Source organism: Dermacentor silvarum, chromosome 2 (genome assembly GCF_013339745.2).
Source record: "Dermacentor silvarum isolate Dsil-2018 chromosome 2, BIME_Dsil_1.4, whole genome shotgun sequence".
Lineage (NCBI taxonomy): Eukaryota > Metazoa > Arthropoda > Arachnida > Ixodida > Ixodidae > Dermacentor > Dermacentor silvarum.
The window spans coordinates 51279872-51351960 of NC_051155.1; positions in this window are offsets into that span (position 1 = coordinate 51279872).

The window sequence follows — 72089 nt, forward strand, 5'->3', positions numbered from 1 at the left end:
TTCACTGACAATGGCAAAGGTCTGACTTTCACACATGAGCTATCTAGGGACGGTAAACTTCAGTTTTTAGATTTGCAGCTATCCTTACAAGCAGATCACGCGTGTTGGATGTACTCGCCACGTGCACGTAAGGAACTCTTACCTTATGCGTCTGCGCACTCAAAGATTGTCAAACGCGCCATTGCTTTGATGTGTCTAGAATCTTCGTTGAAGAAATCGTGTCATCACACTGCGAACCAGAGTTTCATCGCACAGTTAAATAGGCTGAAGGCGGCGGGCTACCCAGGTGTGATGGTGACCTCGGTCTCTGAGGTATTGCTTCAGAGACTGAAAGGGAAGCGTCACAAAAGCAACTGTGTTACTCAAAAGAAGAGGCCTGAAGTTGTGCCGTATTGCCATAGAGTGGCTCACAATCTAAAGAATGTCGCCACTAGACACAATGTCCCAGTAGTGTTTTCTGCTCCTCAGAAATTGTCATTGTTGTGCAGCCGTATTTCAAAAACAAGTAAGAAACCAGTTTGTGAAAAGAACCACGAGAAGATTGTAGATTGTAGCGTCGGTGTAGTATATAAGATTCCGTTGTCATGTGGCAAAGTGTACGTAGGGCAGTCAGGCCGCTGTGTTAACGAGCGCCTTAGAGAACACGAGCGATCTATACCGACAGGCACAGGTTCCCATTTAGCTCAACATTGCAAAATATGCAGGTGCAAAGCTATGTTCCATGACACTACGATTTTGAAAAAGAGCCGTGATACCACCGCCCGAGAATTATCGGAAGCTTTTTTCATACAGTCACTGGGTTCGCAGTGCATTAGTGTGCCTTCCTTAAGCTTGTACAGCGCTGAATATGGTTTTTTGGATTATGTGTCATGAGTGCACTCTGGCGATCAGATGTTGTGGTGGTTGCCGCGCATGGTGCTCACTGCGCAGGTTCTTCTTGTTTCTGCTCTATATAAAGGAGGGATACAATAAAATGATGTCAGTTGAGAGTAGCGCCTTGTCCTGTCGTCTTTCACGTGTCCGTTGTTTTTTGCGCTAAACAAGTAATTATGGATTCGCACCAACTAGCCCGCCAACGCATTGTACTGAAGTATTGTACGGAAACGTCACGAAAGGTAGGATGGTGTCCCCGTTGGTGTGATCGGGTCGAACATACTTTGACATCATGCCGGAAAAAAGTTCGGTGAAAACGCTCGGTAAGGCCATTTGTTTGCGGATGGTACGCTGATGTGGTCTTATGGGTGGTGTCAGAGGCCTGGAGGACTTCACGAAGAACATGCGAAAGAAACATCTTGCCACGGTCACTCAGGAGGACACGAGGTGCGTCGTGGCGCAAAACGATAGCGTGCACGAAAAACTCGGCGACTTCGGAGGCAGTACCAGAGGGAAGAGCAGCTGTCTCCGCGTACCGCGTGAGATGATCTACTGCGGTAACGATCCAGCGGTGACCAGCGGGCGTGAGTGGGAGGGGTCCGTACAAGTCTATGCCCACAATTTCAAAGGGGGTGGACGGGCATGGTAGAGGCTGCAGAGGACCGGCTGGAAGGGATGTCGAGCGTTTTCTGTGTTGGCATGACGCGCAGGAGCTAACGTATTTGGCGACGGAGATGGAAAGACCCGGCCAGAAACAACGAGTTTTGATGCGGTCGTAGGTCTTAAGAAAGCCCAAGTGGCCAGCCGTCGCGTCATCGTGAAATGCTTCTAATACTTGGAGTCGAAGTGAGCGAGGTATGACTGGTACCCACCGGTTACCGGAAGGAGGGTAGATTAATCGAAGTAACGCTCCACCCTGAAGCTTAAAACATGAAAGTTGTCGTCTTAAGCGACTGTTGGGGGGTCGTGCCAAGCCAGTAAGTCGGTCGATGAGCGTTCGGCAGTATGGGTCAGTACGCTGGAGTGAGATGAGGTCAGTGGAGAGGAGAAAGTCAACTGAGGCAACCGCCTGTCCCGGGCTACTGGACGTGTGCTGAGACGTGTGGCTAGATGGTGACGTGCAGACCGAAGGTGAAGCATGGGCGTTTGGAGACCGCGGGCAGCGTGACAAAGCGTCGGCATCTTGATGTTGTTTGCCGGACCTATACGTGACAGTAAAGTCACATTCCTGCAAGCGCAGTACCCAACGGCCGAGGCGTCCAGACAAGTTTTTCAGGGACGACAACCAACAGAGAGCATGATGGTCGGTCACAATTGTGAAATGGCGGCCGTAGAGATAGGGTCGAACATTTTGTATTGACCACACGATTGCGAGGCATTCCTGTTCAGTAATTGTGTAGTTGCGCTCAGCAGGAGAAAGAGTACGACTTGCATAAGCCACGACTTGCACTTCAGACTTCTGATTCCGCTGCTGCAGGACAGCGCCAATTCCATGCCCACTGGCATCAGTGTGTAGAATAGTAGGGGCGGTTGCGTCGAAATGACGGAGCACGGGCCCTGACGTGAGAAGTCGTTTGAGGGTCTGGAAGGCGGCTTCACAGTCGTCCGACCACACAAAGGACGCGCTGGAAGTCAGAAGTTTGTGTAGAGGAGCGGTGATGGTGGCGAAGTCACGGACAAAGCGGCGGAAGTAGGACGCATGTCCTAGAAAGCTGCGGAGTTTTTGAAGTGTGGTTGGAGGCGGAAATTGCAGCACTGCAGCGATTTTATCGGGATCCGGCTGGATGCCATGCTTACTGACGACGTGGCCCAATACTTTAATGCTTCGGCTTGCAAAGCGGCACTTTTTAGTATTGAGTTGGAGAGCAGCCTTTGCTAGACACGTCAGAACTTGGTCTAGACGCTGTAGGTGCTGGGAGAAACTCGACGAAAAATGACAATGTCGTCCAAGTAACAAAGGCATGCATTCCATTTTAAGCCACGGAGTACTGTATCTATCATACGTTCAAACGTAGCTGGCGCATTGCACAGTCCAAAAGGCATCACGTTAAACTCGAAAAGGCCATCAGGTGTAGCAAACGCAGTCTTTTCTTTATCTTGCTCATGCATTGGAATCTGCCAATATCCGGAGCGCAAGTCGAGGCTCGAGAAATACTCGGCACCTTGTAAGGTATCCAAAGCATCGTCAATACGAGGCATTGGATAAACATCCTTGCGGGTAATTTTGTTTAGGGCCCTATAATCGATGCAAAAGCGCACAGACCCATCCTTTTTCTTAACAAGCACAACAGGAGAAGACCAAGGGCTTGCTGAAGGCCTTATATTATTGCGTGTCAGCATGTCGTTCACTTGTTCTTCTATAACTTTTCGCTCCGAAGGTGACACACGGTACGGGCGACGGCGAATGATGCGAGAGCCGTCTGTTTCAATTCGATGAGTAGTTACAGTGGTCTGGCCCAGGCCTCGCGAAGAAACGTCAAAACAAGCTGCATGCTCCATTAAAATGGTGAGGAGTGCATCCGTCTGGGCCGGATTGAGATCTGCACTCAAGGTGGCCTTAATAGCACAAGTGTGGCCTTTTGCGGGCGTACAATGCGCGGAAGATGTGGCAGGCGAAACACTGACGACAAATACCGGCGCAGCGTCGGCGAGCTTGGCGACGGTAGACCCTTTCGGCAGTAGTAGTGGCTCAGGAGTCGTATTAAAGGCTGTGAGGTTGGCATAGCCACTCGAGAACCGGACCAAGCAAGAAGCGATTGCGAGTCCTCGAGAAATGCAGCGCTGAGAAGGTACAACCAATGCGTCTCCGTCGACAATGTCTGTTGACTCAAGGGTAAGAACACGTTCTTCGTCTGGTTGTATAATAAAATCCGCTGCTGCAATGAGGTTGGGACACGGGGAATCGAAAACGGGATAAGTCTCGGTGTCGCTGATGTGGATGCTTGGGTCGCCGCACGAAATTAGTGCAGAAGCAGCGGACAGGAAGTCCCATCCTAATATCATCTCATGAGCGCACGTCGAAAACACCGCAAGTTGCACATGATGACGAATACCGTCTATCAGTACGCGAGCTGTGCAATGTCTGGTAGGAAAGATGGGAACGTCATTGGCACCACATAGGACCGGACCAACATACGGCGTTTGCACTTTTCGCAGACGGAAGCACAGTTCACGATGTATAACAGAAATAGCGGCTCCAGTATCTACAAGGGCGTCGACGGAAACACCTTCCACACAAACTGAGAGCAAATTGGCGGGGCGAGCAGGAGGAATTTCGACAGTTCGATACGATGCAGTTTCTCCTCCGAAAACTGCAGCCTCTAGTTTTCCGAACGGGTGTCCACAACATGGGAACCAGCACGCAAGGGCGATGAGGAACGGCGGTAAGGTGAAGGAGAGCGACGCCGGGGCGAGCGGGACGCTCGAGCCATGTCCTGGGAAGGTGAAGGAGAGCGACCGGAAGAGGTTGTGTAAGGTCCGGGAACGTACGAATCTAGCCCTGGTATCCTTTCTCGCTCAAAGGTGTCATAGCCTCGCCTTTCACCTGGGTGACGCCCGGGAACGTAGGAGTCAAACCTATGTGCGCTGTCTCGCTCAAAGGTAGCATAGCCCCGCCTTTCATCTTGCTGACGCCGACGGCAGAAGCGAGAAATGTGGCCGCGAATTCCGCAGTAGAAACAAACAGGGCGCGACGACCGCCACGGAGAGTAGTACGGCTGTGCAGGAGTATTCGCTGCCAGCGAAGCTAGGGGGTCGCGGTAAGCTTCGGCACGTGGAGACTGAATGGTTGAGGGAGGCCGGGAGGCAATTTCGGCATAACTTGGCGGACGAAATGGTGCAGTAGACTTGTCCATTTGGACGTTTGTCATCGACGCCAGTTCGTCCTTGATGATGTCACGCAGTCCAGGAGGAGCGGGGCGAACGGTTGCAAGCGTCGTAGGTCCAGAAAGATGGCCGTGAAGCTCCTCCCTGATGAGAGTGCGTATCAGGGCTCGCAGCTCAGCATCACTGTTGAGATGAGGGTCGGTAGAGGCGCGTGGCAGGCGAATAGACTGGAGCGTGTCTAGACGCTGGCAGGCCGTGATAATATCCCCAACGCAGTTTGGGTTCTGCATGACGAGAGCATTAAAGGCGACCGTGTTAATGACTTTCAGTATGTGGCGAACGCGATCAGCTTCTGCCATGTCACTCTGTGCGCGGCGGCAGAGAGCGAGGACGTCCTCAATGTAGGACGTATATGACTCGTCTTGCTCTTGTATGCGCGTTGCCAGCTTCTGTTTCGCGACTGCGGAGCGGCCAGAGGACATGCCGAATATCTGGCGCAATTGCTGGGTGAATGATGGCCAGTCCGAAAAGTCACTTTCGTGGTTAAAAAACCATGTCTTCGCAACTTCGGTTAAGTAAAATGCGACATACCGCAATTTGTGCGTGTCGTCCCAATGATTGGCGTCGCTGGCTCTGTTGTAGTGATCGAGCCAATCGTCGACGTCGTCGCCGCGGAGGCCGGCAAAGACGGGAGGATCTCGGTGTGTGGTGTTCACCGTCCAGGCAGGTAGCAGCACTGGTGGACGGGTTGGTTTCTGCCATCACCGTGGTAGGCGAGAGCAAACGACGACCGGATCGGAGCTCCAGGGGAATCGGGAAAGTAAGAGGACGTGGGAATCGAAGCACTCTTCACCAATTGTGAGACGGCGGCCGATGCGATGCCTTTATTTCCGAGCAGCCGCCCGAGTAAGAGACGAAGCACCGCACGAGACAAAAGATGATGATGAGTCGTATGTACAAATGACGACGATGATATGCACAAATAGCGCTCACACAAGATGATGAGTCGTATGTACAGATGACGACGACGATATGCGCAAAAGGCGCTCACAATATATATATATATATATATATATATATATAGAGAGAGAGAGAGAGAGAGAGAGAGAGAGGGATATACAGAGGATATATAGAGGATATACAAGGGACGATGCAGTGGGACATACTTCTAGCGCTGTCTAGTGGGTCAGGCTCTCCAGCGCATCGCTCGGACTACGCCGCTTGCACTCGCGGTTCCTTGAACTGATCGGACGGTCAGCCTTACGCTTGCGTGCCATAAACGCCTTTACAAGTGGTGGAGGTGCTGGGATTTCCTGACATCCTGCTCTCACGATGTCATCCACGGCTGGGATTTTCTTTCGCGCCACAATGCCGTTATCGATTGCGCACGGGCTAAAATAGAACTATTGCCGCTGCTCGATTTGACGCCCACTGATGCTCCGTCGCTTTCCAGGAAACTGATCGTCGAAGCCAACACTCAGGTTGCTCCCAACGCTTCAATGATCGTGTCCATGCACTGCAGTGGCCTCTCGGATGCCACTGCATTACTTTCCCCGTCTGGCCGTTTCCTCGCAAGGAAGGGCCTGTTGCTACCTTTTGCGACCGTGGACATCGTCAAGGGCACTAGCCCAATTTTCGTTTGCAACCCGTGCCCATACCCTGTCATGCTGCTCCGAGGAGAATGTGTTGGTAGCGCGGAAGCCATCGACGACGTGCAAGTTATCGACGTGCCCGACTACCCTAATTGCACCACCTACCATACGCTCAGTGCTGTATCTACATCTGACGCATCGCCCAGAGATGTATTTGGTTCCTCCATCGCCGGAACCCTCACAGCGGCCCAGCATTCCCAGCTGCTGTCCCTCTTGGAAGAATTTCGTTCGTCTTTCGACGTGGGGCAAGCTTCCCTGGGTCGGACTTCCACTGTAACGCACCACATCGACACTGGCTCTCACCCACCATTGCGACAACGCCCGTATCGCGTTTCTGCCAGCGAACGTCGTGTGATTAACGAGCAAGTCGACGACATGCTTCAGCGCGAAGTAATTCGACCCTCGAAAAGTCCGTGGGCTTCTGCTGTCGTCCTTGTTACAAAGAAGGACGGCTCCGTAAGGTTTTGCGTCGATTATCGCCGGCTCAACAAGATTTACTCGCAAGGACGTTTATCCCCTGCCACGCATAGACGACGCAAATGACTTCCTGCAAGGAGCCGAGTTTTTTTCATCTCTGGATTTGCGGTCCAGGTATTGGCAAGTACCTATGGAAGAAGTCGATTGGCCGAAAACAGCCTTTATCACGCCCGATGGCTTGTGCGAGTTTAACGTCATGCCTTTTGGCCTCTGTAATGCGCCGCGACATTCGAGCGCATGATGGACACAGTTCTGCGAGGCTTAAAGTGTCACACATGTTTGTGCTATCTTGTCGACACCGTAGTTTTCGCGCCCGACTTCCCCATGCACCTCGAACGCCTCCGGCGCGTTTTGACGTGTTTATCGAACGCCGGCCTACAATTAAATATAAAGTAGTGCAGATTTGCTGCACGGCAACTCACGATTCTTGGCTATGTCGTTTCCAAGAACGGAATTCTCCCTGACCCCGACAAACTTCACGTCGTTGCCGAATTCCCCAAGCCAACTCCATCAAAGAATTGCGCAGTTTCATCGGTCTATGCTCGTACTTCAGACGCTGCATTCGATGTCGCGTAAATCATCTGATTTACGCGACATCGGTACCGAACAGCGTCGGGATGCAGCCCTAAAGCTCACCATTCAGCAACTCTCTTCTGCGCGTTCCCACCCTGCTCTACGCCAGTATGGCCTAAGAGATGACGTTCTATACCGTCGCAACATGAAATCCTGGCGGGCCGGAATTTTTGCTAGTTATTCCCCGACACCTGCGCAGCACCATTCTTCAACATCTGCATGATTCTCCAAATGCGGGACACCTGCGCGCTTTACGCACGTACGACCGCGTGCGAGAACGGTTCTTTTGGCCTGGCTTGTATCGTTCGGTGCGCCGATACGTTGCTGCCTGCGAGCTCTGTCAGGCTGGTCTGCTTCAACCTGTCGACATTCCACCGAAGCCCTTCTTCCGCATGGGCCTTGACTTGCTCGCACCTTTCCCTACGTCCCTATCCGGCAACAAATGGATTGCCGTCGCAACTGACTACGCGACCAGATATGCCATCACACGTGCCATGCCCTCTAGCTGCGCCACCGAAGTTGCAGACATCCTACTCAATGACATCATTCTTCGACACGGGGCTCCGCGCCAGCTTCTTACGGATTGTCGCCACTGTTTCCTTGCAAAGGTCATTGACGCAATTTTGACGGGAGGCAGGGAGGGCGGGGGGCGACTTCTACTTTGCCAACAAATGCGTTCTTGGACTTTGCGCCGGTACGGGCTGTCGGGTGTTGTCGCGCGCACCGTATCTTGCAAGCGATCTCCACATGGCTCTGACCTTTGTATGCGCTGTGCTGGGAGCGACTGTTTTAACAACGAATCCGTGCAGGGGCGGGGCCTCGTCCTCGATGACGTATCACCATTTTCTTTCTTTTTTTCGACGAAGACGACGACGCTCGTACGCAATCATATCGTTCGCATGCATGCATGCTCTGGAAGCATGGCTTCCATGCCGAGCCACCACGCTCGACAAGGTCTGTCTTTCGAGAAGAGGCTGCTCAAGTGCGGAGTGTGGTTGCAACTTTTGACTCAGTTCCTGAATTGATTTCGCATCTGGACGCTTGTATTTGTTTACCGATTTTTGAACTTTGATTGGACTGCCTAGCGTGTGTGAAATTGTCTTTAATGTGTGTATATATTGGCAAAGTGGTGGAAGTGCTTGGTATTTCTCACTCATGCCACAGACTCCTCCTGGGAGCAGAAGCACCAGCCCTGTGTTAGCCCATACTCCCGTCCATCGGACCAGCCGCAGGATCCAGCGACTGCCCCCTGAAGACACCGTAGTGCTTCAGACTACCCCAGCTAGTATGGAACGTGCAATGACGAACCGGTATACACTTCAGAACCCGCTTGTGCCGAAGTCGTTCCATGGCGACATCTTGGAAGACGTCGAAGACTGGACGACCGACTTCGAGCGCGTCACCGAATACAACGAATGGGACGATGCGACTAAACGTAGGAATGTCTACTTTTGCCTCGATGACGGCGCGCGTACATGGCTTCAAAACCGTGTGAAGCAACTGACGTCGTTGCGCGATTTCCGCCGTCATCTACTGGACACTTACGCCAGACCTGATCGCCGCGAACGAGCCGAACGAGCAATTCAGGTCCGCGTCCAACTTCCCAACGAAAGCGTTACCGCGTTCGTCGAAGATATGACGCGCCTCTTCAGACGAGCAGACCCTGGAATGACCGAGGACAAGAAGTTGCGTCACCTGATGCGAGGGGTGAAGGAGCAGCTCTTCGCTGGTCTGGTGTGCAATCCTCCGAAGACTGTCGCCGAATTTCTATCCGAGGCGGTCAGTATGGAGAAGATGCTTCAGCAGCGCTCTAACTTTTACGAGCGGCAAGTGAACGTGACTACGGACATGTCGACGGCCATCGGTAGCCACAATGACAACCTTCGAGACCTCATCTGCACCGTTGTGCGCGAAGGGATACTGAAGGTTTACGGCACCCCACAAGCCACGGTGAGCTTCATTGCGAGTGTTATAAGAGATTAAGTGCACCAAGCGCTCCGGTCCGCCGTTCGTTTTCCTAACACGCGCCTGCACCTTCTGTACACCACCGTGCCACCTACGCAGAAGTCTTGCGACAGTCTGCTTCGTCCCCGCCGCTGTTTGTTCAGGCCGCTCATCCGGTTGCACTCCCACCAGCCCAACCGGTGCCATCCACCGTTTCCCCATGCCGCCTCTCCGGTTGTGCTTCCGCAAGAGCAACCGGTGGATGACGCCTATGATGGACGCATGTCCCCTCGGAAGTCAGACGTTTGGCGCACTCCGGATCGCCGTCCTCTGTGGTGAGGCAGATCATTTGTACCGCCAGTGCCCATACCGACGCCTCGGGTTGCGGGGCTTTACCGCCTATTCGCCGCCATCCCGACTGGGCCAACGACCTCGGGAAATTGAGGATTATCTGGCTCAGCAACGCATGCCACGGCCTACCTGGTGGCAGTCACGCTCGCCGTCGCCAAGGTGATTTTCACCATCGCCCCAGCGGTATTCGAGCGGACGGTCGCCAAGTCTCCGCCGGAAAAACTAACTACAGCGACCTTTGGGGGCGAGGCCGCTGGCAGTCGACGCGCTGAAGACCTCCGATCGACGCGAGTAAAGAAGGGTACCGGTCCGACATCAACTGCAGCTGAATGGAATGACCGGCTTTCGCTCGACATACCGGTGGTGATTGACGGTTACGCGGTTAGCGCTTTAGTGGATACCGGAGCGGACAATTCTATATTAAGCGAGAAGATGGTGACATTTCTGAAGAAAGTAATTACCCCTTGGCATGGCTCGCAGATTCGCACGGCTGGCGGTCACGTCGTTACTCCACTGGGATCCTGCATGACAAGAGTTTGAATTCGAGGATCGACATTCGTGGCGAGTTGCCTTGTCCTACGCGAATGCTCCCGCGACGTCGTTCTCGGAGTTGACTTCCTGCAGGAATACGGCGCTGTTATTGACTTACGGGGAGGTGTAGTCACCTTCTCAGCCGACCAGGCATTCGACACAAATAACGACAAACGACGTGACGACGCCCTACGTGCTTCCGCCGAAAGTGTTACGCTTCCTCCACGAGCCAGTGTTCTAGTCGAAGTGATGTGCGGTGGAATGTGCGAAGGTGGAGTGGTCGCAGAAAGTAACTTAGCGCATCTACTGAGGCAAGGTGTTTGTGCGGCCAGAAGTGTGCTACAGCTTCGCAATGGCCTATCTAAGTTGCTAATCACCAACTTTAGTAACGAGCATCGACACGTCTTCCGCGGTACTTCGCTAGCGTTTCCAAAGAAATAGAACACGTTGCTGAATGTTTTGCCCCTGAACCAGTGAGGCTGGCTGACAAGTCACTGGGCACCGTCGACATTAATTCCGAGTTATCTAACGACAAACAGGTAGCACTGCACGAGCTCTTGCTTGAATTCAGGGCATGCTTCGCAAGCTCGTCTAAGGTACTCCAGACTTTGGTTACAAGGCACAGGATCATCACATGCGACGACGCACGCCGGACACACCAGCAGGCTTACCGCGTGTCGGCAAAGGAACGCGCAGCGATTCGTACGCAAGTACAATAGATGCGTCGACTACCGGAAGCTCAACAACGTAACTAAAGAGGACGTGTACCCACTGCCACGTATCGACGACTCGTTAGATAGACTGTGGCGTAACCAGTACTTTTCGTCACTCGATTTGAAAAGTGGACACTGGCACATTGAGGTAGACGAACGAGACTGCGAGAAAACTGCCTTTGTGACTCCCGACGGCCTTTACGAATTTCGAGTGCTCCCTTTCGGTTTGTGTGCAGCCCCAGAAACTTTCCAGCGAATGATGGATACTGTCCTCGCTGGATTGAAGTGGCAGACTTGCCTTGTGTATCTTGACGACGTAGTTGTCTTTTCTGAAAGATTTGAGCAACATATTCAGCGCCTGCGGCATGTGCTAGAAGCGCTCCAATCGGCTGACCGTCACGCTTAAACCAAAGAAGTGCCACTTCGGTTATGAATAGCTCAAGTTTCTCGGACACATCGTCAGCGCCAAAGGAGTTCGACCCGATCTCGGCAAGCTTGCCGCTGTAGCAACTTTTCCTCCTCCTGCCGACAAGAAGGCCGTCCGACGCTTCCTGGGCTTGTGTTCGTATTATCGCCGCTTCATCGACAACTTCTCGAAGATTGCGGAACCCCTGACTCGCCTTACCAGGGATTATACGCCATTTGTCTGGACGAATGAGCAACAGGCGGCCTTCGCTGACCTACGACAACGCATGCAGTCAGCACCCGTCCTGGCACATTTCGACGAAGAGGCTGACACCGAGGTGCATACTGACGCCAGTAACATCGGCCTTGGCGCAGTACTCGTCCAACGTCAAGACGGCATTGAACAAGTAATAGCCTATGCTAGCCGCTCGCTGTCCCGTACGGAGGCGAACTACTCTACTACAGAAAAAGAGTGTCTCGTGGTCGTCTGGGCGATCATGAAGTTTCGCCCTAATCTCTACGGCCATCCCTTCAAAGTGGTGACAGACCACCATGCTCTATGTTGGTTGGAGAACATACGCGATCCTTCAAGACGGCTGGCACGGTGGAGCTTGCGGCTACAGCAATTCGACGTCACCATAGTTTATAAGTCTAGCCGCAAGCACGAAGACGCCGACACGTTGTCGCGTGCTCCCGCCGAATCTGTCAGTCGACAGTCAGAGGACGATGGCGGCTTCCTGGGCGCCCTTACTACGTCGGACTTGGTCAAATCGCAGCGTGACATCGCTGAAATTCGACCTCTCATCAACCACTTAGAGGGCCGTCAAACAACCATACCACGCCATCTACATCACGTCTTGACGTCCTTCTGTCTACGAGACAATGTGCTGTACAAGAAGAACGCCCGCCCGAATAACAGAGGCTACCTCCTTGTGGTTCCCAAAGACTTGCGGGACGATATTATTTTCGCTTGCCACGACGAGCCTACATCTGGCCACCTCGGCTCCTCACGAACACTTGCTAGAGTGCGCGAGATGTATTACTGGCCCGGACTTTCGGAAAGCGTCAAGCAGTATGTTAAAGGCTGCCGTGAATGTAAGCGACGAAAGTCACCACCCTCGAAGCCCGCCTGGTTATTGCCACCCATTGAACCGCCTCATCAGCCATTCGACCGAGTCGGCTTGGACATTCTTGGGCCTCTTCCTCTGTCAACCGACGGCAACAAGTGGGTGATTGTCGCCACTGACTATTTAACCCGCTATGCCGAGACAGAGGCGCTCCCACGAGCCACGGCTTCTGAGGTAGCGCAGTTCTTTATGTGTCAGATTGTATTGCGCCATGGTGCCCCAGCCACTGTAGTTCACGTCGTACGCATGAAGCCCTACGTTGCACGTTTGTGGTTTTTACGTAATATGTAACACAACAAATTTTCGCATATAACTACTAATATTTCAATGCAATAAAGAAAGAAATTGGCTTTATGGTCTAGTGGTTACGACGGTAACCTTGAAACCGGGTGTACGCGGGTTCGAATATCACCTTGGCAAGAGACTTAACTTTTCTTGTTATAATCATCATTTTCATTTTTTTCTTTGTCACGTGGCGTGGTCGGTTGTGCCCCGGTGCCGCTGCGGAAGCCGCGTTGCCGGACGCCAACGCGAAGCGACGGTCGTTGGGCTGGTGCGGAGCGCAAACACCCCTAATAAACAATACTGCTCCAGTCAGGTAGACTGCTCCCTCCCTGATAGTGAGATTGTATTTGGATCATCAAAACAGTGATGCGTTTATTTAGGAATACCATAAATCCCTTAACAGCAGCCACAGTTGTGCCTAGTCACCACCAGCGCAGCGTGTTCTCCGTTCCTATGCGGCGAATGCCGCCAAACAGAGAGGAAAGAAAACAGAAAATGGTGATACTTCATCGAGGCGAGGCCCTGCCCTTGCGCGGGTTTGTTGTGAAAGCAGTTGCACCCTGCTGTGTATACGCCGCTCAGTTTCCGTTGAAGCGATAGACCGCACGAACCTTCGCTCGCTGCGGCGGCCGCGCTTCCCCACGTCAGCGTTTTGACAGTGGTTGTCTATAGTTATCGAGTGTGATCTATTCATGTTTGCTTGTGCCCACTGACACCACGCTTGTTAATTCAGTTAGTAAACGAATGTGTCAAATTTATGCAGCCGATAAAAATACTATCCCTACTCCTTATAGCTCTCTACTAATTTGCTATCGGAATTGATGCTTCGCCTTTTGGGCGCAACTGCGACACTTTTTTAAATACAACCCGACTTGCCCGTAACTTACCAGCAATATCCCTTTCGACCCAGTGAGTGTTGGCAGATTTATGACCATAATAAGCAGTCACCGCACTGCGGCCGGAGCTCCATCGGTATATCTGCCACTGCAAGTGGAGGACGACGGGCCAGCGGTCGAGGAGGAAGAGAACATGGGGACCGACAGATGCTGAGGGCAGAGATGGGGTTGCGTACACGCACACGCGGTGTTTGGTTTCGCGGCACATCGATGACAACGACGACGCTGTTGACGACAGCCAAGACGATGGAACGGCCGCTGGCTCACGAGTGGGGGTCCGCGTAGCGGGTGCAACATCTTCGTGAGACGCGCGAGCCCTCCCCCCCCCCCCCCCATACGTCAGCCCCTTTTTCTGCTTCTACTTCTTCAATGAGGGCGGCTAGACTACACAGTAAAAGTTTTTACACCCAAAAGGGTGTAAAAAGGATGTATTTTTATTTTATCACTTTTTCACACCCTGCTGTCATTATTTTACAATACTACACCCTATATATAGGGTGCGTACATCTTTTACACCCTCCGATTGGCACCAAGGGTGTTTCTTTATGCTCAAGAAGGGTGTAAGTGACGCACAAATATGTAGGCGTACACACATGTGTAGACATGCGTCTTCGACAAGGGCTATCTATAACATGCCCAGAGAATTGGTGATAATAAAGGCGCTTTATTCGGTAATACAGTATTCAAGGCAATTCATGTTAAGTGTATCTATCGTAAAGTATTAAACTCCATATGTACTTATTGCAATCGGCTAGCTTTCATTTTCAATTTAAAGAGCATGCGGTAATTACAAAATTCAAGTCAGCCTGTACGCAAAATGTACCCAGTAAGTGCGAACTTGGTGAGCGAATGAAGTTTTTAAGATATTCCTTCTAAAAGAGCTTGCATGACGTTCTCCTTTCTATTTTTCGAGAAAAGCTTTTTGGTGCACATATGTGGAACACCAGTGCATTATGCGACACTATTCAGGTGTATATTTTGCGAGGCTGGGGCCGCTGACAACATTTCCGTCAAATGGCTAAACTTCACATATTGTCTCGCTTCAATATTGAAATAACAATATGCCCTATCAAAATAGACTGGATATCAGTCCTCGTAAAATATACGTTCTAACTTTGATAAAAAGTTATGACACAGCTCATTATTTGCCCGTTCATTACATGCACCAACCAACCCAAATTAACACTACACTAGACAGATTGCAGTGCACTGCATTGCAACACAGATGCACTGGGGTTTGCCATCTCCTGTAGGAAATCGGACGCTTGTCTGGTTGACCTGCTTGCTTTTCCTCTCCTTGCTTTTTCTATCTCTTTGAACAAACTGCACTACCTTGTCGAAGAGGAAGTGTTATCCTCTTTAAGAGTTAAATTATTTGTCGAGCAATAATTTTACTGTTCCAGCAACTACAGCATAAACTGGAAAACGAAACCGAATCTGATTTGTTCTCCGTGCTCACAGAGCGCGGCACCAGGTCGCACCGTGCGCTGCGCCTACGGTTTATGCTGCGCCGCCGGTTTTTCCAGTTTATGCTGTAGTTGCTGGAACAGTAAAATTATTGCTCGAGAAATAATTTAACTCTGAAAGAGGATAACGCTTCCTCTTCGACAAGGTAGTGCAGTTTGTTCAAAGAGATAGAAAAAGTAAGGAGAGGAAAGGCAAGCAGGTCAACCAGACAAGCGTCCGATTTCCTACAGGAGATGGCAAACAACCAGGTGGGATATTTTACTCGGAAAAGCGGCTTGAAATAGCAACCCAGCAAATTGAGGAAGTAATTTCAGAGGATAAAAAAACAGAATGGACATATGCAAATTTAACAGGCCTATTTGAGCTAGAGCTTACTAAGGTACGAGTCGGGACAAAAGGGAACAGAAGACGTAAACCCAAGAGCTGGTGGGATGAGGAGGTTAAGAAGGCCATAGAGAAACGTCAGGAAGCATCCAGGGAACACAGATATTCAAAGCAGAGAGGTGAACCAGAAGCTGATGCAGGCAGAAAATGGAATAAGTTTTTAAACTGTAGAAGGGAAGCATCCCATTTGATCAATGAGAAGATCAGAAGTAAGGGGAGCCAATGGTTGTCAGAAGTAAACAAAAAGGATAGAAAAGCAGCAAAGAAAGTTTGGAAACATCTCAACTCCTTGAGTAATAAGAATAGCCTAGAGCAGAGGTTTATAGTTACAGCTCAAGGTTTTCGACTAGAGGGAGATGAGGCAATGGAACATATAAGAACAATGATGACAGAAAAATTTAAAGAACGAAACATAGCATGTGCTCAATCAGGTGAGGATGGACTAGTCAGTGCAGTAGCTCCACTGGCACAAAGCGAGTGGGAAAGGGCAGAGAAGAGGGTTCCTAGTAGCACGTCGACAGGTCCTGATGGCATCCCAATTATGTTGATAAAGACATTGGGCCCAAAATCTAAGAAAGCATTAAGAGAGGCAGTGAGCAAAATGATAATGGACGGTAAAGCCCCCGACGGGTGGAGACTGAGTAGGATGAGCATGATATATAAGGGAAATGGGGACACAGCCGACATAAACAACTACCGTCCCATAACAGTGACGTCAGTGGTTTACATGGTGGTGATGCAGATTATAAAGGACAGACTGCAGGCATGGGTGGAGAGCGAGGAAGTGCTGGGGGAACTACAAAATGGGTTCCGAAAACAAAGAAGGTTAGAAGATAATCTGTTCTCATTGACACAGTGTATTGAAATAGCAGAAAAGGAACACAGGCCCCTATTGCTTGCATTTCTGGATATCAAGGGAGCCTATGACAGTGTAATCCAAAAGGATTTGTGGGACATACTGGGCCCTCTAGAGGTGGAAGATGGAGTAAGAAATCTTTAAAAGATATCTATAAAAGTAACAAGGAGCTTATAAAATGGGAAAACAAGATATCTGGGCCTGTAGAGATACAGCAGGGGCTTAGGCAAGGGTGCCCTCTGTTACCTCTGTTGTTCATGCTGTATTTACAAGGATTAGAGAAAAAATTAGAGAGGAGCGGACTTGGCTTCAACCTTTCCTATTTCAAGCAAGGAGAATGGATTAAACAGTCATTACCAGGACTGATGTCTGCGGATGACATTGTACTTATGGCTGACAGCAAGGAAGACTTGCAGAGATTAATGGACATCTGTGGTAAAGAGGGAGATAGCTTAGGTTTGAAGTTTAGTAAAGAAAAATCGGCAGTCATGACTTTTAATGATAATCAGGGCAGCGAGCATAGGATACAGGAGGTTACGCTGGAGGTGGTGGATAAGTACAAATATTTTGGAGTGTGGATAAACAATGGGGCTGAGTACCTAACGGAACATGAAAAATATGTGACGGCTAAAGGTAGCAGAAATGCAGCTGTGATGAAAAATAGGGCACTGTGGAATTACAATAGGTACGAAGTGGTGAGAGGGATTTGGAAAGGGGTGATGGTCCCTAGTTTGACTTTCGGCAATGCGGTCCTGTGCATGAGATCAGAGGTTCGAGCAAGGTTGGTATTTGAACAGCGAGGGGTAGGTAGACTGACTCTGGGAGCACACGGAAATACACCAAATCAGGGGGTACAGGGTGACATGGGATGGACGTCATTCGAGGGCAGGGAAGCCAGCAGCAAGATAGAATATGAGGAGCGATTGAGAGAAATGGCAGAAAAGTGGTGGGCAAGGAGAGTTTTCAGTTATTTGTACATGACGAATGTTGATACAAAATGGAGGAAGCTGACCAGAAAACTGTCAATCAAATATTTGGACTGCAGGAGGGGTGCAAAACCGGAAACAGCGGTTAAGAAAAAGTTTAAGGAAACAGAGAGGGGGCTGTGGAAAACAGGGATGCAGACGAAATCAGCACTGGGAACATACCGAACTTTCAAGCAAGAAATTGCCAAAGAAAATATCTACGATAATTCTAGGGGAAGCTCTTTGTTGTTTGAAGCCAGGACGGGAGTATTGCGGACTAAGATGTACCGAGTCAAGTACCAAGGTATAGACACGTTGTGCTGTGCGTGTGGAGAAGAAGAGGAAACGGCTGAACACCTCATACTTTTCTGTAAAGGGCTTAACCCTACAGTGCAAAGCAACGGGGCTGATTTTTTCAAAGCATTGGAGTTTAGGGACAGTGAAGGCAAAATAGACTTTAAGCGGGTAGAAATAACCAAACAGAGGTTATCTGATTGGTGGATAAAATCAAGGCAGGGGTGAAATTTCACCCACCACAAAGTACAAAATATGTTAATAGTCATGGCTAGGTGGCGTATGCCACCGCCCGGTTTAAAGGGTTCAGCCTCATCCATCCATCCATCCATCCGGTCTCGAAGGGTCTAACAAGCGGTTGATGCAGCTGCGAATGTGTAGTCAGTCGGCTTTTATCGTTTTATGTTGTGCAGATTGTTAGTTCACCGTAAATATGTCTTGATTTGTACTCAAGAGTGGAGCAAGGCCCCAAGGAACAGAGATTGACCCAACGGGAGCGAAGAACAGAAGCGATGGATGGCTACGCTGGTTGTCTCTCGGCATGTTCAAAATGGCTGAGTTACGAATTTATCGCTGTGTGACGTGCGCGTGTGTGCTCGTGATGTGAAGTCATAGCGCGGGGATATTTGTGCTGAATGTGTTTCACTTCGTCTACAAAACTCTGCATGCAATGGCATCGAAGAAGTCGTGTGTTGAGGTGCACGTATGTGCATGCTTGGATGCGGAAAGCCTGCCCTCAACGTTAGCGCTTAGCTCAGCCGTGTTGGCTCAGCCAACGCCTCCTATAAAGGCCTCAACGGATGTTCGACAGTCTACACGCTCGTAACTTGCTCACGAGGTAAGTCCGTTGCCATCTTGTTTGTTTGTGGTATGTGATAAGCCGGCGCCGCGATCAGAAATATTGTTTAGAAAACGCCAGTAAACGGCGTCTTACGGCAAAAAGGCCGCGTGAATGGGAAAAAGGATTACGTTCGGGGTAGATTACTCGTTGGCATCACCTATTCTCGCACGGGCGCGTTACGTCGGATGGATATACTCACGCCTGCGGCGCTCGTGCTGTATCAGTCATGCCGGATTATATAGCTTTCTCGCGCCTCTACCTTCAAAATAACACCACTGATTTTCCCGGGGGAGCAGTAGGGGCCGTAGTGGCGACCGGGGCTACTGTGCTGGAGCAGTATTTTCGCTCATGCCAGCCTTTTCGTATGTGTTAAGCTTCTCTGCAGCCTAAATTGTTTGCAGTTAAGTCTGCATGACATTATACTTGCTTGCATAAGTGTCACAGCTGTCACCCGTTCGTCGTCGGCGCGAAGTCAATCGACGGGGTATACAAGCCGGTTGGTCGTTCCGTATGCTCTCCGTGACATTTCAAAACATATTAACTCAAAGAAAATGCCTCAACGGCTCCCCCGGGAAAATAAGTGATGGTATTTTGAAGGTAGAGCGCCGTAATTCCTGAGAAAGGTATAATCTGGCATGGCTGACCCGCAGGCGCGGGAATGGCTGTCCGAAATACCGCGCCTGTGCGCGGAGAATAGGTTACGCCAACGAGGAATTTACCGCGTTTGATCTACATAATAGTGCGGTCCCCTCGATCGCGATCGAAATTTTCTGTGTGACGATTATAACCTCTTGCTTTGTGATTGCTATATTCAGCACTTTTATAAAACAAAGATATTGTTGAATCAAAGGCAAACAAAGGTTTTACAAGTAAAAAAGAACAAGAATTTTGTGCAATTGTATTGCACATGTCCGTGTGATCATTGAAGCTAACACGAATTGTCACCTGTTTACAGACCTCCTTGCTGTTGGAACTCTGAGGATAATTGCTTCAAATGGGAAGGAACAACCAGCAGTGCCAGCGCTATTTGTACATGAGGACGTAAGTTCCTTCACATTTTTGTTAGTGAAATCGGATCTAAACAATGCTGTAATTCCTCAAATGGCTTCAATCGTAGAAACAGTTTGGCAACTGTGGAAAGATCCAGATGCTTTTTTTTTAATGTGAACTGAGATGCTACCTAATTTCACCAGCTATTTATTCATTTTTATTTATTCATGCTACCGGTAAAGGCCCTTACAGGGAGTGTCTTACATAAGGGGGGGGGGGGGGCGATACAATCATTAATAAGTGCTGTACAAATTAGGAAGAACAACAACAATACATGTATAAATAATAAAAAACAGCAATTAAATCATAAGTCAATATACAAAACGTAAGGATGAACACACGAACCATTTTGAACTGCTCTTGCACTCGATGTGAGGAGCATCTATGCTGCAAAAATGATCTTGCTGGGATTACACAGGTTATTCGAATAATGCTGGGTTGTGTTAAGCTTCTCTACAGCCTACATTGTTTGCAGTTAAGGCTGCATGACATTATACTTGCTTGCATAGTGTCACAGCTGTCACCCGTTCGTCGTCGGCGTGAAGTCAATCGACGGGGTATACAAGCCGGTTGGTCGTTCCGTACTCAAGCGAACAGAGTGAAAAGAGTCAGAGTCGGGAGTTAACAAAAAATAGATATTTATCGCAAGCTAAGTATACACAATTAATAAAATAAAATAATAAAAAAGACAATACAAACACACCTGGGGCGCTATAACGTAAAATGATTCCAAACAGTTTTGATTGCAAACTCCTGACGTCAAATTTACGTAACCACCAACGCAAGCATCGGGCGGTGACCCGCAGCGTTGTCTGAACAACCCAATCAAGCACTCTCAACGTTTATAGGAGGTCACCTTTGTTCGCTTTCAAAACCAATAACATTGCTTACACTCAGCGTTTTTTTATCTAATTGGCTGACAAGAGGAGCACGCTCTAGTGGAGAGGGTTTCGATGGGGCCGAGCCAGCACACTGAAAATAGATAACCACATAAAGAGGGTGGTGTCGGCTTCTCCGATTGGTCCGCTTCGCCTTACTTAGCTTGCGGTGGCTGGTCGAAAATCGCGGCGGCGTGCAACGGAAGAATAAGAATGCCGCTAAAACGGATCCTCAGCAAGGAAGACTTGGCAGAGCGATGTCGTATGAATGCCGAAAAGCCTCGATAACGTTTTACTGATACACAAAAATGTTTATCATGCGCAAATAATTACATGCTCACCGGCAGGTACGAGTAGCGAGAGCCTGAGTGATCCGCGGGCAGCCATCTTTTATTCCTTTCGGAACGGGGCAGTCTGTGGCTATTCAGAGAAATTTTCAGATTTGTTCGGCATAATAATGCATTTTTTCGCGTACACGTCACTTTGACGTGGTGAGTTTTCGCAGTTTTGTGAGGTCGCGTGACAGACAGGCGAAGTGGGCGTATCCAGAAAACATAGGATAATAGCAGAGGGTTAATGGTGAAAAGGCGTCGCATCAGGATTGTTTATTTTTCTTTTGTGCGGTTTAATCATGCATAATCAGTGTGCACACGTTATATCAGATGGGGAGCTGTCGCAGTTTTCGTGACGTCACGTGACAGACAAGCGAAGTTGCGAGTGGCTCGACAATGTTTTGACCAATCGTGGAGGCTGATTGCAGAAATTGGAATCAAAACAGTTTGGGAATCTTTTTACGTTATAGCGCCCCTGAAACACAATGATGACGGAGAAATGTGATGAGCAATTAACAATACATATACATATGAGACAGGACGCGGATCAAATATACAAGAGTAACACCTAACAGCATTTCACTAAAATAAAGTTCAAAAGAAAACGATCTCATACGCGTGGCCGGGCAGCAGCAGCAAGACCATAAACCGTGAAGTCGGCGCGCGGAGCTTTCCCGAAGAATGCTGGCGGGCCGATCTTGCTGAGGTGGCTGCAATTGCTGGGCTGGATTTCCCGGGAGTCTAGATTTGACGTCTTCTCTCAAGCAGGTTGAGCTAACTTAAGGCGATCTACCGTGAGCTTCATTGTAGACGTTGGTTTGTAGTCTCGTACGCCAACTAGTTCCTCGGAATTCTGACGTGGCCAGGCGGCCCAGGAGATACTGGACGGCACTAGCCCCCTGATGGCTTCTCAGCAGCACATAGGTTCAGCTTCTAGACTAATTGGCTGGGACCAAGACCTGCGCTTAAATAGCGTCTACTTTCTCTAGTTTCCTATGTAGGGGAACTGCCAGTATGCAGAGTTCACCTAATTAATTCATGACTCCTCCCAAAAGTCTTGGCCGTGCCCCTTTCAACATGGACGAAGGATGGTAGATTGCCCTCTCTCCAAGGTCGAGCCCCGGCACTGCATGCACCACACAGACGCACACCTCTAGATCCGTTAATCGGCGTGTCGATGTCTCGAAACAAGATGCCACCCCGTGGGGCCACGACGTTTTTGACGCCCGTTAATCGGCCTGTCGCCTTCTCGAAATTATACGGCGCACAGTGAGGACACGTTTTTTTGGCGGCCGTTAATTGGCGTCAAAACCACTCGAAATCTCTCGAAAATATGCCGCTCCGTGACAATAAGCATAGCAACCCCTTTATATTGTGCTTACACAAAAGCATTAATATACTTTCATGATCAGTACGCTTTCTTTGTTGTCATTGCAGGACGAGAGGGTTCCACTCACCCCCTGTGTGGTGTATTCTGGCCAAAACCTGGAACAGGCAGAGTTTCTCCACCTCTGTGTCAACAAGGAGCGGCTGTTCTTGGTCAAAAATGCGGAGGAAGGGGTCATCGCAATCATGAGTGCATTTTTTGTATTGAACATAGTATATGGGCCTAAATACTTCAACACCAGTGCAGTACTGGAACGATTGGTTTGGATGTAACAATGCCAAGTGGTTTTTACAAACTTTGTGAACAGAGTTGTGCAGGCAATGCGACACCGAGGTTCATGTACGTTACCATATGAATGCTAGCCTGACAATGTTGTGCAATAGCTTGAGCAATAGTTTTGTGCAATTTTTAATGTATCATTTTCTTTCTTTTTGATCACGATAATAGCATGATCCAGTAACTTCTTCCGCTGCATCTGGTCCCACCACATTATCTATAGACTGCATTTTTTTTCTGATGACTTGGCAGACAATGTAATAGTGCCGAAGTGTAGGTCACCGAAAAAGAGACGTTGTGTACTGTAGTCTGCACGGATTTATCGAAAACGTTGCTGGGTGTTGCTATGTGCTGAAAAGAAGATTACAGTACGTCTAGTTCTTATTAGGTCTGCCTTAACATTAATGTGTGTGAAACAATTGTCAGCAGTCTTGTACAAAGATTATAGCTTGCTTGCTCTTCCTTAACATAGTTTGTTTATGAAACCTGTTTGCCAGCCAGGGAACAATGTCCCAGCTTATAAGTACTGCATGATACAACTGTTAACGTTTGTATTCCCTTATAGGGCACATCAGCACTGGCAGCCAGTGTTCAACTTTTCGTAACATGCTGCTTGCTCAGTATTTTATATTTTGCGCATGTGTTGCATGTGTAACCTACCCAATACAAGTGAAAGTTTTGTGGTTCGACTGTCCTTTTATGAACTATGTTTTATGTTTATTATGTATACCTTAGCAGCTGAGGCCTGACATACTAGTGAAAACGCAACAGAGTATCCAATTTTTATAAAGTTTTACAAGGTTTTTAGAAGTTTTCGAATGTAAAAAATGTTGCGTGGAACAATTACCAGGCTGAAGTACTGTTACATTGTCATGAATACCGGCAGCCTTTGCTTAACTTTTATGAATCTGCTGGCAGGCTGTAGTATCTTTAGCTCGTTTATTTTTTGTACATGTGTTGCCAATGCCTCACCCGAGTGAAAGCTAGTTGCTTATATACTACATATACTGGTGTTTCTACAAGGAATTTCCGTAATATTTAAAAATAGCCGTTCTGAAGTACAAGGACGGCTCGTTAGAAGACATGCTGTCAGTGGTGCCGACCAAGGGTGGATGGGTGATATCTGGTAATTAGTTGCTAATTAACAATCTAATATATCTTTTAGTTTCAGCAGACTCATTGTAACCAGGAAATTAAAGCAAGCTCTCTGCACAAGACATGTGAGCTTTTGGATCTGGAAAAATACAATTACCCGTAGAACTGTGACGTGATGAATTTAGGCTGCCTGAGCACGCGAAACTGAAACTAAGATGCTGCTGAAACTCAAGGCAACATTCAGCTTACGTCGCCCAGCAGCGGGCTACCAGCACACTGCGCGAATCCCTATTGCTGCGCACTGTTGGGTGATGTGAGCAGAATGTCCCCTCGAAGGGTGCGTCTTTGTGCTCACTGCAGCCTCGGGTGCAGTTTCGCGTGCTGTCATAGCCAAAGTTCATCGTGCTACAGTTGTGGGGATAATTGCATTTTTTTCAGATTCTAAAGTCTATATGTTGTAGCGAAGCGTTGGAACCCTGAAGTGGGTCGTCTGCTCCAGCGCCTTGAAGTGGGTCTCCTTCTCCAGTACCTTCTAGTGGGTCGTTTACTTCCGCTCTCGAGCACCGCTCGTGCAGAGAGTCCGTGCTGCGCTTTTTTGGACTGTCGCCCTTGCGCTGCTTCAAGTGCCGTCCAATAAACATCCTTATAAATTGGTGGAGGTGACCATCGAACATAATAGACGTGTTTGTAGACGGTGTTCGCGCATCTGCCCTTATAGACACTGGAGCCGCCGTATCCGTTATGGACGCCAAACTTAGCCGTGTCCTACGAAAAGTGACGACGCAACTTTGGGGGCTATCCCTTCGTACGGCTAGCGCCCAAAGTATTCACCCAACAGCAGTATGCACAGCTGTTGGGATTCGGGACGTCATGTATGCTGTCGAATTCATCATCATTCCTGCATGCTCGCACGATATCATCCTGGGATGGGTTTTTCTTTCCCGCCACAACGCCGTCATTCATTGCACACCCGCCGAAATAGAACTCTCGCCGTTCTCAGAGATGACGCCGGCAGACAGACCATCGCTTTCGAATAAGATACCAAGTGCCTCCGAACGCGTCAGCGGCTGTGTCAGTGTACTGCGACAGTCTCTGCGACACAATTGCACTCCTTTCGCCATCTGACCGCGTTCGCATTAAGAAAGGATTGTTGGTGCCCTTTGCGACAGTGCAAATCACTAACGGCGAGAGCGCTGTATTTGTTAGTAATCCATCCCCATATATTGTCACGTTGCTGCGAGGGGAATGTCTCGGCAGAGTGGAACCCATCGAAGACACACAAGTTGTGGACGCACCCGATGGCACGCTCTGGCCCAGCTCCTTCACACTTAGTGCTGTTTCGCAGTCTGATTCGTCGCCCGAAGATGTATTTGGCTCCTCCATCGATGAAAACCTTACGCCGGTCCAGCGTTCACAGCTTCTGTGCCTGTTGGAAGAATTTCGCCCATCTTTCGATGTCGCGCAAACTTCCCTGGGCCGCACGTCCACTGTCACGCATGGCATCGACACTGGCTCCCAACCGCCATTACGCCATTACGCATATCGCGTATCTCCTGCCGAGCGTCGTGTAATTAACGAGCAAGTCGACGACATGCTTCGACGGGATGTTATTCGACCATCAAACAGTCCCTGGGCGTCTCCGGTCGTTCTTGTTGCAAAGAAGCACGGTTCCGTACGGTTCTGTGTGGACTACCGACGGCTCAACAAGATAACCCGCAAGGACGTCTATCCGCTGCCACGAATAGACAACGCGAATGACAGCCTCCAAGGACCTGAATTCTTTTCATCGCTCGACTTGCGCTCAGGGTACTGGCAAGTTCCTATCGCTGAGGACGCTCGACCGAACACAGCCTTCGTCACGCCCGACGGCTTGTACGAATTCAACGTCATGCCGTTCGGACTGTGTAATGCGCCCGCGACCTTCGAGCGCATGATGGATACCGTCTTGCGCAACCTGAAATGGCACACGTGCTTGTGCTACCTCGACGACGACGTCGTTTTGGCTCCGGACTGCTCCACGCATCTTCAACGCCTCCGGCATGTTTTGACGCGTTTGAGCAACGCCGGCCTACAGTTGACCTAAAACCTAAAGAAGTGCCGATTTGCAGCACGGCAGTTGACAATACTGGGCTACGTCGTGTCCAAGGATGGAATTCTCCCAGATCCAGCCAAGCTTCGGGCCGTAGCCGAGTTCCCTAGACCTACGTCCGTCAAAGAACTGCGCAGTTTCGTAGGACTGTGTTCGTACTTTCGACGTTTCATCCGAAACTTCCCCACTATTATATCGCCACTGACGAAACTCCTTAGCAGTAAGGGGCCCCTCGACTCATGGTCGTCAGTGTGCGAGGACGCGTTCGCAAAGCTCCGTCGTTTGTTGACGTCTCCACCCATAGTACGCCACTACGACCCTACGGCGCCTACAGAGGTACACACGGACGCCAGCTGTGTTGGCCCTGGCGCTGTCCTTGCGCAGCGCAAGCCAGGGTTCCCTGAATATGTCGTGGCGTATGCAAGTCGCACGCTTACTAAAGGCGAGGCCAACTACACCGTCTCCGAAAAAGAATGCCTGGCGATCATCTGGGCCCTTACGAAGTTTCGCCCTTATTTGTATGGCCGCCCGTTCGATGTCGTTACCGACCACCATGCACTATGCTGGCTGTCGTCATTGAAAGATCCCTCAGGCCGTCTCGCCCGTTGGGCACTTCGTCTGCAGGAGTACGACATCCGCGTGCTCTACCGCAACGGACGCCAACATGCCGACGCAGACGCTCTCTCACGCCCCCCCTTACCCGACGACAACGCCCGCTGCTCAGGAACTCAGCTGGACGTTTCTTCCATCGATCTTCACACCATCGCTACAGAACAGCGCAAGGACCAATGGATTGTCTCGCTGATAGACTTGCTCACTGATCCGTCGGCAATACCACCCACTCGCGCATTGCATCGTCAAGCCCACCATTTCGCCATTCGCGACGAGCTCCTTCACCGACGCAATTACAGCGCCGACGGCCGCCAGTGGTTACTGGTAGTACCCCGCAGTCTCCGTTCTCAAATATGCGAATCGTTCCACTCTGATCCGCAGTGTGCACACTCTGGGGTATACAAAAGTTACCACCACATTCGACAACGGTACTTTTGGCGGGGAATGTACCGGTACGCGCACACATTTGTTCGCTCTTGCATCGATTGTCAGCGCCGGAAATCTTCGGCGAACCTCTCGCCAGCAGGTCTACAACCTTTACCTTGTCCTAACCGGCCGTTTGGTCGCATTGGCATCGATTTATATGGACCTCTTCCTCTGACGTCGGCTGGTAACCGCTGGGCCATCGTCGCTGTTGACCATCTCACGCGATACGCCGAAACTGCCGCCCTTCCAGCGGCTACAGCACGAGATGTTGCCTCCTTCCTGCTCCACCGATTCATACTGCGTTACGGTCCACCCCAGGAGCTACTCAGCGATCGAGGCCGTGTCTTCTTGTCGGAAGTCGTCGAAGCCATTCTCAAAGAGTGTCACGTTGTTCACCGCAAGACTACTGCTTACCACACAGAGCGATTTAACCGCACGCTCGGCGACATGCTCTCAATGTACATCGCCACCAACCACACAAATTGGGATGCCATTCTGCCCTTCGTCACCTACGCCTACAAAACCGCGCCTCAGAGTACTACTGGCTTCTCACCGTTCTTCTTATTGTACGGCCGCCACCCGTCGCACACGATCGACACGATCCTTCCATACCAGCCAGACACGTCTGAGTATGCTCCTATATCTGCCACAGCAAGACATGCTGAAGAGTGTCGCGACCTTGCCCGGACCTTTACTACAAATTCACAAGAGAGGCAGAAGAGCATTCGCGGTGACACCACCACTTCTGCGCCCACGTTTTTCCCTGGGGCGCTCGTCTGGCTCTCAGTCCCTACCACCGCAACTGGACTCTCTTCGAAACTAATGCCCAAATACGAAGGCCCATACCGTGTCGTCAAACGCACGTCCCCAGTATATTACCTCATCGAACCCGTTGAACCATCTTCGGACATGCGCCGACGAGGGCGCGACATCGTCAATGTGGAGCGCCTCAAGATATACCATGACCCACTCATGGTGACAACCGTTTAAGTCGCCGGGCGGCTCCCTTTTCACAATGTGTTTGCAGAGAGCTTGCTTCTATTTCCCGATTACGATGAGTCCATCAAACTACAAATAAAATGTATTTTATTTTTGTTATTTAGCAACTAATTACCATGTATCACCCTTAACCTCGTGGTCGACACTGCCGGTGGCATGTCTCCAAAGGAACCGTTGTTTTATTTCAGAACGGCTGTTTTTACATATCAGCAATGTGTTTGTAGAAACACCCTTACAGAGTTGTGTGATATTACTGTTGAACAAATCTTATTGTGTACTCAGGTGAAACATGCACAGATGAAGAGCAGATATATACGTGGTGTCACCTCTGCTAATGTACTATAATTTTTTTGTGTGAAGGCCACCACACAGTTTTTTTTGCAAATGGTTGCTCTGCTTTTACTCACTCGTACTCTCTCACTTGTACTCAGTATACACGTATATTATACCACGGATATACTGTGATCCATGTGAATTCCTGTGATCAGTTGCAAACTATATTGTTAACTGCAGTGATACTTTACAAATAACGTTTGTATTTTATTGCTCCTTGTATGAAATACAATAAAGTTCAGTCACATTTTGTTTTCAAATTGTTACATATAGGTCTCTTAATATATATGCTTCACCATTTAGTTAAAAAAAAGCTTTGCATTTTTGTACAAATGCAGCAGTGACTTCTTTTGCATGTCCATGGAGTGAAGCAGAATACATATTAGCCAGAGACCTAAGGCATGCTAAATGCGATGTTTTTGTGTGTGTATAGTGCATGTGTACGATACGTATAACTTGTGTTTGAGTTGTATAGCTTGAGCAGATTTTTAAAAAAAGTGATACATCCCCGATGACTGAGACCATGATGCATATTGAACTCCTGCATGAGACAACATGCACTTTTCAAAGCACGGCTCATGGAATAATATTTTAAATCTCCACATGCATAATACATATATATTGTTTAGCTATAATTTAACTTTAAAAAACATTTAAGTTCAGGCAACTGTAAGCAATATACCATAGGTCTCATTCATATATAAAGTGTTCCACTTTAAAGTTCGGTTCAAGCTATTTGACATCTGGTACAGGCGCTGTACACCCATCTGGCACCCTCCACAGTGGGTGTTAAATAAGGAAAAATAAATGAAGGGTGTAGCTGCCACCCTTCGGTTGGGGTGTTTTCACAACACCCTACAGTTTCTTTACATGGGCACCCTTGTTTTAGGGTGTGCCGAAAAGGCACTATGTAAAATAGGTGCTTACTTACACCCTTAGGGTATCGTCACTGCGATAAGTCTATTTACACCCTTTTGGGTGTAAAAACTTTTACTGTGTAGTACACTGTATTTCAGCTGAACAAGTGGTGCCGCCTGCGACGCGGACCGCTACTAGTCAGTCGTTGTCGAGCACGAGTGTGTGTGGGCGAAAGCATGTTAACACGAAAGACCGACGCAGAATCGCGATCAAAAAAGAGTGGAACTGTGTACTGTAGCGCGAACGGCTGCCACGACAGCTACAGAAACACCGCCGGTAAGCTCCCAACGATACAATTTATTAATTTCCTGGGAAGTTATACAAGCAGGAGCGACGGGAGTGCTGGATACAGACCGTGATAAGGGCGAAGTATACAAAAATGCTCTTCATGTTTGCAGCGGAGCATGTATGGGAGGGCAGACATATAGAGATGTCTGCCCTCCCATACATTTTTCAATTTCCGTGCCTCAAATCACCCGCGCCCTGTACGAGTAGGCAAAGCAAATCAGTAAGACATGTGCTTACGCCTGGTGTAGCAAGAGGAAAGCTAAGAAACCACCCAATACTACATAACGCCACTCTCTATGATGAGCCGTTGCGAACCAGTAATACATGACACCTGACACCTGGCTTAACGCTGTTTGACATGCTGCGACTGGAGCGAAAAAAATCGGTAGCGGTGCACGCGTCGCAATACGATTTTCTGAGGGCTCAATTCACATGATTGCGATTTGAACAATGCGACTGATGCGACGCCCAGGGTTGCTTGCTGCCAGGTTTTGCCATACATGTCGCATAATTGCTTTAATGCAATGAAAAAGATGTGCGTGTATAAAATAATTGACCTCTCTTTATTAGGACCAAATAATACGTGCGTTTTCTAATTTAAAGACGTTTTGAAGTTTAAATTTGTTTTGAAGTGCGCAACGGCGGCGGTTCCTATGCATGACGTACGTAAACAGCTGTTGGCAGCTGGTAGTTCAGCGCTGTGTGTTGTCTCCTGTGCCTTCTATGTGTCGCTGTGCCTGCACTACAACACATTGCAAGATGACCTATCATACAGCTACCATCACCGCATATGCAGTGTTCGGAATTCGCCAGCACCGACGTTGTCATGTCACCGCAACGAGATCCTCGCGCTACCCGTGCTTAGCGTCGGCTTCTGGAGAATGGAGTATTCGAAAACAAATTGACTCTGTTTATTCAAGCCACGGAGTTAAATATGATATCTTAGAAAATTCATTACGATAGCCTCCACGCTTGGCATGTCAAATTTAATAAGCAACTGAGGTAAGATAACCTTTCAAGATGCATCGGGAAAGTTACGCATGTATAAAACCGACAGGAAAAGAATGCATCTAAACGGCCGCGCATTCAGCGCAACGTTGAAACTGCGGGTACTTTGCTGTCTTGTCATTTGCCTTTGCAGAGCTTACAATTATTTAAACTGGTCCGTACGCGCGAGTTTTGTATGCTGATCAACAATTTAAAATTGTGACGACTCCAAAAGGCCATGTGGTCTCGTGGGGTTCGAACACCTCCTAGTATTGGAACACGCATAGTTTTGTCTACAGCATATGAAGCAAAGGTGAAAATACACTTCGTTTGCTACGTAGCGCGTCAACGAACGCATAGAAGTGGGAGAATTAAATCTGCTGCACAAGTTTTTTTATTCTCCCTTCGCGTACATACCTGATTGAGCAATCCACCTCCGCGCGCACAGCAGTTCTTGGGCGATACGCCATTTTCCAAAACAGACCGCGAAATAGCTCTCGGCGCAATTTCGACGGAAAATCGCAGCGATCGTTGCGACGCTGCGACCAACCGGTTGGTCGTAGCCGAAAACCGCAGAGTCGGCACTGCGACTGCGATATTCGTCGCATGCGACGGAAATCGCACTTCCGGTGCGATGAAATTTGCATCATGTGAAACAGCCTTTAGCAAAAACAAAAACGAGGAAACGGGCGGCGAGTAGCAGCCAAGGAAGTTATATGCTAGAACCTATGGAGTGGCAGCCGCTGCGGCCGCCTACAGGAGCGAGTGAAGCTTAAGTCTCTTTAAATGAAGCCACCGGTGGCCATTGTGCCGCGGGAAAAAGAGGGCGGGCCCAACATATATGCGGCCGCGGAATACGCGCGGCACTCGAGTGCGTTTTCAGTTCGCCGATCAAAAATTGCACAAAAAAGATATTTTTTATGTTCATAAATATTTCACTTGCGATGAGGCAGTTTAGTTACACTACTTTATTTTTGTGTACATGAAAGAGTCTTAATTATTAGCTTCTTTTTCAAAAAGTACATGTAATAGCAAATATAACATTTTTTGTTCACGGTAATGAAAAAAGATGTATATAGCACATTAAATACGCACGTTCTCAATCAGCTTTTTGTATGTATCACAGTCATATCACCGCTTTTGTCCTTTTGCAGTGTTTCATGTATAGGTCTGTGTGCCATGCCAACTATGTACGGTTAACCGAGGCCCAGTCAGGCGAAGCGCCGTTGTCCCGGTTCCTTCTTTTCTTTGAAATGAACAAAAGTAAACTTAACAAAAGCTACCATACGCACTGTTAATTATTCTACTTCATAACATTGCCGAAGTTGTTTACACGGGAAGGGACCTAAATATGATACATATAGCATCCTGAACGGTTTTATAGTCATAAATTGAGGCCAGGGGTCCATCGATCCTGCCTGGAAAATGGCGAGTACCACCCTGTTATATGCACTGAAAAAGTGATGCAACTCATTCTTGCCGCTGAGAACATTTATTGTTTCTTGAGCAGATATTGTACACGCCTAGGTGTATATGCTCTGGAAGCTGAAATATAATAGAGAAATGCTACACGAGACACATGCGACTAGCTGAAAAGTGTCGTAAATACTACTTGAAGTTTCCGAAATGTACAGGTATTCTAAAGCATAGTTGCTACTCCTGGCCCATCTTGTTCATATATTTTTAATATTAGAAGCCGTAAAAGTGGTTTTCGAACTATTTCTTTGCATTTTGCTTTATTGGTTTCCTTGCTCATGTGGTGTAACCGAATTCTGAGGTCGTACTCTGCCGTCTTCTGTGAGAGCTTATATATATATATATATATATATATATATAATATATATATATATATATATAGGATTATCTACAGGGGCACACTTTAACCCTGCACATTGTCTTTCGGAAACCTGTAATATGTAAAAGCACGTCATGAAATATTGTTACGTGTAACTGATGCCCAAGGCTATTTACAATTAATTTACAGGGAAGTTCACAGAGGCCAAAATGACGACGCTATATCAAGCGGAAACACGTCTTCTTTCTTCTCCTCAGTGCAGCCACACTGTGGCGGCTCTTCCGTATCATCACCCCCGGCAGTAGAAGCACCGTCCCGGTGCTTAAGCTACACATCCGCGGTGACAGGTGTGTGGTATGGCTTTAGTCTCGCCACGTGAACGACGTCACTTGCTACTGACGACGATGCTGAGAAGTCGGCGGGGATGATCTCATACGTGACATCGGTCACTTGTCGCACCACACGGTATGGGCCAGTGTAGCGCGAGAGCAGTTTTTCGGAAAGGCCCACACGGTGGATTGGTGACCAGAGAAGCACCAGAGAACTCGGAGAAAAGTGCACATCACGATAGTGGCAATCATAGAGGCGTCTCTGATGCTCCTGGGAGGCTTCGAGACAGGTGCGGGCAGCTGACGAGCGTGGTCGGCGTGTGTGATCGCGTCGCGGGCGTATTCAGTGGCTGAACGTGCGCGCGAGGGAAGCAAAGTGTCCAAGGGCAACGCGGGTTCTCAGCCATATAGGAGATAGAAAGGAGAATAGCCGGCGGTGTTGTGACGCGATGAATTATAAGCGAACGTCACATGTGGTAAATGAAGAACCTAGTCGTGGTGATCGGCCGCAACGTACTTCGAAATCATGTCAGTGATGGTCCGGTTGAGGCACTCCGTGAGGCCGTTGGCTGTGGGTGGTAGGACGTGCTGAACTTGTGCTTTGTCGAGCAGAAGCGGAGGATGTCCTCGACGACTGCCGAGAGAAAGCTACGGCCACGGTCAGTGAGTAATTGGTGCGGAGCACCGTGCACTCAAATGATGCCGTAGAGAATAAAGTCAGCGACGTCAGCAGCACAACTTGTCGGGAGGGCTCTGGTGATTGCGTACCGCGTAGCGTAATCGGTAGCGACGGCGACCCGTTTATTTCCGGAGCCCGAGAGAGGAAATGTTCCAAGAAGGTCGAGACCAACACGGAAAAAGGGTTCGGGCGGGATGTCTATTGGTTGGAGACATCCTGCTGGAAGCGTGGAGGGCTTCTTCCGATGCTGACAGGGCTCACAAGCGGCAACATAGCGCTGCACAGATCGGGTGAGACCCGGCCAATAGAAGCGACGACGTACACGGTCGTATGTGCACGAATTGCCCAAGTGCACAGCCAAAAGAGCGTCGTGATGATGGCGGAGGATAGTCGAACGCAGGTGTGATGAAATGATGAGCAGAAGGTCAGGACCGTAGGTATCGAAAATGCGGCGGTATAATGTCCCGTCCTTGAAGAGCAACATCCTGAGAAAGCCGTCACCAGGCGTTGACTCCAGACGGTCGATGAGGACTTGTAACGAAGGATCGTGGCGCTGCTCGTTACCGATTTGAAGCAACTGGTACACAGAGAAAACCGAAGCCATGGCGTCCGCATCAGCCGGTTCGTCGACGGGGTAGCGGGACAAACAATCTGCATCCTGGTGCAAGCGTCCCGTCTTATATACCACGGAGAAGGTACATTCTTGCAAGCGTGAAGTCCAGTGAGCGAGTCGTCCCGTGGGGTCCTAGAGCGAGGGGAGGTGCGAAGCATGTAGTGATGCACCGCTAATGGGCTCATTGCTGCCTTAAGCAATGGCTCATAACCCCGTAAACGCGACCTCCCATTTCGACGACAGAAGAGAAGTTAAATTCTACGCTTGAATGATGAGCGGCAACGCAGACAGCTGTGGAAGACTATGGTGACGACGAACGCGTGCCGCTTGCTTACTGTGACTATATACGACGACAGGAGACGCCGATAGCGCGAGCGCGTAAGGTGCTTCGCACCTAAAACGAAAGTATGAGATAGAGGGAACGAAATAACGATCATTGTGCGGATACATCTACCAACAACATCGGATGGGTCCGCTGCAGCCATAATTTCTTCACTTACGCCGTAAGCATGATTACTGGCGTAATGATTGTTGCCGCTGAGCAAACCGCTTCTTTGAGGATACTTTTCCGCGTCTTCAATTATGAGAAATCTGCAAAAGAAAACGCGCTGCTGGTTTCGCACGGCCACTGCTCCCGTAGACCGGCGTTGCGCGCGGCAGAAGCGAGGATAGCACCTGTAATAAGTCACGACGTGATTACGCACGCAGCCGCTACTGGCAGTGCTAGTTGCTCTAGCGAGCGCAGCAGTGCCACCATACCAACTCTCGAGCCCACGGCATTTCCGCTGGCCCAGCGCAAGCGGCGTAGCATGTCTGGCCACAAGCGACGCTCGCTCGCGCGCCGATAATGTCGAACTATAATCACGTTTTAGTTTCGAGACTTTTGTGCCACTGTGGTTGTTCACCATCACTATAATGTAGCAATAGCGCTGAAGTCGGCAACAAATAAGCAGTACTATTTCTGAAGGCAATTCTATTCTTTTTTACAGCTCATTTTTGACGCTGGGGACTACTGGCTCTTTCAGAGAAGCGCCCTGGCGGACACAAGATTTGTAACCACCTTTCGCTGCGTGCAACTGTCCTATGTAAGGTTCGATAACATATCTGACGTGGTGACATTGGACGCCCGTGGAAGCTCAAAACGTAAAAGGCATGGATTACCGTTTTATTTAGTCTAGAATGCTATCTTCAGAATATTTCCTGTCACAGTTCCTGCTCACTTGCAATGGGAGATGATGATGATCGATGATTATTTTTGCCATCCCCTTTGAAACAGGGCGGTGACAAAGAGTCGCCTAGCCTGCTTGATTTAATCAGGTATACTATACATGTTTGTCATTCTAGAAATTTTGTACACATCTCCCTAATCTTTTCTTTTTTTCTTTACTCAACACTTTTCTATCTACATTGTACCGCTACTTATGCCTGTAGCAGATCCGGTCGTCTGAGTCTCTTCCCTGCGTTTTTTTTCTCACCAATACTCTAAACGTATCTTACTTATCTTGACTGCTGACCGGTTGATGCTTCCGTACACTTTAAGTTCAAGCGCTTCTGGAAAGTGTGCATTACCTATGTGTCTCACTGGGCGTATGGCTTTGCATTCCATTAGAATGTGCAGAGTGGTCGCCGGGTTTTTTGTGTAGCATACAAATGCCTCATTTTGTTGCGGATATTTGCTCCGGTTTGTTTTCGTCCTTAATCATCCATTTCGAGCCTCCAATAGCAAGGCACTGCCCTTTGTGTTATTGTAAAGATTTTGCCTTCTAAATTCTTTCTTCCCATTCTTTTGATTCTGCATGGTCTTTATTGTTTCCATTCTTTACATCCAACTCGCTGTCTCTGTTTCTCTCACTAAACGTTGCAAGGATGGATGCTATCAGCGTCCGCTTTGAAACGGGGTGGTCGCTTGCGCCACCAAGCTTTTGTTAACATTTTGCCTAATGCACTATCTGTATTTTTGAGAAAACTCACAGATACAAATAATTCACAGCATGAAACTTTTTGAGCCATTAGTGGTAAATGTGCTTATGTACGTCTCCGTTGTCTGTGGCCTCCCTACTTTTCTGCCACCAAACCTCCAATCGCCTCTTACTAATCTCTATTGCGGACATGTTTACTTACCCCCTGGTATATCCGAACCCAATGGCTTTAAGGAGGCCGGAGGATCCTAGACTGGCAGCTGGGTAGATATCTTCACATTCCAATAAACACGTTCCATTGTTTCCCTACCTTTACCGCAGCAAGCACATGCGTCTTCGTCCTTGATGTACCTTGCTTTATAACTACGCGTTCTAAGGCATCCTGATGTCGTTTCGAAAAGTAGGGAGCTTCCCTTTGAGTTATCATAAATTGTTTCTTTCCTGATTTTTTTTTTCCTTTGAGTTAGTCATAGCTGGTCGCTTTTCCATTGCCGCCACCCATGAAATTGTCTCAGTCTCTCTCACTTTGCGTTTGACGTTCTTTGTTGCCGTGTTGCTGAGCGGTAAATTCCGGTTGCATACTTGCTGGTAAGCTTCCTAGTTATTTTCCTCCACTGTGAGTCAGTTTAGTTACTGCACAAATATATGAACACTCTCGCACCCCATATACTTCCTTACACATTCCTCAGTTGTTCTTCAAAATTAATTTTGCTCTGAGCCTCCCTTACTTCGAAACTTGCATACAGCCCATTTAACCCTGCTCAACTTCATTAGTAATCTTGCCGTGGGCGCCCAATGCAAGGCGTCCCATTGAATTTTGGTTACCATCGAGTCCTGATGGCACCCCTGACTTCAAGCAAACAACCACTACACCTTTTCACATACCCCGGAGCACATCGCACCTATACTGTATCCCTATAGCGCTCTGCGTTTCATTTTGGCACATATCTCTTTCCTTTTGCTGTTTTTTTTTCTGTGCTTATATTATTTTACCCCACGTATTTCCTGGCCCTGTGTTGACACTGCCTGTTCACTGCTTTCATTGAATACCATAAAACCAGATTTCCCAACACTATATTTTAATCATAAAAGCTCACATTCTTCTCCACAGATATTAGACACACGTTGCGTATCACTTTGCTTGTAGGCAAGCAACACAATGTTGTCCGCATAAAATAAACCTGGAAGCTGCGGCTCAACTATTGTGCCGGCTTGTTTGTGTGAGAGGTTAAACCCGGTATTGCTTCCTTCTAACGATCTTCCCATCCATACCATGTACATCATAAACAGCAGCGGGGATAAAAGGCACCCCTGTCTGAGTCCCTTGTTGATATCAACTTTATCCTCACTCCTCATCCCTTCCCATTCAACGCAAACGGTACTTTCTCGGTAAATCTCCCTCAAAAGCTGTGTACACTCGTTGCCTATACATTCCCCTTCCAGAATATCCGACGAAATGTTGCGCTCTAAGTTGTCATACACTACGGTAATGTCTAAAAAAGCCACTTGTAGTGGTCTCCTTTCTTCTCTAGAAATTTGTATACACTGAGCGGGAGAAAGTAAGGTATTGTCCAGACGCCTAACGATACTGAATCCATTCTGAAGTTCTCCCAATATACCATTTTTTATGCCCATGCTTGAAGTTTTCATTAAGCGCCTGCATTACTAACCTATATATTACCGATGTCATGGTCAACGGTCTATATGAGTGAATTCTATTTTTCTCCCCCTTACCTTTATAAATGAAATTAATTTTACTGCGTCGCCAACTGTCTGGTACTCGCCTAACTTGTAAGCTTTTTTCTACCGATGTCAACAGGGCTTCCTTACTTTTTGGTCCCAGCTCATTAATCAGCCGAACGGGAACTTCGTCTAAACATATGGCTTTGCGTTTAGGAATTTTCTCTTCAGCTTCCTTCCAGTTGAAATTACACAGCACTGGCTCCTTTTCCGACTTGTTATCGTTCATACAATTTTTTTTTTCAGAAACCACTTCGCCATTGCCTTGAAATGATTCGGCTGTTATTTGTTGAATGTAATCTAATGCCGCGCCCGCTTCCAGTTGGTTTCCATCTTCGGATATGTTATGTTGTAGGATACGTTGTTGAACTGTTCCCGACTTCCTGTCTAATCAGTTAATGTGGTTCCAAAATATTCTAGGTGCTGCCTTGTTTTTGTCACGTATTTCTGACAACCAATGTTCACTTTCAGCTTTAATCTTTGCTTCAACTGATATTTGATCCATGCTTTTTTCCCGCGGTATATTTTCCATTGTCTGCCGATTTCATCCTGCGGCAACTGTGCATTTTTTGCCTGCCTGTGCTCTCGTGATGCTTTTTGTCATTCGTCGATCGCTTCCCGTATCTCCCTATTCCACCAGCTCTTCGGCTTCCTTCTTCCTTCACAACAAGCATGTTGCTTCTCTTTCCTCATTTCTCTTGTCATTAAACTTAGTAGCTCATTATAATCCTACTCCTTGCTTGGCCATTTGTCAAGTTCTTTCTCGAGTCTTGTGACTATATTTGCTATTTGTTGAGAGTTCAAATTTCATAGCAATATAATGTTTACATAACTCAACATTCATAATCTTAAGCGACATCTGTGGACTTGCAGAAAGCGCCAAACGTCATCTTTCTGAAGGCATGGAAAAACAAAGCTGGTCACTCGGCAGCATATCTTCACATAGGAGGTGCTGCTGCTGCTGTGTTCACCTATGTTATGTGGTGTTTTCGCTCAGGCAGTGTCCTCGATCAACAGTGAACTGATATTCTGTGCTATAGGCGAAGCAAACGGTCAGAAAGGGTTTGTGGCACAGCCGTCAATAAGCAAGGCTTCATTTCTTTGTTTGTTTTTTTTTGCTATAGGTATTACAACACAAGTGAAAGAATAAAATCCGCATGATAAACATTGGCCAACGCAGACCACGCTTCCCATGCCGTGTCTGTGTATTTAAGTACGACGTCCATAAACCTCATTCGTCCTCTTGCCCTCTTACAAAAATTAGCAGTGTTTTTGTTTTAGCCACATCAGCTAACTTTACCTCAACGAACTAAATCACTATTAGCCCAGCTGACAATATCAGCAAATAAAGATGAATGCCAAGATATACTCGTCACACTTAGCGGCTATAGAAAACATCTGGTCTGAATGTGCGGAGAGCGTCGAATGGTAATAATAACCTGAGGCTCATTGCTTGCACATTCGTTTCCTTCTCTGTGTAGAGCGCCACAACCATGAAACACGGGGAATCCGAGCTAATATATTGTTACGCGCTATGCCGAGCATGGAAGAATGCGCCAAAAAGGCGGTGAAGACAACGATCGGGGCAGCGCTCGTTCTGCCATCTTGCCTGCAGCCGTCTCTCTTTGTATATATCGTGTAAATATAATTTTCCTATCCCTTTTGCTACTCATATCCCCGTGGAATTTTTGGTGGGAGGTGCGGGGTACCCACACGGTACAACGGAGCTCCGCAGCGGCCGACGCTTGGCTTTATCCACGATGGCGGAAGAGATGTCTGCGTCCACCGAGGCGGCACAAACGACAACGGTCGTCCTGGCTCAACTAAAGAACCCAGGCACATTCTGCGGGACTGACAACGTCGACATCGAGGACTGGCTATCCCTGTACGGGCGTGCAAGTAAGAATAATCGCTGGGATGAGACGATCATGTTGGCCAACATACTATTTTATCTCGAGGGAACCGCGAAGGTGTGGTTTCAGAATAATGAAGAGGACATTGGGAGCTGGGATGCATGCAAGGAAAAGATTCGTTCCCTGTTCGGCAAGTCCACAGGGAGAAAGGCAGCAGCAAAGAAGGAGCTGGCATCTCGTGCGCAGACAGCGACAGAGTCATACCTGACTTATATACAGGACGTGCTTGCCCTTTGCCGCAAAGCCGACGACAGCATGACGGAGTCTGAGAAAGTAGGGCACGTGTTAAAAGGCATAGCAGATGATGCCTTCAACCTGCCAATCTGCAAGGACTGCGACACCATCGATGCCATCATCCAAGAGTGCAAGCGCTTTGAGGCCGCCAAAAGTCGACGCATTGCCAATAACTTCGCTCGACTTTCGAACACGGCAGCAACGTGGTCCTGTGAAGACGTACCTGAGCCGTCGGCGCCGCTCACCGTGGAACACGTGAAGAAGATCATCCGACGTGAACTTGATGCTGCGTCTCCTGCTTCTACGTGCGGCGTACTTGTGATCATAGTTCCCAGATGGTGCCACTAGTCCAAGCTATCGTTCATGGGGAGCTCTCCAATGCTGGCCTGGACTCTGTGTGCGCCGCAGCTCCTTCGCAGCCGATCGACCGCCGTCCCTCACTTTCGCACGCCCAAGGTCAAAGGCCGCCTTTCCGTACTCGCAACCCAGCCGAATGGAGGACTGCTGATGACCGTCCAATTTGCTTTAACTGCCGTCGTATTGGACACGTGGCCCGCCATTGTAACAGCCGGTGGTATTGGTATCAGGCTCCCTATGGAAACAACCGTAACAACCGTCACCCCGACATGGATCATGGCCGATTTCAGCCCTACCACGAGCATCCCCAAACCACCGCTGAAGACGCTCCCCCCATGCCGTATCGTCGTTCGCCATCCCCACGTGGTCACCAGTCCCGTTCGCCGTTGTCGCGTCGCCAATCGTCTCGCTCGCCCCAATTCCGCCGCCCTACGTCGCCGATTGCACGACTCCCTCGGGAAAAATTGACGATGCAGCTCCCAGAGGTGATGCTCCATCGACGACCCGCCTGCCAAATCCTCTGACCACACTGCAGACCAGACAAAACCTGATAGACGTTAAACTGGATAACGCACATGTTGTCGCTCTAGTGGACACTGGGGATCAGATATCAGTGATGAATTCGGAGCTTCGTCGCCGCCTTAAGAAGGTCCTAACACCACCCACAGTACCGCTCATTCGTGTCGCCGATGGCGGAACGTTTCCCGTGCTAGGGATGTGCTCCGCGCGAATAAGTGTTGCCGACCGATCCACAAGCGTACTCCTTGCCGTGCTCGAGAAATGCTCCCATGACCTCATTCTCGGTATGGATTTTCTGTCTGCCCATTCTGCCCTTATTGACTGTGGAACCGGCTTGCTTCAGCTAGACCTACCGCGCTACCATGACGCTCCTACTACACGCCAGCCGCGCTTGTGCTCAGTGGATTACGTTCGGCTACCTCCTCAAGCCGTTATGTATGCGACCTTGCGGTCTTGTTAGCCCATTCCCGATGGCGATTACATTTTGACCCCGATCGTAGACATCTTATTCGCCAAGAACGTCGCTCTTCCTCACACCCTTATCAGAGTTGCAGATAATCACACGTCTCTACCCATACTGAACTTTAGCTGGTGCACGCAACTCATCCCAAGCGGCATGACTCTAGGCCACATTGCTTCTATCGATGAGTGTGCCGTGTCTGCATTCGTCACCGACGCTTCTTTATCCTCTGACCCTTCCTCTTTCTCGCACAATCTCGACGACGGTAATATTGACAAGATGATTGCGTCTGACCTCCTTCCTGCACAGACAGCCGATATGCGGCGCGTATTGAAGTCCTACCGCGACATCTTTGACTTCAATGACCGTCCTTTGGGGCAGACATCTGTGGTCACTCACAAGATCAATACTGGGGACGCCAGCCCAATCAGACGACGTCCCTATCGCGTGTCCTATGCCGAGCGAGAAGTGATACAGCGTGAAGTCGACAAGATGATCATCAAGGACGTCATTGAGCTACATGTAGTCCATGGGCATCACCAGTTGTCCTGGTGAAGAAGAAAGATGGCAGCTGGCGCTTCTGCGTCGACTACCGGCACCTAAACAAGGTAACACGCAAGGACGTCTACCCTTTGCCGCGGATTCATGACGCTCTCGACTGTCTACACGGCTCTGCATACTTTTCTTCTATCGACCTGATTTCAGGCTACTGGCAGATCTCAGCCGATGATCAAGACCGTGAAAAAACCGCATTTGTTACGCCTGATGGACTTTGCCAGTTTAAGTTAATGCCCTGTGGACTGTGTAATGCCCCAGCCACATTTGAAAGGATGATGGACTCACTTGCCTGTGTTACCTTGACGATGTCATCGTGTTCTCACCGACATTTGACAGTCACCTTAGCTGATTGTCGGCAGTTCTTGAAGTTTTCAGGCGAGCAGGCCTTCAGCTCAACTATACCAAATGCCGTTTTGGCCGCCGCGAAATCACTGTGCTTGGCCACCTTGTGAGTGCTGAAGGCGTGCAACCTCACCCAGAAAAAAATTCATGTTGTGAAAGACGTCCCTATACCACGTTCCACTAAAGACGTCCGGAGCTTCGTAGGCTTGTGCTCCTATTTTCAACGTTTTGTCAAGAACTTCGCCGACGTTGCCCGCCCACTCACGGAACTCTTGAAGAAGGAAACGCCATTTTCTTGGGGTCCTGAACAGGCCACTGCGTTTCACACGCTCACGACGTTACTTACGTCACCACCCATCTTGGCCCATTTTGACCCGTCAGCCCCTACTGAACTTTGCACCGACGCCAGTGGACATGGCATCGGCGTTGTTCTCGCCCAGCAGCAACAAGGACGCGATCGCGTCATCGCCTATGCCAGTCGCCTTCTTTCCTCTTCAGAGTGCAAATTTTCGATCACTGAACGCGAGTGCCTCGCACTAGTTCGGGCTGTCGGCAAGTTTCGACCATACTTGTTTGGCCGCACCTTTTCGGTCATCACCGACCACCATGCGCTTTGCTGGTTGTCTTCCCTCAAGGATCCGACTGGACGACTTGGTCGCTGGGCACTGAAACTGCAAGAATACAGCTTTGACGTCACTTACAAGTCTGGCAGACTGCACCAGGATGGGGACTGCCTGTCCCGTCATCCAGTGGACCCTCCCGACTTGTCAGCGCACGATTCGGACGCCTGTGTCTTCGCGATATCCGCTTTATCCGACATACGCAGCGAACAGCTCAGCGATGCCAATTTGCGGTCAATTATCCACCGTTTACACTCTAATGACTGTGCCCCGTCCCTACAATTATTCGTGCTTCGTGACGGCATCTTATACAGACGCAACACCAGCTCCGATGGCCCAGAGCTTCTACTAGTTGTACCCGAAACACTCCGTTCCACTGTCCTCGAACAGCTTCATGATACCCCAACAGCTGGACATCTCGGAGCAACTCGCACGTACGATCGCGTTCGGCGTCGGTTCTTCTGGCCAGGCCTCCACCGCTCTGTGCGCCGATACGTTGCTTCTTGCGAGTCTTGTCAGCGTCACAAGCATCCATCCTTGTCGCCAGCCGGTCCTCTTCAGCCCATCGACATTCCCGTTGTCCCCTTCTACCGCGTCGGCCTTGATCTCATCGGGCCATTCCCAACATCTCTGACTGGGAACAAGTGGATTGCCGTCGCTACGGACTACGCGACACGATACGCTATCACGCGGGCACTACCGACAAGCTGTGCCACTGACGTTGCGGAATTCCTACTTTACGACGTTATTCTTCACCACGGCGCTCCTCGACAGCTGCTGACCGACCGTGGTCGCTCCTTTCTGTCCAAAGTCGTCGACGACATTCTTCGTTCGTGTTCCATCCGTCACAAGCAAACCACTGCCTACCACCCGCAAACCAATGGGCTTACTGAGCGCCTCAACCGCACGCTGACCACAATGCTCTCAATGTACGTTTCCTCAGACCACCGTGATTGGGACAGCACCTTGCCTTATGTGACATTCGCCTACAACTCGTCACGCCATGACACCGCTGGCTTTTCCCCCTTTTACCTCTTGTTTGGCCGCCATCCCACATTGCCCTTCGAAACGCTTTTACCATCACCTGTGCGCCCTGTTACCGACTACGCCCGCGATGCAGCTTCTCGGGCTGCAACGGCTCGCCAGATTACCAGGGATCGTCTTTCTGCCTCCCAGCTGTCCCAGAAGGCCCGGCTGCGGCGCCGTCGAAACGTGAAAGTCCTCAACGCAGTCCTTCAAATGTGATCGAAGTGTTTGTTGACGGTGTTCGCGCATCTGCACTCGTGGACACTGGAGCCGCCGTATGTGTTATGGACGCTAAGCTTCGCCGCCTACTTCGGAAAGTCACGACGCCCCTTTCTGGACTGTCCCCCGTACAGCCAGTGCTCAGCATATACACCCCTTAGCGGCTTGCACTGCTCGTGTGGTTATTGACGACCTTCTGTACGCCATAGAATTTATCATCCTCACCTCGTGTTCTCATGACGTTATCCTCGGCTGGGATTTCCTCTCGCGCCACAACGCCGTTATCCATTGCGCACGGGCCGAGCTGGAACTCTCGCCGCTGTTAGATTTGCCGTTCACCGACAATACTTCGCGGTTGAGGAAGCTACTTGATCAAGACGACACCCACGTTCCAACACGTCCGCGGTCGTTCCCATCTACTGCAGCGGCCTCTCAGACGCTGTTGAACTAACGTCTCCATCTGACCACTTCCTCACTCGGACAGGCCTACTGCTAGCTTTTGCGACAGTGGACATCACACATTGCTACAGCACCATCTTCGTTTGCAACCCGTTTCCATACTATGTGATGCTGCTCCGAGGGGAATGACTCGGCCATGTACAAGCGATCGAAGACGTGCAAGTTATGGACGTGCCCAATGAAAATTACTGTGCTAGTTCCAGTGCGCTCACTGCTATTTCTACCTGTGAGGGACCTTCCAGTGATGTGGTTGGTTCTTCTATCGCAAATGACCTGGCGCCGGTCCAGCGATATCAACTTTTGTGCCCCTTAGAAGAGTTTCGTTCTTCTTTCGATGTAGGGCAAACTTCCCTAGGCCGGACATCAACTGTTACACACCGCCTCGACACTGGCTCGCAACCACCTCTGCGGCAACGCCCGTATCGTGTATCTCCTGCAGAGCGACGTGTAATCAATGAACAGGTCGACCACATGCTATGCCGTGAGGTGATACGACCTTCCAACAGTCCATGGGCATCCCCTGTCGTCCTCGTTACAAAGAAAGATGGTTCTGTGCGGTTCTGTGCCGACTAGCGGCGCCTGAACAAGATCACACACAAGGACGTGTACCCTCTCCCGCACATAGATGACGCCATTGACAGTCTACAAGGCACAAAATTATTTTAATCTTTAGATCTGCGCTCAGGGTATTGGCAAGTACCCATTGCAGAAGCCGATCGGCCAAAGACAGCTTTTGTAACACCCAACGGCTTATACGAATATACTGTAATGCCCTTTGGACTTTGCAATATGCCCGAAACTTCTGAGCACATGATGGACACAGTTCTGCGCGGCTTGAAATGGCACACATGCTTGTGCTACCGTGACGACGTTGTTGTTCTTGCGCCGGACTTCACAACACACCTTCAACGCCTACGGTGTGTTTTGACGTGCTTAACAAACACTCGCCTACGACTAAACCTAAAGAGGTGCCGATTTGCAGCTCGGCAGCAGACAATCCTCGGTTACGTCGTACCCAAGGATGGGATACTCCCCGATCCAGCCAAAGTTCGGGCCGTCGCAGATTCCCTAAGCCAACGTCCATCAAAAGGTTGCGCAGTTTCATTGGTCTGTGTTCTTACTTCAGACGCTTTATTCGCAATTTCGCCGCCATCATGGGCGCTATAACGTAAAATGATTCCAAACTGTTTTGATTCCAATTTCTGCAATCGGCCTCCACGATTTGTCAAAACATGTTCAGGCCTCCCCAACTTTGCCTGTCTGTCACAGGACGTCACGAAAACCGTTATAGCTCCGCATCTGATATAACATGTACACACTGGTTAGGCATAATTAAACCACCCAAAAGAAAAATAATCATTCCTGATTAGACGCCTTTTCACCATTAGCCCTCTGCTATTGATCCAATGGTTACTCGCTACACCCACTTCGCCTGTCTGTCACGCGACGTCACAAAACGGCGAAAACTCACACGTCAAAGTGACGTGTACGTGAAAAAAAAACTGCATTAATATGCCGAACAAAACTGACAATTTTTCTGAATACCGTAAACTGCCCCGTTCCGATAGGAATAGAAGATGGCTGCCCGCCGATCGCACAGGCCCTCGCTACTCGTGCCTACCAGTGAGCATGTATTTTTTGGGCATGGTAAACCTTTTTGCGGGGCAGTAAAACGTTATCGAGCCCTTTCAGCATGCATACGACATCGCTCTCCCAACTCTTCCTTGCTGAGGATCCGTTTTAGCGACATTCTTATCCTTCCGTTGCACGCCACCGCGATTTTCGACCAGCCACCGCAAGCTAAGTAAGGCGAAGCGGACCAATCGGAGAAGCCGGAACCACCCTCTTAATGCGGTTATCTATTTTCACTGTGTTGGTTTGGCCCCATCAAAACCCTTTACACTAGAGCGTGCTCCGCGCCTCTTGTCAGCCAATTAGATAAGAAAAACCGCTGAGTGTAGACAATGTTATTGGTTCTAAAAGCGAGCAAAGGTGACCTCCTATAAACGAGGAAGTGTTTGATTGGGTTGTTCAGAGAACGCCCGATGCTTGCGTTTGTGGTTACGTAAATTTTACGTCAGGAGTTTAGAATCGAAACAGTTTGGAATCATTTTACGTTATAGCGCCCCATCTCACCCCTAACGAAACTGCTGACACGCAATTAGCCCCTCACTTCGTGGTCATCCCAGTGCGACCAGGCCTTCACAAAGCTCCATCATTTGCTTACATTTCCACAATTGTGCGCCACTACGACCCGACAGCTCCTACTGAGGTGCACACAGATGTCAGAGGCATTGGTCTCGGCGCTGTTCTTGCCCAACGCAAACCAGGGTTTCCTGAATATGTCGTAACTTATGCAACTCGCACACTAACGAAAGCTGAGACAAAATACACTGTGACAGAAAAAGAATGCTTGGCCATCATCTGGACATTATTTTTAAACGAAAGCCTTTTCTATCGGATCGACCCGCTAGAAAGGGCTGGAGAGCATGGCCCACTATGGCGTTGGTATCCTTCGCTACACGGCTAATATATTTTTTTTCGTGAAAACTCGCTGCGTCGAATCTAATGATCACACTGCGTCTGAGAGACAAGTACTTGAGCTAAACTGTTATACAGGTGGAAGTGTGTTCTGATGTCAGGCGTCGGGGCTCTTCGGGCTGTAGGCGACCTTCACGAACGGCCTGTCTGCCAATGTTTTTTTTTTTTTTTTACGAATGACATTTTACCCCATTTATTGGCATATGGTAAGCAATAGCCTTTGGTTGTGCCGTGCTATTATTTGCATGTCTACGCGCACAAGTTAGCTGTGAAGTCGCTGCAGCTATCGTGATGCGAAGGGCGGTACGAAATGACGGACGACGATGCTGTGAATGGAGAATGGAGCATTAAGGAAGCAATGCCTGCCGTTATTTCAGATCATTGTGTAAGGTAAGTGGGTACGATCCCGTGTAAATCAAACAGGGAGAATCTCAGTCCGTACGCCGGCCAGACAATTCTACTCCAGATAATTCCAGACATTTCTACTCAGAGACAGTACAAGTGGCTGGTAGAGGGTTTGCTGTGAAAGGCGCTTAAGATATGGTCAAGGAACTCGCACGGGTCAAAGCAGATAGCTCGTTTAAATAGTGCGGAAATTGTGCTTTCAAACAAGGTCGTCGCGGATGATTACCGGGATGGCCGTGCGTACAGCAGGAAGGGCTCTAGCCTGTAGTCTCGTGCTTGGAGGTGTTGAAAGCGTACGTGATAAAATGCAGTACGTCATCCCAGTTCTTGTGGTCGGTTGAAAAGTACATAGATAGCATGTTTATAATTGTTCGGTTGGTGCGTTCTGTTAGCCCATTCGCTTCTGGATAGTAGGTGTCGAGTGATGCAAGCGGGATTCACACAAACGAAGCCGCTCCTCCACGACATCCATTGTGAATTGTCGTCCACGGTTGCTGATGATCCCGCGACGCGGACCATGTAGCAGGATGACGTATTGCAGCAGGAACGACAAAAAGAATTAAAAGAAGGGCGCAATGTGGTGAAAACTGCTTCGACTAGACGGCGACCGCTCGTCCACAAATGCGCAATTTAGGCCGGCTCGCCCGAATGTCGGCCACGCGACCACTCCTGCCATCTCGCGGCGTGATGGAGCGAAGGTACCGTAGTTCGACGCAGCGAGTGAACCGCGGCGGCGCTCCGTCGTTTCACCTCTACTTCTAACACCGTGGTCCTACCCCATGAAACCAAGCAGGAGCGTGAGACGTAGCAGACGCTCTTCTGACAGACTGGCTCACTGGCTACCGTCGTATAAAACAAGCTTAGGAGCAGACTTGCGGCAATATGTTGTTCTGAAATAACAAAAGTGTTAAATACTTGAGCTCATAAGCTTCAGTATGTTCAAACGAAACTATTGGATTGTGCGTGAAATTTCGCGATGAGTTCGCCGGTTGCTCTTGGAAGACAATACATGGTCTTATGACTAAAAAGTATTTTTAAAACAAATGATACGGCCTTATATATAGAAGAACGGCCTCTAGGATCAGCCGCTTGGTAATTCTGAGTTGCCGTTGTGACGTGTTTTCACGATGCTAACTACAATAAGGCATACGCAGGGTGCGTTTGGGCTGGTATACGTGACTTTTGCTAGCGCCACTACATATAAAAAATAAGTAAAAACTGCTCCTTTAAGGGTGTTTTTCTTGTCTATAGCTCACCCCTTTACACCCACAGAAAAAGGTGCTCAGGCAAACTACTACACCCATTTGAAAGGGTGATTTTTTTGGAATGGTACGCTTTCCATCAATGTATTTTATTGCGATAGCAATTATATGGACACTTCAACCGGATTTCTGCCGTCGGCGTCGCCGTCGCCGTCGCCGTCGCCGTCGTCGTCGCCGTCGCCGTCGCCGTCGCCGTGAGGTTCCGTATAGATAAAATCTTCACCGCGCGCCGTATGCCCGAGCGCAAGCGTGCTGGGACGCACGCTATCACGGAGAGCGAACGCACTCAATCCCCCACGCGCAAGCAACGAAGCGGGAAGCCAGCGCCGGAGGGAGCGGGGGGGGGGGGGGCACTTCTACTGTGCCAACAACCGCCCTCGTCGCTCGGCCGCACGGTCTCTTATCTCTCCCGCGCGCAAGCAAGGAAGCGGGAAGCCAGCGCCGGAGGAAGCGGGGGGGGGGGGGGGGGCGCACTTTTCTTCTGCCAACAACCGCGCTCGTCGCTCGCCGCACCGTCTCTTATCTCCACACGGCTCTGACCTTTATGAGCCGTGCATTCGCGGCTCATTTCCTGTTGAAGCGATAGACCGCACGTACCTTCGCCCGCAGCGGCGTATGCTTGCTGCCAGCGTTTTGACAGTCGTTGTCTGCAGTCATTCAGTGTGATCTCTTCATGTTTGTTTGTGCGCGCTCACACCACGCTTGTTCATTGAGTTAGTAATAGTCGGGTCACATTTTCCAACGCACGCTACACATGTAATGCTGCCCGGATCGGCAGTGCAGCGCTACAGGTGTGTCCCTTCGCACGCGCGCTGCCCACGGGAAGCGCTTCTCATCAACACCACCGTTTCACACGCGCCTTCTCGTGGTCATCGAGTCTCTCTTCATGTCGGTCTACTTACGCCGCAGCACACCTGCTTACTTAATCAGCTCATGTTTACTACAATTCATACTGTTACCAAAGCCGCTCACCTTACTTCGTATGACATTGCTGTGTTGCTATCGCATTCATTGCTTCGCCCTTAGGGCGAAACTGTGACATTTTTTCACAAAATGAACACTATGTTTTATTTTTACAGTGAAATTCTTTATTATGCCACTACTATGGTATTTCAGACATCCGCCGAAATAACCGCGATGTGGTTTCCAAGTCGTTTGTAAAAAATTAAGCCAAGAAATAAAATTCGCTCAGCCTTGACTCGAACTGTGGACCTACGATTGCCAATCGGAAGTTTAACCTCTCAACTACCCCTTTTCTTGCTTCATTGACTTTATCAGCTTTTAAGTGACTGACATGTATTAAAACTTCCTGAGCACTACCTAATCATGAAACAGGATCATCAACTCTGGCAGATCGGGTTGATTCCTGAACACCTCACTCACATCACCAAACATTCTCAATGAAATTGTCACGAGCCGAAGAGACAGTGATAGACATGATAAACTTGCATGCGAGTCTTCTGCAAACTGTGTAATGCCAGCAGCACTACTAAGTTCTAAGGAACACCGTCCCTGTTATGAACCACAAGAATCGCTCACCGTGCTAGTCAAGTGCCAATTATTTGTAATGGTTCGCTCTAGGACATCGCAATGAAAAACTGCTCAGCCAAAATGTAAAAAAGTATGTTGAATAGTTTCCACTTTTTCACACAAAAGACAGTCAGTCGTACAAGGAACAAAAATTGATTTTTGCTGGAACCACGTTTTGTGTCGACCACTCCACCGACCTAACCACAGAGAATACAGCATCGGAAGAAGGCAGAAGTCCCTCTAGCTGTTATAGGCTGGCGGCACGCTCTTCAGTGCTGCAATTTGTCTATAAATCAGCAACAAGGTGAAACTATTCAAGCGAAGGTAGCTGTGTGATTTGAAAGGTAGGAAGCCGCGAAGAAGACAAATAAGTTGGGTTTGCCTACTTTACGACAGGGGCGCGACACCTCCACAATAAATGCTGTCGTTTCATCGGTAGAAGAGAGTTCCGCAGGTACCTGCGAATGTTGATTCCAACCAATACTGCATAAAATAGCGCAACACTTAGTGCGCCGACCCCAATGTTACAACAGAAAGAACATGGACATGAAGTACAATGATTGGCTGACGCGCTGTGATTCGCTGACTATTGGCAACTCATCAATAAAACAGCAAGCTGAGACAATTCAAATGAAGCGAAGGGTAAAAAGCGGTAGGCCATGATAGAAAAAAAACCGGTAGATTATGCGAAGCAGTGTGCGGGGAGTCTACCAAGTTAACGAACCGACCATGATACCACCAAGACGTAGGCGGCTGTTTCATGACCCACATGACACGCATGTCATGACATTCATGTCATGAGTCCTCACGAGTCCTTTTAGCTACGCCTAAGAGACCTTAAGACGAAAGCCTTAGCCAAGCTCAACCTTTAGAATTTTCCTTCGCCTATTCCCCACGTCTGAACCCATTTCAGTTGCTTTTGAGTGTTAACCTTTTTTCGCTGAGTCAATGTCGTTTTTGTCGAGTCATGCTCATGACTATGACTTATACCTTCATAATTTAGTGTTTCCTTCACTTAGTACCCACGTCCGAACCCATTTCAGTAGTTTTTGTGTGGTAATGTTTCTCGCTTAGTCATTGCCATTTTTGCGCAGCCATACTCATGACTATGACTTCCAGGATCATCCTTTAGCGTTTCCTTCACTTAGTACGCACGTTCGAACCCATTTCGATGGTTTTTTAGTGTTAACATATTTTCGCTGAGTCATTGTCATGACCTACATGACACGCATGTCATCACATTTATGTCACGACCTATCATTTATGTTCTTTCATACACTCTTGTCATACTAGGCCAATTTTGGTACCTACCAAGTTAACGAAACGACCATTAGAGCACCAAGACGTAGGCGGCTAGGTAGATAGATAGATAGATACTGTCGAGTTTGAAAATGTTCACCAAGAAATGCTTCCCATTTATTAAAACAAAAAGCTATATCTCTACACTTCACGACAAAGGCGCTATTTGCATGAAATACCAGACTGACATCCCTGCTGTGACCACATGACGTCCTCGAGCAATGACCAGGCGCAAACCACTGGGAAATAAACCCCTCTGCATCTTTCATTGCTTGAAATATCGAAGTGCCCGAGCACCCTTCAATTCTGCACGGTGTATACTCCGCATTAAAAAACCCTGTTCCCACCCTAAGTATAACTCAAACGTGTACTAAGAGTATTCTGTAAACAGTATGGTTATTTTTATAATTTTCAGAGGGTGAGGATGCTAACAGGATGTTTTGACATCCAATACACCCTCGAGGGTGTAATTTTCCTTAGCGTGTTTGTTGCGTCAGCACTAGTTTCATTCAACGAATACCGCCGATGAAACTCTGGATAGCGCCGGGTCGTTGGTTGCTCCCTAGCCCTCCATACCTATTATTCCTGTTATCCAAGGTTTCTGTTATAAAGAGGCGTTACTCTTTTGCTTAAGCAGCTGAACTCTGACAGACGGCAACTTTCCGTTACACCTATGTTTTAATGCCGTAACTCAAGAAAAATATTTGATGGTATTCACATATTTATTGCAGCCATCATTTTTCTTGTGTGAGGTATAAACAAAGCATTTTCAAGAAATCACTTGAGGCAATCTTTTTATGTGTTCCTTTAGTGTAATGGTAATAAATACAGACATGCATTCAAGATGCTATATTTTAAAAATTATTACTGTACAAATTCGCATTAGTGAAATGTAGCACATGCATAGCAGGGTCTTAAGTAACGTTCCTATATAACCTTTTACAGGAAACCTAAACTTTATAACGCTACGTTATATTCAAAGAGAAATAACCTTATTCGATACAGTCGATGTCTTAGCGAAAACATCGTAGGTAAGTAAGTTTTAGATTTTCAGCAGTGTATGCCGAACATACATCGGCACATTGCTTTTAATATAACATTAATAAATACAATCCAATTCATTGGCTATGTACAATTTATAGAAATCTCAATGGCTGTGTAAAAATATAGACGAGTAAAACATGGTAAATCGAACAATAGAAATGAGCTTTGGAATGTGCCTACGTTGATTTTTAGCTGGTTCCTCACATTATTTTATGCGCTTAAATGCATTCTTGTGAAAAATTGTTTTACAAGTGCTCTGAAGCGATTTGTTACCTGCCATGTTTGCACTGTCCCGAGAGAACTGTTATAGCGAACTTACATTTGGCCACATTGGGGGCGTGTTATGCGTAAAGTATGGCGAAACACTAAAGGTTCATTATTCATTACAAGCCTTGCAAATACATACTCAACCCTGGCTTGATGCTATTTTTGATTCGTTATGCGATGTTCTTGTAATGTTTTGTATTGCGTCGTCGAAGAGCTAAGCAAACCACATTATTTTAATGGGATAATGTTTCCACATGGTGTGGGAGACCAGTGACTGAATAAGAGTAGAATAGTCACCGCGCGTCACGCATGCGCTGTGCAAAGTGCTCACGTCTGAGGATTGTCGTGTACTTCATGCAAGAGACAGCACCAGGCAGGAGGAACGCCGCCCCATATTGGAGCTGACTTCACTTCACCGTGCAAGCCGTCGAATGCGAGGCCTGACCCTATAAATTGGAAACTTACAAGAAGAATGACGGCGATCACTGGCGACGTAACAAAAGGAGTGATTTGTATGGGCCTGCAGAACCAGTCAGTACCAACGGCCTCCCATAGCGGCATCTTTGAAGACGTGGAAGAGTGACTAGCTGAGAAGCAAACGCTTACTTGCGTTAACCAGTGGGATTACAGGGAACTCAGCAACGTAAACTCGAGCTTCGAGGATGGTGCTCGCACGTCGTTTCTTAATCGAGAAAACGCCCTGTCATCATGGTCTGAGTTCCAGCGAACGCTCTATTCAGCGGGAACAAACAGAGCGTGACATCCAGTCGCGTGCACAAGTCACACGAGAGCGTGACGTTGTTCGTAGAGGACATGGTGCATCTCTTTGGCCGTGCCAGTGCAAGCATGCCGTAAGATATGAGGGTTCGTCATCTGAGAGGAGTAACCGAAAACTTCTTAGCTATCTTCTCCGCTATCCTCCACAGACTGTGGTGGAGTTTCTTGCCGAGGCCACTGCTATGAAGAATACACATGTAAATGCCGTGTCGATTCTGGATAAGCCAGTAGGCTTCAGGTGCGAAGTCGCCTCGCTTTGCGAGCTGGTTTGCTCTGTAGTTCGCGAAAAGCTCCAAAACTACACCTTACGTGGCATCATCCATTCATCTCTCTCGCCAGCACCGTATGAAACGAAGCACAGGAAGCACTTCGGTCATCTATATTTAGCAGTGAAGCACCGCCTCTGCCAAGTGAGTACCGGTCACGTTTTGCGCAACATCGTCCCTTAATCATCGACAGCCCAAGGGGCAAAGAACTCTCGGTCATCAAATGATATGGCCGCTTCTGGACTCTCAAACGCTTTTGCTCGGTTTCGCCGGGCTCGTAACTTCGGATGGTCTGCGAATTACCGACGTTTCGCCGCCGCTGCGGCGGCGCGATACTCGGCAGTGGACAGAAGTCGTCTCACTCGCTCTCGAGTAGCGGCGCGGCGGCTTTCGCGCCACGCTTCCTCTATTTCGGGAGTGACGCTCTACTTCGGCCTGAGCAATGACCTTCATCTTCGCGGCTATGTACTCGGCGCGGAGACGGTGGGGCTTTGGTGTGACCGCGGCGGGGACGCGCAGCTATATATCACCTGGGTCGGCGCAGTGACGTCATATCTCAGCAAAGCAAAGGCGAAGCGAGGCGGCCCACGCGGGATGACGTCACGGCTTTGGCAGCTGTGCCGAGGGTCGGGGCGGTCGGCGCAGCTGCGGCGAAGCGTGGCTAGGTGGTGCATGGTGACGTCATCGCGAGACGGAGGTTTTGCGGCGTACAATCGACGGACCATTCTCGGGCTTAAACAGCTTCGCTAGTTCACTTCACAATATTTCTGAAGGATACTGACTTGGCCTCCCGTTTATTTACATTATTTGTGTTTTTGTTTTATTTTGTGTGTACCTCTGTCATTTCATTATTTACTTTTTTTCTTCCTCCTATTTTCATATCCTCGATTCCCTCCTCCTGAAAGGATAGGCAGGCGTTGTGCCCCTCTCGGTGGCCGTTGTCAGTTTGCTCCCTCCCTATTTCCTTCCTGTCCTTGCGTACATACCAAATAATAATAAACGGCACATACCAGATGCATTTGTAGCGCATCCTGCTAATGCGCCAGGTTGCTATCGTTGAGGAGCCCTTGTGACGTGGATGCGATTCCGCTCAGCATCGGAGACATTTAAGATACATTTTTCCTCATTATAGAGACGCACATTGTCAGTGGCACAATACCCATTAACCTAAGTTGTGGTCAAAGACGTGCATTACAGAGCGGCACACTCCTATTGGCACAAAACCAATGACCCCACATTACATCAAAGACCCAAGACCAACACAGGCCGAGCGGCACATACCCAGTGCTCAAAGCCGGCGTCAAAGAGGTTCTTCGAAGAGCGGTAGCTACCAAGCCCCACGTGAACAGCGACCCATGTCGGCGTGGAAGAGGTTCGTATATGTACACAATGCCACACACTGAGCGACCAAAGTTGGTCGGGTGGTTGATTCCGAAACCTGTTCCCTCAGCACAGCAGGCCGATGCGCTACCCATTCGCCCACGAACTATCCAGTGAACCAGGTAGGCGAGAAAACGGTTAGATACTAACATACATACTCGGAACTCCAGTAGATCCGAGGCAGCTGATGGTGTTAAGGTAGCAAGCGGGAAACCGGAGGTGACCGAAACGATGTAGTCCAGCTGCTGCGACAGCAGCGAGATGGCTCGTTTGTCGACGGTCATTCTGCCGGCTGAACGGCCCGTTGAGCCAGGAGCGGAATCCGTGCGCAACGAGGTGGCGGCAGTGGTCTCAGTACTCGAGCCAGTGGCCAAGGGAGCGTGAACGGCATCTGGTGGAACGGCACACATAAATACAAGAATAAATACATACATACACACATAGATAGGTAGCTACAGAAAGTGCGTGAGGTACCCAAAAGAATGCTGACGAATTCAAAAACTAGTATTAGAAACTTTTAGCGTGAAAAAACTATTCATTTAGCGTACGAGAATGCTTTAGACGTGTTGGTCTTGCTTGCAACTAAGATAGAAATATGGAGGTGTGGGTGTTTAATACTGCGTTAGCATTCTTAAGGTACCTCAGACACTTTCCGGTGGCTGTCTATCTATGTTTGTATTTATGTATGTATCTATATACACATGTTTGCATCTATGTGTGTATCTATGTTTGTATCTAGCCGTTTTCCTGCACACCTGCGTCACTGCAGGTAGTCAGTGGTTGTATGGGTAGCGCATCGAGCTGCTGCGCCGATGATGATGATGATGATGATGATGCCTCCACACTTGGCACAACGCACTGAGGGGGATAGGCCACGAACCGGGTGGTAATATGATAGAAATATAAAATAAATTAATTTATAAATACCTAAGTATAAGAATGAAAATAAATGACTAATTCAAAATGAGAAATAAAGCAATAATAAAAGAATTAAGTAGTCTATACTATGTTAGTCAGCCTTGCTTGAATAGGAATAGTAATAAGAATTTAATAATAAATTAAATACAGTAAAGGAAATACGTAGGTTGATGTAACCGGCTTCGAAACTTCTTCGAAACGTTCGTACTCACTGTCGCACCACGCTTCTCGTCTCGACGTCTCGGCAGCGCCACTAGATGGCGTAGCGTGTCTAGATAGAAGCGCGAGAGAGGAGCCCAGTTGCCATATGACAGGCTTCTCTCCTTTAGCGTGCACCGTTGCGCCAGACATTTCAAATGCGACCCCAATCGTCGCGGCGGTGGCGCTAGATGGCGCCGAGTGTGCTTAAGGAAGCGCGAAAGAGAAGTCCCGCTGCAGTACTCGCCTCATACATAACTTGTTTCGACTTTTTCAATACGTTGTGTTGCTTTATTCATACTACACTAACGCATTACAGTGGCAGCCGCCGGTATGGGTTAGCGGCTATGGTGTAGCTCTGCGCGAGGTCGCGGGATCAAATCCCGGCCACGCCGGCCGCATTTCGGTGGGGGCAAAATGCAAAAAGGGCCGTGTCCCGTACATTGGGCACACGTTAAAGATTCCCTGGTGGTCAAAAAAATGTCACAGTTTCGCCCTAAGGGCGAAGCAATGAATGCGATAGCAACACAGCAATGTCATACGAAGTAAGGTGAGCGGCTTTGGTAACAGTATGAATTGTAGTAAACATGAGCTGATTAAGTAAGCAGGTGTGCTGCGGCGTAAGTAGACCGACATGAAGAGAGACTCGATGACCACGAGAAGGCGCGTGTGAAACGGTGGTGTTGATGAGAAGCGCTTCCCGTGGGCAGCGCGCGTGCGAAGGGACACACCTGTAGCGCTGCACTGCCGATCCGGGCAGCATTACATGTGTAGCGTGCGTTGGAAAATGTGACCCGACTATTACTAACTCAATGAACAAGCGTGGTGTGAGCGCGCACAAACAAACATGAAGAGATCACACTGAATGACTGCAGACAACGACTGTCAAAACGCTGGCAGCAAGCATACGCCGCTGCGGGCGAAGGTACGTGCGGTCTATCGCTTCAACAGGAAATGAGCCGCGAATGCACGGCTCATAAAGGTCAGAGCCGTGTGGAGATAAGAGACGGTGCGGCGAGCGACGAGCGCGGTTGTTGGCAGAAGAAAAGTGCGCCCCCCCCCCCCCCCCCCCCGCTTCCTCCGGCGCTGGCTTCCCGCTTCCTTGCTTGCGCGCGGGAGAGATAAGAGACCGTGCGGCCGAGCGACGAGGGCGGTTGTTGGCACAGTAGAAGTGCCCCCCCCCCCCCGCTCCCTCCGGCGCTGGCTTCCCGCTTCGTTGCTTGCGCGTGGGGGATTGAGTGCGTTCGCTCTCCGTGATAGCGTGCGTCCCAGCACGCTTGCGCTCGGGCATACGGCGCGCGGTGAAGATTTTATCTATACGGAACCTCACGGCGACGGCGACGGCGACGGCGACGACGACGGCGACGGCGACGGCGACGGCGACGCCGACGGCAGAAATCCGGTTGAAGTGTCCATATAATTGCTATCGCAATAAAACAATCCGGAGTCCACATTGTTTGCAGTCTTTCTTTTTCCTTTTTCAATCTGTGGAACGATTCACAATAGGTTGTAGACACAACAAATACAACGGAGCCCAAGTAACACAGAACGTAGCGTAAACGTTGCCTGATTGTAACAAATGTCAGGCAACGTTAGACAGCGAACCTCAACGTTGAATGTACGTTGCCAGCTGTACGTTCAAGTGATGTCACAAATAAATGTCAAAGCAACGTCCCGACACCCACGTTGTGTCAACGTTGCATGTAAACATCAATATAACGTGTAAATGGTATCAATGTAGCAACGTTACAAAACAGCACGTTCCCAGAACGTTGCTGGATGTCACCAATATTGACATTAATGTGATGCCAAGCTGCTGTAGCATTTCGCATGTATACGTTCATGCAACTATAAGATATTTTCATTTTCAACTGAACATTCATCTTTATCATACAGTGAGGTATGAAGCTGTATAGTGGTTATGCAGTAATGAATATCTTATAAGGAACACCATGTTAAATTATGTTTATTATGCTTCTCCACAGATAAGATCTGCTACAAATTATATCAAATAGCAGAAGCGTTCACATGGAAAAATGCTAATTGTTGCACCGGTTCACCTATAGTAGACAAAGTTACGCATAAAAGTATTCCCTTCTTCCACACCAAATGCACAAGACTTTGTGACTGCTTGCACGCCACATGCTTCTAAAAGTGGAAACATTAAGCAAGGGCCATCATGAATAGCCCCAAGCCCCATGATACGAGCTGCATAAAAATGACGAACACATCCACACTGCACAGTGGATAGACACAGATCATATCTACTTTTTCATATGAGAAACAGTGCATTTTTTTCAGTTCACGTATGGTTTACATCATAGAAACGGCACTAGAGCAAAGGACTATAAGCCACCAATACGGCTGCAAACACATCGTACACCAGCGCACATTTGTTTCACACACCACACAGGTCACATGCACGCTGCAGACATGTTTTTTTTTAGGAGGAATCTTCGCGAGCCACACGATAAACACAGAAGGTACGGACGACAGGAGCAAAACCCGCGCACATTCAACACACCGACACGAAAGGAAATGCGGACGATACGGGTGTAACCTGCGCCACACGAGCTATCAACCCTCGTGGATTTGGTCCTTTCCGACTGTAACAGTCACAACGCGCACGGAAACATCGAACACTGCACATCTGTACCTCCGATATCGTGTCAACAATTCCTGAGGCTACAATTCATGTTGACGACATCAGAAAGTTATTTAAAACTAAGTGACGGCGTAGGAAAAATAGGCAGCATCGCTAAACGTCATGGATTGGCTTCGAGAAAGCTTCGAGACAGCCCAAACCGTTCAAATCACGCCACAGCGATGGCTTGATAAGAATAACGTAAGCTAATCTCGAAGGCCATGCTTATGCTGGCTGCGGACGGCGGAAGCAATTCAAAGGTAAAATACGTTATAAAATTTCTTTCTACGCCAAACTATAATGTAAAATATAGATTGTTCTACGGTTATTTTGTCTCGCAACATCTGTACGTAGTTGTGTGTAATCCGGCACAAAAATTTAGTATGTGAGTGTACTGGTTAATATTTTTGTCATCACAGAGTCCACAACAGTCTCACAAGTATGCAGGTGGCGCTATTGTTTTTCCTCCGTGTTCTGTGATGGCGGTCGTATGCGGGGTGCTACGAGCGTCGCGTTTGCTTCATCGTGTGTTTTTGTGTTTGCAGTTATGAAGTGGGTCGCAGTTAGCGTGCACAGAAGTGCCTGAAGATACCTTCTGTCATGCTGCAAACTCGCAGTATGCGTGGCGCGCCAGGCAAATGTGGCCCAACGATTTTATGCCGTGGAGTGCGAGCCCTTTGTTCTCGTGGAAAGTTGGGTGGACGTCGCAAAGAAATATTGTGTGTTGGGCGCGCCTCAGCTCGTCCACTACGCAGTGGCATGTATGCGGGAAGTAACATCGTCGACGCAGCACCGGCAACTTGGAGAGCGCTTCGCGACCGCGTCGTACCATTCAAAAGGTAAGTAATCGTGCTGGCTAACTACACGCGTGTTGTGTGAGCTTCTCGTGTGTGCATAGCGTGCGCGAGCGTATGAAATACAAGTCCCACGACAACAGTGATACCTGTGCTGATGCTTGCTGAACGCTGGTTGTCAGCACTTAGTACGCAAGTTTACTGCTTCGATGCGAAATTGAAAATCTTGATAAGCGTTTTCTTCCGATGAGAAATACAACGTTCGAAAATAATCGTGTTCATCATGTGCGTGCTGCGCGTGAGCTCCCGCTTTTCTGCTGAAGTTGAATAATAACGACTCATTTGCCTCTTCACCGATTCTTATTGCAATGACGTTTCCTTGCTTATAGATGCCTCGACGTTGCAAATAATATCTGCTTACGAAGTTTTCGGTTTACGACAGTTTTAGAGAAAAAAAATTAAGCAATCACAGCTTGCTACTAGTCCAACTTACTTTTTAAGACAAGATGTTTGACATACCTTATACGTAACTAAACATGACAGGGGAAAGTTAAACTGAGTCATGAAAAAAAAATGAATTGTTTTGTAAACAAACATTTGTTTGCTATGTGCTGCTACGTGTCAATAATTTTACTGTGATGAAAGGGTCCCCACTATCAACACATTCATCAGTGACTTCTACTTTGGGCTCTGTTGCCACCCTGCAATAATGCAAACATTTTTTTTGTGACTATATTTAGATGCTCTATGCATGTGTAGACAATTTGACAGCTTTAAAGCTATGTGCCACTGCTATAAGTTAACACAGAACTTATTTTATAGTGGCGTGGCTGTGACCCATAACAGTGCCCACACATAACGGAGGAGCCACCAGACCCCTTGGCTATGCCTGCTGTAGTGCAACGTGTAATCTGGATGGTCGGGTCAGGTATGTATGTAGTGTACGTGTTCCAAAAAGTAGCATGTTGGTATCATTCGTGGATAAGTTAATCGACATTAGTCAACACAGCTTACTAAATATGCCAAATATTTATGCAACTTGCTGTTTATTTGTGTTCATAGCTGTTATGCACATCTTATTGTGTTCTATATAAAAGTAGACCTAACATGTCCTGATGTTAAGTATTTTTTCTTGCATCAGTTTTAAGTTAGGTAGGCAAATATCTATAGGTATGTATACTTGTGCATATACTTTCCACATATTGGCTAGTGTTTTAGCTACACGAAACAGCCTATGTGGTAACTACTCTCAAGTCAAATTTATGGCTGATGCGCCGCTTGTTTTTGTTGGGCACTTACACTTCTGTGGTGTCTTAAGCACTGTAGATGCCTGACAGCTGAAGTGTTGCAGCAGCAGACAGTTTTAGTTTAGCGTATGCTATAATATAGCGGGTCATCACTGCGCATGTGCAGAACGCTATCCGTATGCACGCTATTTCTCAGATTTGGCATTACCATCTGGGCGTGGTTTGCATAGTTTACGTTAAATATGGCGGCGGTCCCCGCTGCCCGCCTCGAATTGAATTTGGCGTGGCCTTTGCAGAATTCGCTTCGTTCGTAGCAAATGACTGCGTAAACAGCTTTCGCTTACCCTCAGGCCGCTTCGACAGCAGTGTAATATGGTTAACCTTGTGGAGTCTTCGAGATCGCTTCTCGTTTCGAACGACACGAAGCCTAACGAGGGAAACCGAGATTTGTCAGCGCCACCTGTCAGTTAAGTCGAGAGATAGGTGCGACGATGACATATGGCCTCTGATATCGGAAGATTTTGCAGGCCAACTAAAACTAATAAACGTGTGCTGTTTAGCGTACGCTGTACTATAGCGTATAGGCGTACACTATTAGTTGCATATGCTATACTAAAACTGTCTAGTGTCAAAGCTAACTGGCACTTACTATTGCTACAGTATGCCAACAGATACCTATCACCGTATTTGTGCATTTTCTGAGAACCAGCCGTGTTTGCTAGGTGAAATTTGTAGTGTACTTATGAGTTTGCCGGTCAGTTCATGTAACTTTTCAGGATATAATTTACATGGGGAGGAATAGGGTACCATACAACATGACTACTGCTAACTGACCATTTATTTTGATGGAAGGATTAAAAATAGCAACACTGCATGTGTGCTTATGTTGTGCACAATTTCTTTCAAAGGGAAGGCGTAAGTTGTAATATAAAGGCATAAAATCACAATAACTGGTATTTGTGTAAAAAGGAAATTAAATATGGGGGGGGGGTGCAGACTAACTTCAATCACTTGTCATCTAGAAAGGATGCCTTTTATTTCATGAATTGATCATGGGGTCTGGCTCGCATCTCTTGTTTATGTGGTATGCCTCACTGATCTCTCGTGTCAATTTTTCATTGTAGGTGAAAACAGATGATCTTAATCCAGCCTGAAGTCCTATCGCGGCAATGCACGGCCAAACTGGACGAGCATGCTGGTCTTTTGAGTGAAATATGGGAATTCATTTGGCACATTTAGTTACTGGCCAGTCTGCTCTGTGTACATTTGACCAGGTGTGAAAGGAATACAGTACACTGCCTCTCATACACACTAGACAAATTTGGTGGTATCTTTAACCAAGCAAACCTCCCTTGCCTGCTCGCCTTTCCAAATTCACTTGTGGACTGTCGTGCATATCCTGCGTTCTTTATTTTTCGCTGGAAATGTGCGTGCATAGCTGTCCACATGGGAATTGAGGCTTGCTGAGTTAAAAGATGCAACCCAATTTGTCTTGTGTTCGTCAGGGGTAGCATGGTCTGTTCCTTTCATCATGTATGTATTTGGTCAAATGTACATGAGGCAGACTGGTTGGTGCCTCAACATGTGCCCAGGAGAGCACCATAATTCACTCAAGGGAGAAATATGTTCGTGCCACTTGACGATGCACTGACGCGACTGGTGCCGCGTGCCAGATTTCGATTGTTCATCTATGGCAACCATTGATCATCATCATCAGTGACGAATACCACATTAAGGAAATGGGACATGTGTCAGTTGTAGAGCTACAAGCTGTATTTTGGCTATCACTAATTGCTGAGAGGGTGATTAGAGACAGTTACTAGGAGAGCTCTTCATCTGGTTGGCTGGCACAAACTGTACCTGTTTCGGCACTGCAAAAAGCTGAAAGACTCTACTTGGGCTCACTGAAACTGCTCTTTAAAATAAATTTTAAACAGGGTAAGCTATATAATTTTGTGTGCAGCCCCTACACTAATGCCACTGGACGTACCTGCCATTTCCGGTTACATATATCGCACGGTTAGACATACTTCTTTTTGCTACCAGCATTTATTGACATAAAACCGATGGCCTATTGCACAAGCAATAAAAGCACATCAAAACGCTTGGAGTGATGTCAAATTTAGGTAGGTTCATGTAAACAAAGCAAATTAATTGCTTTAATAAGAAAGTTGTGCAGACTGGGTGGAAATAGAACCTGGAGTGTGAAAGGAGCACGCTTCCCTTATGCCACGGCAGCTCTTTGGTTCTGGCTGACTTAAGGTGTGCCTAGTGCGTGTCACACTGTGCACGTCACATTGCAGCCATTTGGTTGACTAAAGATGCTTTCACGTTCCCCCACGTAAGCAGTCTTAATGTGTCTCTGCCATCTTTTATTGCAGGTACACCTAGGAAATGTTTTTACATTGGCAACGGTAACTGGGGCCTGCTCCAGTGCCATGGCCGGGACTCCCTGTTCTGCAAAGAACTGGCATAACTGATGTGGGGAGCCCTGGCGCTCAGCGTAGGAGCGTCACAGGGGCTCCTTGTTGGTGCTTGAAGGACAGCAATGCTGTTGAGAAGCCGACATTGAGCCCCGATAAATTGGAAGCTGTGGGTAGTAAGTATCATTCACATTCTTTCAAGTTTGTTTTTGTAATGTTTGTAACAATACATGTATTGCACCGAACTGATTAACTTTTCAGATGCATTTGCTGCATATTTTTCGAAATGTGGTGCCCCTGAGGAGAAAAAATAATCTTTTCATGCTTGGTTTTGGCCGAGCGGTTGAATCGAGTGACAAAGTTTTTCAGTAGAGTAGCAGTCTGGGTCAGTTGGTACATACTGAATAGTAAATAACCAGTCAAAAGACAAAGGACAGAGAAATAGACGTGGCACACACGACGACTGGACTAACAACTGTGCTTTATTGAAGAACCCCGTCTCCCAGGAAAACTTGGCGAGCATGCGCAGCTCAAACGCCGACACCCACACACGAACAAAGGTGATTGCGAAACGCCACGTAGCTAACGCCAGTGCGATAGGAAACTAAGTTCCTTCTGCATCAGTGAGAGAGAGGTAGAACTGATGCAATTATCCCCTTGCAAATTGATATGGTAAGCTTCGAGAATTTCACGCTCCGTCTTGCCCTTGCCCCTACCAAGGATTTTAACATTGGAAAAAAGGGGGACGCAGCCGCATTCCCGACAATGGCGAGGCAGATTTGCACCATCAGAGGAATTCCAAGAATTGTAGTGTTCTCGCAGCCTCTCATTAATACACCGGCCTGTTTGACCGATGTAAACTTTTTCACAAATCAGCGGAAGCTCATACACCACACGTGTAGCACAAGAGATGTAACCGTTGTCATGACATGCGGGGGGTCTATTTCTGCCGCGCGCAGTCCAGTCGTCGTGTGTGCCACGTCTATTTCTCTGTCCTTTGTCTTTTGACTGGTTATTTACTATTAAAGTTTTTCAGGTTTAGGTAGCCCAAGAAACACTATCGTCTTTAAAAAAAAAGCAAAAGCAGAATTAACAAACCAGCTTATTTGTGGCTACTCATGAGTTGCATTTCTTTGTTTAAAAGTGCCTGCGAAGTGGCGCTAACCTACTTATCAGTTCCAGAATTTTCTATTAACATCGCTTCCAAAAGCTCGCGTTCTAATTTGGTTTTTCCATGGCCAGAACTTCCGTATTCGTCATCCGTGGATAGCAACAACAACTTTTGCAGTGTAGAGCAATATTCAACCCTTCTCCCGATAGGCAACACCTGTAGCATAGTCGTAGCCGGTCGTTCAGGCACTGGCCGGTCTGTCCCAAGTAAACATGACCACAGTGGCGCATGGATCACACTTATGCAAGTGTTTTGATGTACAACAAATCCTTTCCTGACTACCCATGATGCGTTTGCACAGTTGTGCCAACTTGCATGACGCAGAGAACACAAGATCCACTCCATACTTCCCTGCGACTTTCCTTAAATGCACAAATGGCACAACCGCGAATAAACATCTCTTCTGCGGGGTACCTACAACGTTTACTGATGGCTCTTTGCTCAGCTGTTTAAGCAGGGTTTCTGCAACGGCATGAAGGACCAGATGTTGGAAACCGGCCTGCTGTAATACTCTTCCTGCAGGAAATTTTATCCCAAAAACGTTCACAGTTGACAGTAACGCTTGTCCCGTCCGTCTCGCCTCACTCTGTACCGTCTTTCGCTCTTCACGACACTCAAATATACATCACCAGCGGGTCCAAAATTCCACTCTTCTGACTACAATTGCTATTCTTGAGGTGAACAAATGAAAAATACACAATTATGTAATCTCAAAAAGACCATAAAAAGTATTTCATCTTTGCACTTCTGGTCTACACACGCCAGTTGCATGTAGCTGCCTCTGCTGAGTGTGGCCTCCAAGATCTGATAGCATTCTGAGGGTTGGTTAATGTATACGTAGCACTGTCAATACAACTGAGTGTGTTGATGCACAGTAACAGGTACAGTCGCCTCTGGTAATTGACGTTCGCAGGACCCCAAGAGTTGGTTGAATTATCCGAAAGATGAAATTAACAATGGCAGAATAAAAGCAGGTATTTTAGATCACCCGAGGTGGTCTGTAATGTTTTCCTACTTGCTCTTGAATCACAACTCAGCCGACATGCATCAACGTGCGCCAACATCTTAAACACTGCCTCAGTGTTAAACTGTAAGGAAAATTTAGGTTGTGGATATTTTGAAAAATAAAAGTAAAGGCAAAGTAAAACAGCTTCATACCAAGGGAAGCAGTAGAGTTGTTTCTTAAATTTCTTGTTTTTCAGACCTTAGCTGCCGCTGCTCGCATGAGGGGACACTGTAGAGGCTGAATTCACCAAAACGACATGCTTATGCATTCGAATAAGTGTTTTGTTCCATAGCAATATGTGGTTTCTTGTTTGGACATTGCAGTGCGTTTGAAAGTAAAAAGTCAAATTAACTGAGGTCAAGTTACTGAGAGTTGACTGTATATATGTGTCATTTTTTGTTGTATTGTTGTGAAGGTAGCCGGCATAAAACTGCCTTTTGCTGTTCTTTTTTCGCTAAGGCGCGCCCCAGCTATGCGCTGATAAAGTATGGGCTTGCCAAGTGGCATATTTTCAAGAAAATCTTATGCCATAACATCTTGTACTGCTATAGTGAGGAACCACAGAACTAGATCATGGAAGTCTACAAAGCTGAGGACTTGCCAAACTAAGATGCAAGTGTTACAACACCAGTTACCTGCTCGACATGCCACTCAGGCACTTAACTGATGACAAAACATATTTTGGGAGTTTCGCAGGCTGTAAAGACATTGTGTAGACATATCTGAAGAAGAACATTAGGACTTAAAAAAAAGGACAATACCCAATAACAGCCCACGAGGCACTACAGTCCTTCACCACAGTCCATGTCTACAATCTACTTCGGCACTACAGTCCACATGACACTTCACTCCTTGTCTGTCGTACTCTTTTCGTCCCATCCTAGCGCTGTTTGTTCCCGTCCTAATGATGTACCAACCAGCCCAGACCAGCACACTCCGTCTGAGACTTCATACACGAGGCATAGATGGACCATTTTTGTGATTTCTTCCTTTCTCCGCGATTTACCTCATTTCCCTATGTAGCTTTTTAAGCCAGTAGTTTCTATGCACGTACAAATTTATCGGTGAAATGCAGTGCAGATGTAGGCAACGACAGAAGAGTCAAGGCGAGACATATGCGGCAACTCTTTAACAAAAAGCTTTATTTTTGCTGACCCATGTTTATAGCCGTCGGTCACTGCATTGCACATGCGCAATTCGCACCCTTAGGTAGAAAGTAAACTCTTTGTCGGACAAGTGTATAGAAGGTGTGCGATACACACAGAGCCAAGTCGCGAAATCTTTTCACCCTCAGTTATTTTACGTGTTGATCACCGCTTCTGTTGGAAACAGTACACTGAGCAAACGACGGTTCACAGTCACACGAACTACAATGACATTCAAGCCTATCGTCACGCACATTTTTCTTGACATTGTATGAGTGTTCTCTCAGCCGGTGATTGATACAGCGTCCCATTTGACCTATATACTGTTTACCACAAGAGGGATACAATAAACCACGTTGCTAACACAGGTGACAAACGGAATTTGGTGTTTTGTTGCATATGTGTGGCGTGCTGTGACATTGCCTTTGATTACACAACTTTAGAATGATATGCAATTTTCTTGATATTGTGAGAGCTTATGAATGTAGGGTATGACGGTGAGTTCTATGTCTGTCAGATGCAGTGACCACATGACCTCTACTCTGAAAAGTGCATGCACCGAGTGGTTGCCATGTGATCACTCCATATGACAGACTTAAAGTGGCTGTCATACCATACATTCATAAGCTGTCTCACAGTATTGTGAAAACTGCAGATCGTTCCAAAGTTAAAGGTGTCTTCTTTGCACCTCAGAAGCTTATGAAGTTGTGTAACAAAAATCTGTTCGTCACCTATGTTAGCAACATTAATTACTGTACCCCTCTTTCTTGTGGTAAACAGTACATAGGCCAAACAGGACACTATCAATGACCAGCTGAGAGAACACTCATACAATGTCAAGAAAAATGTGCATGACTGTTGGCTTGCATATTGTTGCAGTTCGTGTGCCTGTGAACTATTGTTTGCTCGGTGTACTGTTGTCAGCAGAAGCGGTGATCCACTAACACGTGAAATTATTGAAGCTGAAAAGATTGCGCGAATTGGCTCTGTGTGTGTCAGCATCTGTGCACTTATCAGACAGAGTTGACCTTCCTAAGGGTGTGAATTGCACTTGTGCAATGTGATGAGTGACGGCTATAAACATGGGTCGCTGAAAATAAAGTTTTTTGTTAGAAGTCAGCACACGTCTATTGTCTCGCTTTTCTGTCGTCAATATTATCTGTGCTGCAATTCACCAATATGTTGTACCGAGTCAAATTTATCACTCACTCATTGGAACTTTCTTTCATCACGAATGAAATGTGGTTTTGGTACAGTGGTAGAGCATTTACATGATTTGTTAATTTTTGTTTTCTTCCAAGACTGAACTGGATGTAACAAGCAGCCGTGGCATTGCAAGGAAGCTTTATGTTAAAGGAATATATTGATACTAGCGTCTTAACTGCTTAGCGCAATAAAGGAAGTTGTGGGTATTGTTTATTGTGCTTTCCTTGCTCTTGTGTCCAAACTTGTGGCTATAATGGTTAGGTTTTACTGAAATTTGCTTTTGATGTTTTGCATCATTCTCCTGTGTAAAGTCACTATTGTTTGTTTCACAGTTATGTGAAGCTTAAGTTGTTTGTAAGCATTTTTATAGCCTGTTTTCACAGTAAACATGGCTTACTTCAGTGTTTCAGATGGCACTTTATAGTTTGATGTAACTGATGTCTCTGCAGGTTACCGCATTATTGACTTGGAAGCCAGTGAGATCTGGATGCAAGTGAAGCTACCGAGGGAGGCATGTGTGCATCACTTGTGCTGCTGGCCATCCTCTGCAAAAGTGATGGCTGGCTGTCAGTGCTTGGATGACTTTCTGTTACTCTATGCCTTGGGCTATGTTGACTACTTCACACTTGCTGCCATGTCTGCAAGCTTACGCAAAAAGACCGGCTGGATGCTTGGCAGGAGATAGTATCCAACCGCAGTGTAACTGTGTTGTGTTGTACATTACACAGTGAAGGAGGACAGTATTTGTGCTGTTATTAAGTATAAATTGTGTTCTGCCATTGAAATAAGGGAACTCGACAAAAAGCAAAAAAATTCGAAGTCTGACCTACATGGGAAGGCAAAATATATTGTGTGGTAGTTGTAGCTGTTAGTAGAGTCTTAATATGCGATAGAAGACCTTGATGTTTAATAGAAAAAAAATGTCACAGTTTCGCCCTAAGGGCGAAGCAATGAATGCGATAGCAACACAGCAATGTCATACGAAGTAAGGTGAGCGGCTTTGGTAACAGTATGAATTGTAGTAAACATGAGCTGATTAAGTAAGCAGGTGTGCTGCGGCGTAAGTAGACCGACATGAAGAGAGACTCGATGACCACGAGAAGGCGCGTGTGAAACGGTGGTGTTGATGAGAAGCGCTTCCCGTGGGCAGCGCGCGTGCGAAGGGACACACCTGTAGCGCTGCACTGCCGATCCGGGCAGCATTACATGTGTAGCGTGCGTTGGAAAATGTGACCCGACTATTACTAACTCAATGAACAAGCGTGGTGTGAGCGCGCACAAACAAACATGAAGAGATCACACTGAATGACTGCAGACAACGACTGTCAAAACGCTGGCAGCAAGCATACGCCGCTGCGGGCGAAGGTACGTGCGGTCTATCGCTTCAACAGGAAATGAGCCGCGAATGCACGGCTCATAAAGGTCAGAGCCGTGTGGAGATAAGAGACGGTGCGGCGAGCGACGAGCGCGGTTGTTGGCAGAAGAAAAGTGCGCCCCCCCCCCCCCCCCCCGCTTCCTCCGGCGCTGGCTTCCCGCTTCCTTGCTTGCGCGCGGGGGAGATAAGAGACCGTGCGGCCGAGCGACGAGGGCGGTTGTTGGCACAGTAGAAGTGCCCCCCCCCCCCCCCGCTCCCTCCGGCGCTGGCTTCCCGCTTCGTTGCTTGCGCGTGGGGGATTGAGTGCGTTCGCTCTCCGTGATAGCGTGCGTCCCAGCACGCTTGCGCTCGGGCATACGGCGCGCGGTGAAGATTTTATCTATACGGAACCTCACGGCGACGGCGACGGCGACGACGACGGCGACGGCGACGGCGACGCCGACGGCAGAAATCCGGTTGAAGTGTCCATATAATTGCTATCGCAATAATATATTTAAGTGTGTTATCAGTGTGTTATCAGTTTTTAAGTTACTGTTATATAAGTGTCATTTGTTTGCCAGTATGATGTAAGCGGACGGTAAATAAATGCATGGTTTGACATTATAACCAGGTTTGTCTATGGCATTCACTATTATAAGGTGGACCAATGCATATTCATGGATGCATATTCAACCACCACATATTCCTCCTGCACAAACAATTCCTACATAGTAGCGTTTGTTCTTAGCAACTGATGTTGGCTATTATGCAAGTTCTTGAAAGCACATGCAGTTACCGACACATGATCTTTAGAGCAGTAAGTCGGAAGCAAAGACTGATTTTTTCTGTGGTCTAAGCTTAAATGTATGTTTAAAGAAAATGAACATTTGTGGAATATATTTACTTTCCTGCTATGAGAACCTTTATACGAGAACCTCCGCACATTGGACGTGCATGCTGCTTCTATTGCTGTTATAGCCAAAATGAAAAATTGCTCTTATGAACCACTTTACAGCTTTGCATTGTGCACTTTTAGTTGCAGTTAGCATCTATATGCTGTGCTATGGACAACAGCAAGACAAGTCAGGCAAACCACCATGTGAAACACTTTAAAGGATTCTGGCTTAGGGCGAGTTGGTAGTATATATAGTGCAAGACGGATCAGCTGCCCGTACAGCAGTGCTGTCAGCATTACACGGCTGACAGCACCGCAAACCCATAAATTTATATTTGTTTGACAGGTAATGCATTCTAGTAGTTTTCATGTTGTATATGCATGAACATGTAAACAAGAACTGGTGAAAAACAGCATTCTTTTATGTATATAGTGTATCTTACCACAAGGTAAGGTACACAGATATCCTGGTAAGCTACACAAGATATATACGTAAAAAACGCTGTTTTTCACTAATTCTTGTTTAACATTTTCATGCATATGCAACATGAAAACTACTAGAGTAAACTATCTGTCAAGCAAATATAAATTTAAGGGTTTGCGGCGCTGTCAGCCGTGTCATGCTGACAGCACTGCTGTTACGTATGTCTACAAATATTCTGCGATGTCAGTTGAGTGTTGCTTGAACGTCACATATGTACGTTGCCTGAAAGCTGAAGTGACAAACGGCAACATCCCAATTACGTTGTCAGGAAGTTCTGTTAACGTTATGGTAAGGTCGTGAATGTGCTGCTCAACGCTGCCACAACGTTGCGGCCCAACGTTGTCTGGCGATCAAAAAAGAGGACATTAGCAGCATGTAGGCAACGTTATACACCGACATTTGTGCACATTCAGAGAACGTTATGGCAACATTTTGCGTTACTTGGGAGTGTAGGCACAAAATTATTCGCAGTAAATTTTAACTACAACCATTACTGGGCCCGGTTATCAAAGTGACGATCACCTGCAGTGTGATTAGTATACATGTCAATTTCCCCTTGTATGCTGCTGTTCAAGGTTGTTGCGGGACGCATTTGATGCCTAAATCCGCTGCGCCGAATTTGTGGAGCGGAACCCTACCCAAGTACTTGTGCGCAGAAACAGTAAGGTTACTCAACCTACAGGAGAGATTAGCAAAAGAGGGCTGGGCGATCGATGTTTCAAAGGCAACGAACATAAAACACAGATTTTGGGCATTAAAGTTCTGTCAGGTTTCGTGTTTTGTTGACATGAAGCACAGAGGCTACACGACCATGATAAGCGCAGAAATGAGACAAGCAAAACGAGCTTGGCAGCATTTGCTTCGTTTCAAATGGAACATAGTAATCTTCATTTGCTTCGCTTACATCAATTCCCAAAATGTTGAAATCAGCACAACTTCTAAGAATATTTTCTGGCAAAAAATTATCTGAGAAGGCGTTCGTATGCTGGGAACTAAGCAATTTACGAAAGCGAAGCATGCTTTCGCATTGGAACGTACGCTAGTGCGCACTAAATGCAGGTATTAATGCGATAGCGTTTAGGGCTCCGTGTGATCGCAGCTGGCGGAGAAAATCCCCCAACCACATTGACCGCGCAGGCCCCCCACGTGTTTCAAGGTTTTGGTGAACAAAAATTGAATTTCTCACAGCGAAATCTCTCAGAAAAATGGTAAAGTGCGACTTTATCATTCGGCGTCGGATTTGCCGTCGGATTATTGACCAATCGACGTCTGATTTTAATTTTAATGTACGAGAAAACCTAATTCTGCTACAAGGAAACTGAAACACAAACCCTTTTTCCAGCATTTCTACCAGAGCTGTGCGCGTTGGGGAAATAGCAAACAATTATTAAAATAATAAAAAAAGTGCTAGGGCCTTCACATTTTCATATAGGACCACTTATATTGCCCCTGGAAAAACGTCTTTCCTGCAATGCTTTTCAGTTTAAAGTGAAGCCGACATTAAGGGGATCGGTGTAAGCTTGTTTTTCGTAAGCTGACTTTACAACGTTCAGTGTTGCAGTGAATGAAGCCTACTTGCCATATGCGAACGATTTCATGGGAACGGGTCCCGATGACACTATCGCGTTCTACTCTTAAAGGCGAAGTTTGAGCTTCCTCCAACTTTTTACTATGGGTAATAAATTTTCTTTCGTAGACTGAGTAGTTACTCTTGGACGACAGAATTCGAGTGCTCATGGAATACCACTGGTTACATCCTTGTGCCTCGCTATCCTTTGTTTTAAGAGATTAGTCCATGGAACGCACTCTATAGCCTGTCATCTTTTCCGGCAATCAATTTCAAGCGTCTGCACGTCCATGCCCCTTGCGCTAGGTGGCGTGTCACAACAAGAAGGGCGTCTCGATAACATCTCTTCTACCAC